At 33.8% G+C, this 72,089-nt stretch overlaps 2 protein-coding genes across 2 annotated transcripts in view; both read right to left on the bottom strand.

Moving 5' to 3' along the window:
- The window catches only part of LOC142350633 (uncharacterized), a 20,266-nt gene extending 18,903 nt beyond the window's left edge, over positions 1-1,363 (bottom strand). Inside the window, exons 1-2 of the mRNA XM_075402538.1 lie at positions 1,171-1,363; positions 615-787 (exon numbers count right to left, since the gene is read on the bottom strand). Coding sequence (XP_075258653.1) covers positions 615-787; positions 1,171-1,213 — 216 coding nt within the window. The 5' untranslated portion in view covers positions 1,214-1,363. The remainder of the gene's footprint in view (positions 1-614; positions 788-1,170) is intronic.
- Positions 1,364-30,811: 29,448 nt separating this feature from the next.
- On the bottom strand, positions 30,812-58,088 carry LOC142350490 (uncharacterized). Its single transcript, XM_075402341.1, has 10 exons — positions 58,046-58,088; positions 57,629-57,850; positions 55,612-55,731; positions 54,989-55,420; positions 52,303-52,585; positions 48,237-48,633; positions 41,282-41,562; positions 37,502-38,501; positions 36,011-36,338; positions 30,812-31,265 (listed from the first exon to the last, which is right to left on the bottom strand). The coding sequence occupies exons 1-10, from the start codon at positions 58,086-58,088 to the stop codon at positions 31,030-31,032; spliced, it is 3,342 nt and encodes a 1,113-aa protein (XP_075258456.1). The 3' UTR covers positions 30,812-31,029.
- Between the last annotated feature and the right edge of the window lie 14,001 nt (positions 58,089-72,089).

The raw sequence follows: 72,089 nt of genomic DNA, 5'->3' as shown, positions 1-72,089 counted from the left end.
GCGCACTCAATTTCAATTCAATTATAACCATTTTATTTGGAAAAAGAGGAAAGTCATGTTTACAATGCTTCAATTTTTAATATATATGTGTATGTGTATATATATATATATATATATATATATATATATATATATATATTCTAAGAAAAAAGAAAATAGGTTAAGTGTCTAATTTGTGAAATGTTATATTTTAGTTTTGAGCACGCAATTATGTTATTATTTACCATTTCTTTTGCAGTCCTTCTCAACAAAATTCTACAAAAGCCCACAATACTATAAATACGACAGCTTTGGTAAAGGTGTTCACTTTGGTAAGCTATGCGCACTTCTCTATTCTTTGCGCGACTTTTCAAATGCTTAGTATTAAAATAAGTTTCGCACGCATCCTCATGCAAACTTTAAACGCTTTGCTTCTGCTCGTAGTAAAGTTTGACGGCAAATTAACCATTGTATTGCTTTTAATTATTTTTGATATCACGGCCCACTCGCTAGTGCTCTAGAACTTCGATCGCAAAATTGTGAAGCCTCTTTCATTCTCAAGGCATATTCTCAAGCCTTTTTCTATTTAAAAATGTTCGAAAATGTTAGGAAATGTTAGCGCCAGAACCCTCCCTGAGTGATTCATCTTCAGAATCCCGTTTGTCAAAGGTAACCAACTCTACATGATCCGCCTCGTTCTGATCAGATGTGAGGCTCTCTTTACTTGAAGAGACGGTCCTTTTCGTCTGTCCCAACTTCTTGCCAGTTTTCATCTTGTACAGACGGTTCAGCGCCGCAGCAGTTCGAGCTTAGAAATGAAACGCGAATTAGTAACCGGGCATTGTGTGGCGCTGAACACTGTTCCAATTGCTAGTAGTTGAGTTATACCGACGTTACTAATACTCATCCAGTTTTATACATATTAAGCACCAATATTTAGGGAGTTAGAACCCGCGCAAAAAAAAACTATTTTTTTGCAGAATTCTTAAGAATGGCAGTTTTTCTTGCTGTTAAACGCAAATATGTCAAAGTCTTGGAACACGTTTCTCCAAACTTGGCATCAATAATTGACGCTTCTAAGCAAATCTGTTCACTAAAGACTGGTATAAATTTTTGCGATCAACTGCTACATTGCGCTGAACAGAAAGGCATTTAAATTTGGTGACAGGGGTCAAATCATATATGTCTCACCTTTCCGGGCGGTTTCGTCTAACTGGTCAGCTGTTTCGTTCATGATGCCGGCGTAAAACTAATTAGTATAAACTATTATTTTCGCTCACAGAAAAAAATGTACACACGGTAAGTCTCGAAAATAGACAATCTAAATTTTCTTCTGCTAGTTAATTACTATCGAATTTAAAGTGTGCACAAAATATATGGCTTTCTAAGCTAGTTAATTTAAACTATCGTAAGCCAGCCAACTCAAGTGTAATTAGTTAAAAGCAAAAAGATGGTTGAACAAAGTTGCATTAACAAAAATTTCTCAGCTCTTCGAATGTTCAGCTGAACAACCTCAGAGTAGTTGAATAAGTACAAGGTGGTCATAAAATGCATTAAAAAATGCAGTTTATTCTTTTCATGAGTTCAAAGAAATTCTGACCTCAATGAACATTACTATTCTCCATGCTCTGTTTTGGTGACTATGGCCACTTTTTATCTCGAAACCTTAACGTGGTACCATCATTGCACCGACGGTTGGTCAGGCTATTGAGAACTGAAGCTATACTTAAGTGAGAGCTCATCCTCAAACAGACAGCATTACGGAGTAAGGAGATCGAAACTATAACTATCACACACCATAACTCTCGGCGATCACGCCATCATATATTCTTCCATCCCACCAAATCGATGCACTGTGCATTTTAGTGACTAAAAGAGTGCTTAGAAAAAATTATCGCAACTGTATGCCCTAAATTGTCGCAAATTATCGCAATAAATCGATAAAGCCCTCATGCTTTATCGATTTATTGCGCTTTTGAAAAAAGTCAAATTTCTCATTTATTCTATAGAACCATAATTGTTAAGCAAGTATTTCGTATTGAAAAGAGACAAACGACAATAATAGCTTCAAACATTGAGAGCAATTAAGAACGCTGTCTAGATTCCTTGAAAACTTCACACTGTGTTAAGCGTGAACTAGAAATCATCTGCATGATTTTCAGGCTGCTCAATGATGTCTGTGAAATACTGACAGACAACTCCAAGACTAACCGGTCATTTTCACATTTGGCTGTTATCATGTCACTTTAGACTACTACGATACTGCCTTAATTTAAAACACTGGGGTTGGGCAATTATCAATTTCTTTAACAAATTATAGTCTGTTTTTTGTGATATAACTTAGATGCAATAATACAAAAAGAAATATAATTTATAGCTTTTATGAAATTTTCAGTCATTGCATCGGAGAAGTTGTTCTATTGGGATTACAATTGCATTAATGATGATTGAGGCTTTCGGAACAAAAATTGCACTTCCATATTTGGCACTCGAGATTAAGGCACAGAATGTATATTGCGGAGTTGTAGTATCAAATGGATTGGGAATCATCCAAAGTTTCGCTTGAGTTTGCGTGTTTGGATGTCACAGAAGTTCCCTTCGTAGCACCAGAATTGGAGATACCTGTTGATGAGGAATGATCCGAGTTGATACGAGAATGGCTGGTTGAGGGACCATCGGAAATAAGGTTTGCAACTTCGTCGGAAGTACCATTAACAGCAACATCGCTTGCACTCAAGACTGCACCATTACCCCCACTGTCAGAATGCTCATTACTTGTTATCTGTCGATCTTCATTCTCTACAACTGAGAGTCCGTTAAGCATTGTTGGAAGCTCTGACGTGGAGAAAGAGTTTGAATAATGTGCTTGAAGTGGTAAAGCAGGATTCAGTACGGGTCCAAAGTACGGGGTTCCAGAATTTGTGTTCACACTTGAAATGAAAGTGGGAAGAATGTCTGGGAAAATGTTCATCTTGCTAGTTGTATCAGCACCAAAATTTGACGCTGTTACCGTACTACTAGGTGTAGACGGGGTACTAACAAAAGAGTTGGGCAGTGACGCTATTAATGGGTGGCCCAGCCTTAGTGTGTTCAGAGGTTGAGAACTAAAACCTCTCGTTTGTTCAAATCCATACTGGTTCCCGTTATTTTGTTCATGTGGATTTGATTTTCCTGTCGGGTACCCATTCGTTAGTTTCTTGCCAAATTTGGAATCACCTTGCTTCTGAGGTATAAAGTTATGAAAGGGTTTGTTTCGCATGCCGTTACTCATGTTTTGGGTATTTCGACTATGCTGTCTATTGATGCTATTGTGAAAAAAGTTATTTTGTTGCAATGGTGGCCCTTTCGATACAAAAGGTCTTCCTTTCCTTTCAAAGTTTCGTCCCTGGTACCCAACAGCACCCTGCGTATTTTCACCATTCAAGTGGCACTCAAAGTGAAAGTGACCCTGTCCAGCGCATAAACAGCAGAACTTTTTAGGGTTTGTAATCTGCATTAGAGGTTGTTTGTTAGGATATCTTCCATTTGTAGTTGATGTAGAAGTGGTTAGGAAGTAATCGCGCCATATGGTAGGGCAAAATAACCTTTCATGACCCTTTAAACTACATCTATGACAGATCATTGACTTCCGCGATGGTTTCGAGCACTCACTTGGAAGGTGTCCGGATTCCAGACAAGTAGAACATAATTTGAAAGGGCAATCATTGTTATGGTCAGTATGAGTTGTACTGCAACAGTTGGCGCAAATACGACGTCTTGCTCCGTCAACAGGTGCTGAATCTGGGCAGTCTCTAGACAGATGTCCACAACCATGGCATTGGTTGCACCAGATGGGAATCAAAGAGTAACAATCAGCTTTGATTTGAGAAAAATCGCAGCCAGTGTTTAATTGTCCTTGCTCGATAGAAAAAAAGACAGTAGTATCAGTTTTGCTGCTCGTCTCAGGGCCTTTGTTGACGTCATTTGCCAGAGCAAACCAGCTCTCTGACCGAGGTTTGTTCAATAAAGACGCGTTTGATCCCTGCTGCAAATGATCAGCACTATTGGTAATACGATTGTTCACTGCTAGGGGCTGGGAGGCAGGAACAGTTCGATTTAATGAAATTTTGCTGTTGTTCTGAGCTACATTATCGGTCATTTCATTACAAGGAAGAGAGAATCTGAAATAAAAAAACTGCTCAGCTACGTAGAGTACTTCCTTATACCAAGCAAAGAAGTCATTGCTGCTTGACCAGAACCGTCAATCACGTACAAGCCTTTAGTTCATTACGCGATATATTTACGGAGCAAAAAAATTATCAATTGATACACAAAATGCCACCTAATTATATTGAGACTTTTAATGGCAAGAGTGCACACGTTGAAAAAACCATGGGTCTTCAAGCGTCTGTATATGGGTTTGATAGATGAGCTTCGTATGATGTTGAACTTTTACTCATGCAAGGAAAACTCACTTGTAAATGATTTCTTAGAACTGCTTTGTAGGACTTATTAGTATATCAGGATCCGATATTTTCTTTCTGATTCGCTATTTGACTGCAAAAATTTGTCCCGCCTTTCACTTAATGAAAATTTTTGCCAATTGCATATTCGGATCATTTCCGTTTGTGCCGACCTCCCCCAGCTTTGTATGTGCATATTATTTACACCCCCCCCCCCCCCCCGCGCACACAAACACAGACACACAGGCACTTGCCAATTATTTGCAAAAAAAGTTAAGTTAACTATGCAAGGGCACGTGCTCTGTAACCGGGGGCGCAAAACATACTGGGGTCATAATCAAAAAGATTTGCATATTTCACCATAAATCATTTTTATATATGAGCTTCACACTTTGTTTTCTCTTCTCGCTTCCAGTTTCTTTGAGCAATTTTCTTCCAGGGGCACATAAATCGCTCCAGGCCATGAGGGATTTTTGAAGAAAATCCTAAACAAAGGCGTGCTCGGTTTCACCAAGAAATGTTTCAAAATAAGCTTAATTTAAGCCATTTAGTCAGAATTTCTGCAATCATGTTTTCTGTTTTCCAAAACAAAAAGTTTTTCGTAAAGTTTTTCGAGAAGTTAAAGTATTCTGTTTTCAACCAGTTCTCGCACAAAGTGCAGTTTCACAATAAAGTGATTATTATTATTCATGATGCAATGAATGCGTACTTCGGGGCATTCGAGTCTGATTTTCCACAAAATGTTTCACAGGTAACTTGCATTATATTCCGGAAGCCTTTGAACTCCCTTTATGTGAACAGCTTGTTTACTCGCTTCGACAACAGAGTACCACTCTTCTTTAGCAGTTGATCTTGCTAAAGTCTCCTGTAGCAGATTACTCTAGCTACTTACAACCCCAACTAATTGCTCCGAAAGAAGCACTGTTGTCCTTATCTGTGTTTGTTGAGCTATAATCATTCAAAACACCTGATACTAAGCACTGCTAAAATGTTTGGCTGTTTTAAAATGAGCTGGTTTGTGAATTTCAACAAACGATGAGAGAGCGTTAGCCGAAAAACAAATATCGAATCTATTTCACAAAGCAAAACAGTCAAGGTAACTCTGTAACCGGGGGTGCAAAACATACTGGGGTCATAATCAAAAACATTTGCATATTTCACCATAAATCATTTTTATATATGAGCTTCACACTTTGTTTTCTCTTCTCGCTTCCAGTTTCTTTGAGCAATTTTCTTCCAGGAGCACATAAATCGCTCCAGGCCATGAGGGATTTTTGAAGAAAATCCTAAACAAAGGCGTGTTCGGTTTCACCAAGAAATGTTTCAAAATAAGCTTAATTTAAGCCATTTAGTCAGAATTTCTGCAATCATGTTTTCTGTTTTCCAAAACAAAAAGTTTTTCGTAAAGTTTTTCGAGGAGTTAAAGTATTCTGTTTTCAACCAGTTCTCGCACAAAGTGCAGTTTCACAATAAAGTGATTATTATTATTCAAGATGCAATGAATGCGTACTTCGGGGCATTCGAGTCTGATTTTCCACAAAATATTTCACAGGTAACTTGCATTATATTCCGGAAGCCTTTGAACTCCCTTTATGTGAACTTCTTGCTTACTCGCTTCGACAACAGAGTACCACTCTTCTTTAGCAGTTGATCTTGCTAAAGTCTCCTGTAGCAGATTACTCTAGCTACTTACAACCCCAACTAATTGCTCCGAAAGAAGCACTGTTGTCCTTATCTGTGTTTGTTGAGCTATAATCATTCAAAACACCTGATACTAAGCACTGCTAAAATGTTTGGCTGTTTTAAAATGAGCTGGTTTGTGAATTTCAACAAACGATGAGAGAGCGTTAGCCGAAAAACATATATCAAACCTATTTCACAAAACAAAACAGTCAAGAAGATAACTAAACATCGAAAAATTTTTTCCTCCGACAAGTTTTTTTTGTCATTCCCTTCCCGAGGACAGCATTTTTCAAAACATTTCCATTTGTCACAAATGATATTCCAATTGGCTAACAATCGCTAATATGGAAACTTTTTGGGAAATTCTTCAATGCCAATTTCTTGGCTTCTTTACGACGAAATTTGTTTCAGTTTTCTTAAACACCATTCCAAGTATGAATAATTAATACCTCTATTTTTTTTTTGAAATTTCTGCCTGCAACAGTTTCAACAGTCTCAGAAAAAAAGTATTGAAGTCATTGGCACAAAAAGGAAAGCAATTTTCTGTCCTGGTCTTTAGAGAAACAAAAACTTGCCCTGAACAGAGTCAGTAGAATTCAGTGTAGTTGAAAAGGCCTTCAAAAATTAAAATCACCTTGTTCCAGTTCATTTTAGACTTTTGATATTCTCCTTCTCCATATGTAAAAATTCTTTCTGTAATGTGTACAAGAATCATCAATTGTTAAACAGTTTTCATCCGTATGTAGAAATACTTTTCCAATTGTTAAATTACCACAATTTTGTCGAATGAAACGCTAGTTTTTAACTGATAATCATTTGGAGAGCGCTACTTCTCAGAAGACAAAGAGTATAAATGTAAATTTTTAGGAGAGTTTGTTGCATTGAAGCATTGGAAACTTGGCTACATTCTTTTGCAAAAACCAGCTTCATTGGGACTCTTTTCACCAACAAGACCAAATTGTACAACAAATTGCTCTCCATTCAGTTGAAGTTTTCCCTCACTCAAACAATATTTTCAACAAACCTACCTTATTTTGGTCTTCATTGCCGCTTAGCAAATTAGAATTCACAAAACGTCATAATTGCAAAAAAATAACTATGCAAGGGCACGTGTTCTGTAACTGGGTGTGCATAACGTGCTGGGGTCATAATCGAAAAGATTTGAATATTTCACCGTAGATCGTTTATATATCTAAGCCTAATCGTTTGTTTTTTTTTCCAGGAGCATATGAACAGCTCGTAGCTATGATGGATTTTTTTTTAAAAATCCAGAGCAAAATTGAGCTTGTTTACGCAAAGCAAGATTTGAATGTAGGTTTATTTTAAGCAATTTATTCAGAATGTCTGCAGCTATGTTTTGTCCTTTGAAAAACAAAATTTAAAATGTTCGGTTTTATACCAGTTCTCGCAAAATGTGCTATTTCACAGCAAAGTTTTTCTTTGTTTCAAGATGCAATGAATGCGTAATTCGGGCCTTTTGAGCCTGATTTTCTACAAAATAATATACAGGTAACTTGCATTATTTTCCTGAAGCCATTGAACTTCCTTTATGTAAACAGCTTGTTTACTCGCTTCAACAACAGAGTACCACTCTCGTTTAGCAGTTGAGCTTGTTAAAGTCTCCTTTAGCAGAATACTGTAGCTACTTACAATTACAACTAGTTGCTACGCAAAACTGTAGCACTGTTGTCCCTGTCCCGTGTTTGTTGAGCTGTAATCATCCAAAACACCTGATATTAAAGATTGCTAAAATGTTTGGCTGTTTTTAAAATGAGCTGATTTGTGAATTTTAAAAAACAATGAGAGACCGTAAGCCGCAAAAAAAGTATCAAATTTATTTCGTAAATCTAAACAGTCAGGAAGATAACTGGACATCAAAAAACTGTTTTTCTCTTTCTAAGTTTCTTCCCATTCCCCTCTGAGGACAGTATGTTTTAAATATTGCAAATTGCCACTAATGATCTTCCAATTGGCTAACGATATTTACAGTTTAAAGATGCAGAGAAGAAGTAATTGTGAATTAATACTTAAATTGATTAAAAAACGAGCTTTCTCAAACATTGCATTCATCGTCAGGTTTAAAAATAATTGAAATCATTTACATGGTATTAAAAATTGTCTTTGACTCTAATTCTAAAAAATGAGTTGAAATAACATCAAATTCTTGAAATTATTTGCAGTTAAAACCCCATTTACAACACTTTATCTCCAATTATTACACTAAAACCAATTCAATTTTTATTCCGGAGTTTTTGAAAATACCGGGTTTTATGCTTTCTATTCCTGAAAAAAGATTTTTTCTTTTCATTCCTATCTGTTGTTGTTTTTTACTTGTTAGGGTTAACAAAAGTTTCAATTAACATGTACCATAATTGTTATTGAATTTCAAAAACCAAAGTTTTGGTGATTTCAACTAATACTTCACTGACAGTTCCCACCCCCGGTACTCATCGCTCGTATTTAACTGACATGTCAGCTTTTTGATGTAGATCGCCTCTATCGTCATTAGTTTTTAAATCCCGTGGCAACATGCATCAAGATTCTCGCCTTCAAAATTATGCGCTGCACCACAGCATTCAACGAGGTGCTGTCCCACAGGGGAATCCTTCTTTTGAGGCTCCGAAATTCTAGTGGTAACATGTCGGCTGGTTTGGCCAACATAGATGGAACTTCATCCATAACCTATTTCAGTTGATACTTCAATGCCAATTCAATAAAGGCTACTTCGATTGAACCATTCAATAAAGGCAACTTCGATTGATTGCTTTTCAATTATTTGAAGAATTTTTGCAGTTCCATTTGTTTTAAGTAAAAATCTTTTTCAAACATTTTTACATATGTTATGTTGCGTTTTGAATTTTCAGTTTAATCTTTCTAACTCAACCAAAAAGACTTGCTTTTGTCAGAATTCTAGAAAAAATTTATATCCAGGTCGCCAATATCTAAATTAACACAAAATTGTAATGTCACGTGAAATGTTTTTCTCAAGGTAGCTAAAATTGTTCAATAAGTTTCCCTTTTGTCAGCATGAGACTTGATATAAATAGCTCAAAATTTAATTGATTTTTTTCTGAGTTTTATTCATTGGTTAATTGAATCCAACTCAATATACAGCTCACTTATAATTGACCAGGTATATTTTAACGTTAATCATAACAGCTCAATAGGTGACAGGTTTCTTGTTAACACTAAGAAAACACTATCTACATAAATCAATAAGTGTTCATTCAGATCTTTAAATTTTGAATGAGACTAAAGACTAAGGATTATTGCCTCCAACTGAAAAAGTGAGGTTAAAGAAACGAATTTTGTAATGTAGTACCCTCAACACACTATGCAAACGTTCCATTTTTTGTTTCTAGGAAAATTTTTCCTTTGTAATATTCAACTCTTATCTTTCAACTAAAACTTCAATGACAATTCCCACCCCGGTACTCATTGCGCTTATTTAACTGCGGTTTCAGCTTTTTGATGTAGGTCGCCTCTATCGTCATTAGTTTTTCAATCCCGCGGCGACATGTATCAAGAATCTCCCATTCAAAATTATGCGCTGTACCACAACATTCAACGAGCTGTTGTCCCACAGGGAAATTCTTCTTTTGATGCTCCGGAATTCTAGTGGTAACATTTTCAATAGTTTGGCCGATAAAGATGGAAACGCATCCATTACATGTAATTTTATATACCACATGGGAATTCAGATTCTTATCAAAAGATAATTTCAGGGTGGGCAAGAAAGTTCTTAGCTCTCTTGTTGTGAGAATGATTTGAACGTCATACATTTTTTTCAGCTTCTTGCAAAATTGTGATTGATGTTTCCTCTGTTTTGATTAGAAAAACCTCGTTTTAGGCTCCTTATTGTTTAATCTTTTAACTTTCTCAAGATGTTGTTCATTTGAGGGGGAGAGGGGGTTTTGATGTGACCTTTTCCTTCGTGACTATTCCAACGTCTCATTAACGATACTGGATGGCCACTCAATCATAACACAAAAACAGCAACTTTTATCAAATGGAACAGCTAGGAGTTCATGATCTTGCAAAAAAACCAGCTTTTATAACACCTCTATTGATTGGTGTGTCACGTACATTCTTGAGTCCCATTTGGCAAACAATTCTATTTCACATAAATTTTCACCATCAGTGTTCTTCTCCCTTAGCTCACAACGTAATCTGTCTACTTACGCAAGGAAAGGCACAACATTATTTTTTTCCCTGATTGGATGCTTTGGACGTAATGAGAAGACGCCAGGTCAAATTTTGGCAGTTCAACACCGTCCAGTGTAACAGCATTATTATGAGGTCCAATCCGCACGGGCTTGTCTTGTCTCTCAGACAGCTTTGCTAACCTGTCACTAAGTCTCCTACTAATCAGTACAGAATGATCTCTCATTTCTTTTTTAATGCTGTGCACAGTTGAATGCAAAAGTTCTTTTTTCAACACTTTTCTTTGAATGCCCCTATCCTCCACAAGTTTTTATTCGAACAATCTACGGTTTTGTTCCGCAAGACTTATTTCATTCTTTAAGAGCTTATACTGAAAGCTGTGTACCGTTGTTCTGAAAAAACGTGGTTTTTGGTAACTCGGAACTCCAAAAAAATCTGGAATGATAACGTTATTATTTTAGTTTTTCATGAAATCTAATCGATATTTACAGCTTAAAGATTGCAGAGAAGAATTAATTGTGAATTAAAATTTAAATTGATTAAAAAACAAACTTTTTCAAACATTGCATTCATCGTCAGGTTTAAAAATTAAATGAAATCATTTACATGGTATAATAAATTGTCTTTGACTCTAATTCTAACAAATGAGTTGAAATAACATCGATTTTTTGAAATTATTTGCAGTTAAAATCCCATTTACAAAATTCTTTTTACAATTATTACACTAAAACCAATTCAATTTTTATTCGGGAGTTTTTGAAAAAACCGGGTTTAATGCTTTCTTTTCCTGAAAAAAGATTTTTTATTTTCATTCCTATCTGTTGTTGTTTTTCACTTGTTGGGGTTAACAAAATTTTTAATTAACATGTACCATAATTCTTATTGAATTGGTAATACTTCAATGACAATTCCCATACCCGGTACTCATTGCGCGTAGTTAACTGCGGTTTCAGATTTTTGATTTAGATCGCCTTTATCGTCATTAGTTTTTCAATCCCGTGGCAACCTGCATCAAGATTCTCGCCTTCAAAATTATGCGCTGCACCACAATATTCAACGAGGTGCTGTCTCACAGGGGAATCCGTCTTTTGATGCTCCGAAAATCTAGTGGTAACATGTCGGCTGGTTTGGCCAACATACATGGAACTTCATCCATAAAATATTTCAGCTGATACTTCAATGCCAATTCAAAAAAGGCAACTGCGATTGAACCATTCAGTGAAGGCTACTTCGATTGAATGGTTTTCAATTATTTAAAGAAGTTTTGCAGTTCCATTTGTTTGAAGTAAAAATTGCTTTCAAACAATTTTACGAATGTTGCGTTTTGAATTTTCAGTTTAATCTTTCTAACTCAAACAAAAAGTCTTGCTTCTGTCAGATTTTCCGAAAAAAATTATCTTTTGGTGGGTTTTATCTCTTTGGTGGTGAGTTCGTTCTAGATGCTTAAAGTAACCCAGCGCAAAAAAAAATTGATGAAAGAACCTGATTCTCTCCAGTATATGATTCCAAAAAAAATTTCCAAGAGCTTGTAATTGTTTTCTTAGAACTGCTTTGTAGGAGTTCTTAGTATATCAGGATCCAATATTTTTCTCTGAAATGCTATTCGCCTGCATTAATTGGTCTCGTATTTCCCGCAAATATAAACTTTCGACAATTGCCTATTCGGATGATTTCCGTTTATGCCGCCCTCCCCCAGCTTCGTATGTGCAAATTACTTCCGCCCCCGCGCCCACAAAAACACAGACACACAGGAACCTACCAATTATTTGCAAAAAAATTAACTATGCAAGGGCACGTGCTCTGTAACCGGGTGTGCATAACGTGCTGGGGACAAAATCAAAAATATTTGCATATTTCATCGTAGATCATTGATATATCTAAGCCTAATCGTTTGTTTTTTTTCCAGGAGCATATGAACCGCTCGTAGTCATGATGGATTTATTAAGATAATTCAGAACAAAATTGAGCTTGTTTTACGCAAAGAAAGATTTGAATGAAGGTTTATTTTAAGCAATTTATTCAGAATGTCTGCAGCTATGTTTTGTCCTTTGAAAAACAAAATTTCAAGTGTTCGGTTTTATAACAGTTCCCGCAAAACGTGCTATTTTGCAGCAAAGTTTTTCTTTGTTTCAAGACGCAATGAATGCGTAATTCGGGCCGTTTGAGCCTGATTTTCTACAAAATGTTATACAGGTAACTTGCATTATATTCCTGAAGCCATTGAACTTCCTTTATGTGAACAGCTTGTTTACTCGCTTCGACAACAAAGTATCACTCTCCTTTAGCAGTTGATCTTGGTAATGTCTCCTTTAGCAGATTACTGTAGCTACTTACAATTACAACTAGTTGCTCCGCAAAACTGTAGCACTGTTGTCCCTGTCTGTGTTTGTTGAGCTGTAATCATCCAAAACACCTGATATTAAACATTGCTAAAATGTTTGGCTGTTTTTAAAATGGGCTGGTTTGTGAAATTTAAAAAACAATGTGAGAGCGTAAGCCGAAAAACAAATATCGAATCTGAGGTTCTTCCCATTCCCCTCCAGAGGACAGCATTTTTTAAATATTTTAAATTGCCACTAATGTCCTTCCAATTGGCTAACGATATTTACAGTTTAAAGACGCAGAGAAGAAGTAATTGTGAATCGAAAATTAATTTGATTAAAAACGAACGTTTTCGAACATTGCATTCTTCGTCAGGTTTAAAAACTATATGGAATCATTTGCAAAGTATATAACTTGTCTTTAACTCTAATTATAAGAAATTTGTTAAAATAGCATCACATTTTTGAACTATTTACAGTTAAATTCAAATTTACGACATTGTAATTACATTTATTACACTAAAATCAATTCAATTCTTATTCCGGAGTTTTTGAAAAGCCCGGGTATAATTTTTTCTATTTCTGAAAAAAAATTTTCTCTTTTCAATCCTGTCTGTTTTTGTTTTTTTATTTGTCGGGGTTGACAAAACTTCGAATTAACATGTACCATAATTGTCATTGAATTTCAAAAATCAAAATTTTGGTGATTTCAACTAATACTTCACTGACAGTTCCCACCCCCGGTACTCATCGCTCGTATTTAACTGACATGTCAGCTTTTTGATGTAGATCGCCTCTATCGTCATTAGTTTTTAAATCCCGTGGCAACATGCATCAAGATTCTCGCCTTCAAAATTATGCGCTGCACCACAGCATTCAACGAGGTGCTGTCCCACAGGGGAATCCTTCTTTTGAGGCTCCGAAATTCTAGTGGTAACATGTCGGCTGGTTTGGCCAACATAGATGGAACTTCATCCATAACCTATTTCAGTTGATACTTCAATGCCAATTCAATAAAGGCTACTTCGATTGAACCATTCAATAAAGGCAACTTCGATTGATTGCTTTTCAATTATTTGAAGAATTTTTGCAGTTCCATTTGTTTTAAGTAAAAATCTTTTTCAAACATTTTTACATATGTTATGTTGCGTTTTGAATTTTCAGTTTAATCTTTCTAACTCAACCAAAAAGACTTGCTTTTGTCAGAATTCTAGAAAAAATTTATATCCAGGTCGCCAATATCTAAATTAACACAAAATTGTAATGTCACGTGAAATGTTTTTCTCAAGGTAGCTAAAATTGTTCAATAAGTTTCCCTTTTGTCAGCATGAGACTTGATATAAATAGCTCAAAATTTAATTGATTTTTTTCTGAGTTTTATTCATTGGTTAATTGAATCCAACTCAATATACAGCTCACTTATAATTGACCAGGTATATTTTAACGTTAATCATAACAGCTCAATAGGTGACAGGTTTCTTGTTAACACTAAGAAAACACTATCTACATAAATCAATAAGTGTTCATTCAGATCTTTAAATTTTGAATGAGACTAAAGACTAAGGATTATTGCCTCCAACTGAAAAAGTGAGGTTAAAGAAACGAATTTTGTAATGTAGTACCCTCAACACACTATGCAAACGTTCCATTTTTTGTTTCTAGGAAAATTTTTCCTTTGTAATATTCAACTCTTATCTTTAGCGTGAACATTAGTCAGAATTTTTAACTTTCTCAAAATTAAACGTTTTTTTGAGGTCGGGATCAAATCACCCGGAAAATTGTTACCAATGAATCTGACCAATCCTCTTTTGCAGATTGAGGAACGTGAAAAATTGCTATGGTTACAAAAATTGGCTTAAGTTTGTATTCGGAGAACCATTTGTTGTTCAGATCTTTTTCAACTATAAGGTCAAGAAGGACCGGTCTTATTTCAAGCTGAACTAGTTTATACCAAATGGCCATCTGTTTTTCATCAAAAATCATGTTACTTTTTCTATCAAACTCATCAAGTTGTTCTTGTGAGGTTCGTCATCTTAGCTTAACAAAGAATGCTTGATAACTTACAGTAGAAAAAATTGTTCAACTTTGAAATATAGGTTCTAGTTTTAGTTTGTTCACAAACGTAATCTTTCTCTTTTTAAATAATATTTTTTTTTCTTTGCCAGCTATAATAATCAACATTATGAGTGCTGCTACTGAAAAAAAGGACTTTTGAACAAAAATTAAAAAAAATTAAAACCTAAACAAAGCTTCTTTAAAATTCTTACCAAAGCCAAACTTAGCTCTTTATTTTTCTTAAACAAATCAGAAGCTGTAAATATTTGAAATGGAAAGGAAAATGAGAGTTCACAAGATGAAAGAATTGTCTAACTGAAATAAAACATGACTCATGAGTTCTCCCATTTTTTTGAGCACTATGAGAACGTATTCTCTGGACATTTTCACAATTTTCGACATTAATATATCTCTTTTCATTAGCAATCGGCAAAGTATAGCAAGGGTCAAAATTAAGCCTTCTTTTCCTGATGTTTTACCATGTGCTTACTGAGATCAATCATGAATAAAGTTTCCTTACGTTTCAAACGTTTTACACATTGTTTCTCTTTGAACTCTGACCAATGTTGTTTCAGAGTGTCAATTTGTTTTACAGATGAGTTCATTTTTTAAGACCCGACTCCTTCAATGGACTCCTTCGTTTAGTTACGAGCAGTTTTTCAGTCCCGTAATCCAGCCCAGACGCGCGTCGAATCGTTAACTTTATAAATATCATGCATAAAATTAAATTAACAACTCTCTGTTGTTGCATATTGGTCTAGTCTCCGTTCTGTCTTTTTTTTCTCATTGTAGGCGCGGCATTGTGACTGCTCTCCTTATCCCTCTTCTCCTCGGCAGGGCTCGAGGGGCAAGCACAAACACGTAGCAGTTGCTGATTCAATTTTTCTGTTGCCTAATTGTGCGTGGCAATTATTTGGTAAATCCATTTATATGATTAGTGTAAACTACCTGCGATCTCTTGATCTGGATTTCTGAAATCGGCTTGTAATTCACGCTTTGGTTTCTTAATTCTCACTTTCAACTTTTGGAAGCTATATTGAAATTCTACACCACACCCCTCAGTCACTCCAATGAAAAAACAAAAAATTGCATCAATTACAGAAACGAATTGAGAATTATGAAAGAATGCAGCTCAAAGGTGTACCTGAAAAAAAACTAAAAACACGCCGATATGAAAGTGATGCTTAATCAACTACGAAACAACAAAAAACCATCCGGCTATTTAACTCATCTGTAGCAACCGAACGACTTCACTGGAGATAAAAAACAGAAGGTTAGTCAAAATGAGAGTGAACAAATGAGGGGCTTATTTTACTGTTACTTAAAAAACTCAAAGACTATTGAAAACTTCGGTACATAAGCAAATAATTGACAGACCAACGACAACAGATTAATGAAGAAGAATTTTTGCTGATTCGAAGGCAGGTAATAAAGTCAAGAAAAACCAAAATTATTGCAAATGAAAAGTTTGGGTTCATCGTATAATGTACAAGTTGATGAAGATGCCGCAATAATATCACTTGGAAGAAACGAGTTGCTTATCAGTTTCAAGATTAACTTCTGTTTTCGACTCGGGTTAATAATGATTCAATGATTCAAAGAGAAGCTAATTTTATTCGAGGGCCTTGTGAGTTTTTATTGTTTAAGCGTAAATATTGCATAAATTTCGTCTTGAAATTTGGCCCCCTTTTTTTTATCGAAATTGAAGCAAACTTCAAAAGTTCGAATAGATAAAACATATCTACTACTAAATTGTTTTCGAAGAATTTAACATAACTTGAGTCAAGAGATTTTGGGAAGTATAAAACTTAAAAGAAAAAAAACTTTAATTTCCTGCAATTAATATAATGGCTCTGAAAAACATTAGCTGCAACATTCGTAGGCAGGAAAGCGTATTGTGTGATAGAATTGAATTTTGTTTTTTTAATATGTTATTTTTTGATGTCTCGGAACACAGTCTCTCATTTTCGATACAACTTCGTAATGTTTAGCAAGTCTTGTTCAAAAATAATCAATATTGGAGCGAAAAATATCAACGCAAACCACTAAATGTTCTTCTGTATTGTTTTCTCCATAAATAAAACCAGTTTCGAGTTCAGCCAGTTGTACATCATCGATATGTCCATTACAACAAATTTGTTATAAAAAATTACAGTTGTTATATGGGTAACATCAGTGAAGAGCAAGGGCATTACTTCATTTGATGCATATGTCAATGAAAGGTCATGAATTTAGTTCAATTTCAAAGTGAGCCGAAATTGAGGCTTTTGGGACTCAGTGTCTTAATGGTTGTTCATTAGACAAAATACCACCTGTAGGCAGCTTTTATGATCGGCATTTACCTCTCAACCAAAACTTTCTTTTTTTAAAAAAGAATTAATAATATTTTGTGATTATAATATCGAAAGTTCTATCCAGACCAAGAAAAAAGTAAAAAAAGTTTTTCAAAAGGCGAGATTTTTATCACTTCATTCATTGCAACCAAAGTGTCTATGATAAATAGCTATTGTGTAAAACCAATATTATTTCAACATACTACGCAGAAAGGCTCCAGATAGTAATTCATTTGATATAACCTTGCACAATCAAACATTTTCTTATCAATCTTAATGGCAGAAGAGGTCAATATTCGTTTTTTTTTTCGTTTCAGAACATTCTTTTAAGAGAAGCTAAAATTCTTCTTTTTCAAATATTTCAAGTAAAATTTCACTTTAAAAGTTTTCCTTTGGCTAAATTTCGGAGTGTTCTCAGTTAAGAGCGGCATAAAAACTGAAAAGCAGATATAATTGTCGCAAGACAGTAACTGATGGTCAAGTTGATCTCTAAGTTATTGTAGAGTCAATTTCCAAGGCTTTATAAAGCAACTTCGTTCTTTCGAAACTTGTTAAAACCATCGACAGTTTAAAAATTCGAGGCCGTTAAGGTGATATTGGTGAAAGACGATAAACAGGGCTTATATTATATGTTAATAAGGTTCCACTATTTTATTTAAATTTTCATCAGTAATAAAAGGGAAACACGCAAAACAAAAGAGTTTTGACAAAAAATTGAAAATTTCAACTCAAAATTTCAATTAGATGCATGAATTCTTTTTTGCCTATCAATGCGTCTTTGAAATGGCTTTCGACCCAGTCAATCTTTTGCAGCTTTTCAATTTCCTTTTCAGTAAAAACTAAGTTTTCAGAAAAAAAATTTTGTGCCGTTCTCTTTAATATTTTGGACGGTTGTCAAACTATTTGGGGAAATTTATTGGTGTATTTTGGATTTTTTCCATCAGAGTGATTATACTCAATTAATTATCATAGTCAATTTTGAAACATTGAAAAGATTGCTGATGGCGGGTTACAGTTTTTTTCGAATAATTTTTTAAAATTTTAAAATTTCCATTAACAAAAATAAAAAGCTCCCGTTTATAAGATTAGAAGTGTAGTCAAAGTGAGCAGTATTATTACAAGCAGTTCAATTCGTTCATTAGGAAGAAAATCAGAGGAAGTTCAGACACATTGGAAGTAGATCAGACACATAATCAAGTTCCAAGAAATCAAGATCGGTTTCAAAAAGCCTCTCAAGGAAACATGGCAGAACAATTACCTGATTTTTCTTTATATTTATGGTAGCTTTCAAAATTGCAATCATTGTAACTTTCAAAACTGCATAGTTCACTGCAAATTTTATATTGCTTATCACTTGAAGTATCTTGCCTGCCAAAGATAATTTTGAAAAGATTAATTAAATTTAGTTTTTCAGCTCTCGGCGTGATGTTAAAAAAATTAATTGATTGTTCCTACTCGATTTCATTAGTTAAGGTCTCATCAAACTCAATCTATAACTCTTTTAGGATAGTAGAGTCACTTTTAGTTTCAATCATAAAACTTCAAAAACACAGCTCTATTTTTAAATTTGTTTGTTGGCTGATTGTAATTTAAAATGACCATATCATTATTGTTAGGATTTTGATTCACTGACAGGCGCGGAAAAAATGTTTAGAACTGAAGTTGTTCAGGAGAAACTGTTTGAAAAATTTTCCAAGCTGAAAAACTCTATAGTCTCTATCGGGCATTCGTATTTTTGATCCCTTGTTGGCGCATGCAAAATTTTCTGCGTCTGTGATACCTGATCATCTTTCGTTAATTTGGTGCAGTAAATCTTGAATATGATGCAGTTTTCAGTTCATATTAGTTTGCACTTCGTTCAAATATCTTATTCAGATTTTATTTCATGTTTCCTTGTTAGTTGTCGTCTGTTCATCCCTATTTTTTCCGGGTGCATGATCTGACATGACGGTTCATACTCAGTTGGTTGAAAAACACTTCAATTTTCATTGTCTTAACTTATCCAATTCAAATTAAGTAATAAAAATCTCTTTTGATTTTGCTCAGCAAACTAAGCGTTTTGATGGACAAATACCATATGGAAATCAAACTGTGTCTTCGCACCGCAAAGCCAACAGCAAAACAAAACGCTACGACGTGGTGCAGTCAGCCGATAAAAGAACAGGGGCGAACTCACCCTGATTCACCTCTCCGTTAGGAAAAATGGAGGTAACAATGGAAGTTAGCCCTGCTGGATAAGAATAATATCATCTTGGATACACTCCTGGGCCATAACCAGAAAGTGTGCAATTGGCACTGGAACTCATTTTCGAAGAAACAATTACCGTTCCTCGTCACAATCGGAAGGGGGATGTATTGCCCAAAATTCTCAGCAGCAAATGAACTGGAAAAATAAATGCCACGGACTAAACGAAATTGGCATAACGTGCAGAACTAGACCATGGCCTTTTGCCGGCCAAAAAACCGACCTATTGCTCCCTCTCTGCATCGGTGAGGTGGAGCGTCAATTTCTTATCAGCAAGAACTCACGCATCATGGTAGACACTCTTCCACTCCAATATTTTTGAAAATAGTAGAAAATGCATTTCTTAGAACCCAGAACATAACGTTTGATAGACATGTCTTCCTCATCCCGAAAGAACTCCGAGGAGAAAGAGTGGAAAATTTCTACGGGAAGCTCAAAGAATTAGCTAGAACGTGCAATTTTGAGGATAAAGAAGAAACACTTTTCAGAGATGTCTTCATCAAGAATTTAATTGATCCTGAAATACAAAAAGAATAGTTGAAACAAACCGTAGGACTGAGAAAATCTCTCAAGTTGGCAGTCAACATGAAACTCAGGATGCGAAATCAGCATCAAATGCAATACCGTGGCAGAACCTTTTTCCCGACAGGTGTTAACGTAATCCAATATCGGTCCAGCACTCGTATCTCAAATTGTTCTCTCACGAATAATTTACCTATACAAGGTTCTCGACCACTTTCATTCCGCTCTCCTAACTCCCGGAGAGCATGAGTCCTAGATCACTGAGAAAAAATTTTGACCAGGGGAAAAAATAATGCAAATGCTGTCGTTTGTTAAACCATTTTGCTACAAACGAAGGAATGCCCCAAGTAAAAATGAAAATCATTCAACGCCGTAGAAAACGAATCTCAACTTGAGGACTCGGTGAACAATGCACAATCATTGACAAGACTATGCAGACCAGATTACGACGGCGAAGAAGACAAAATGTTTGCCACGATCAACGATGCTCTCGAAAAAAGTGAGCCCTATAATATGTCAATCAAAATCGGAAACATCTCAAACACTCTTCTGTTTGATTCAAGAAGCGCATGGGACAATTCTTGGGCAATTCACTTGCGACGCGCGTAGTCAACAGTAACCCACAGGCGATAAACGTAGAGAAAATCAACAAATCAAAACAGCAAACAATTTTCCAAAGAACCAATACGGATGGAAGGTAAAATTCGAACCCGAGTAACAAATGATGGCTGGTATTTACCAACTGCCACTTTCACAGTTGTCGCTGATGGCCTCAAACCACTCATCGGTTGCAAAATTTACGAACACCTCGGACTTGCAGTCAAGCAACCCTTATCTCAAAAAGCTAATCAATGGGATATTATTTAAATACATTGTGCAATTAGATATAAATGTACCAGCACTTCGTTTCCCTCCCATATCCCATATCTCGCATTAGAGAATCAAAAAACTATGTAACTAAAACGAAATTTTACAAACAATTCCCACCAAGTCACCAAAGGAGACACATCTTGATTAGTCCACAAACTAAAGAAAACTTCTCAAAAAATATTTGATGAAAAACACATCAAAAAATTTACAAATTGCCCAGACACGTACTTTGTTTCGCCTATTGTAGTCACTGTTAAAAAGGATGAATCTTTAATTCTAGCACTTGATTCAAAAATTCTAAATAAAGGGATAAAAAATAGATATCAAGTGCGAAACATTGAAACGCCAATCGGATCGATATCTCAGCAAATTACTTACCCTACATCGCAAAAAACTAACTACTTTTCAACATTAGATTTCAAATACGCATATAGATAACTAAATTAAAACCGTGAAGAAGCCAATCATTGTATATCAACTTAACGAGCGAGGATATGAAACGCACAAAACGATTTCAAACTGGATTTTAAGGCCTCTAGGATATGCCAGCGGAGTTGCAAAAAGCAATGAACTAAACTTTAATAGGATTTAAAAATACCGATTGTCTCCTAGATGATATAGTTATAAGTAGCAAAAGATCAAAGAACAAGCATTAATTTAAAAAAATAGATTACCTTCACCGACTTGATGAGAAGAATATTTGAATTATTCTACCTAAATGCTTTTTTGCAAAACTAGAGACTGGCTCTGTACCACATTTCAGACACAAGAATTTCTCCCACCGAAAATAACGAATCCGCAAATTGAAAACTTTGAAGAAACTTTGTTCCGCTCTTGGTTCTGTACATTATATCAGTAAATTCACTCCTAATCCCGCACAAAATCGTCATCCATTGCGTTCTCTTTAACGAAAATCAGTTAAGTTTGTTTGACAGATGATGTTCACAAAAATTGTTTTAAAGATATAAAAAAATGCACTACGAATGCAACTGAAAATTTTCACTATAACATGCAACTCGAAAACCGCGTGAAATGCGATTTTAACGCGCCAGGCTTGGTGCAGCTTTAAAACAATTAACAATAGACGTGTTGAACCCTAGTGCATTTTTATCTAGATTACTGAATTCATGCGAAAAACGATACAGTGTTAATGAATTGGATTTTTTAGGCGTTGTTTGGTCCATTTCATTTTTCAAAAAAATATTGTAAGGAAAACAATGCAAAGTAATTACAGACCATAGAGCTTTACTTAAATTACTAAAAGCAAACCCTTCAAGCAAATCTTGTGAGAGCCATCTAACTCTTTGAGTGGATAGCTTTTTACCATATCAATTCTCAATTGAACATATCCCAGGTGCAAAAGTTGGCCTCGTTGGTTTTGTTTCCCAGCACCCGAACCAAAAAGCTAAAAAGTATCTACTTACGATGAAGAGTTCCTTGTCACAAATTTAAAATTATTTTCCGCCTGTGCAAAAGCTATAATTTTTGAACTCAATACAATCCGCACCTCATTTACACAACTTGCTTAAAACACATGATCTCGTAGCGCAAATCCCCACACAATGTGATTATGGCATAAAGTCAATAAAAACATTTGGCACATTTGACATCCATTTACAAACGCTTGCCTTTTAATTGTAACCCGTCAAGCTAAATCCATTTTTAAATACAAATCACGATTAAATCTATTCTAGTTATGCATATTCTGAGTCGTAAATAACAAATAACACATCACTCGCTAGGCTAATTCCACCTCATTTCTTTGTTACTCACCAATTTTAGAAGGTAAGCTTAGACGCTAGGCAAGAAATGCAATAATTTAAATCCAATATCCCGCAAACTAATAAACATTCCTAGAATAGTTGCAAAATTCAAACAAAACAGATAAAATCAGCCCAATTCTCTCCTCGAAATGAATTGCTTTCTCTCAACTCATAATCGTACTTTGATAGAAACCTAAATCTAGCTCTAAATCTCGAATAAATCTTGTCAACAAAGTCACCATTCAATCAAACAATCAAAGAAACATTCAAACAGAGTCCGATTCCGTAAAATCTCTAGCACAGAGAATCAACCATCTTCCCTGATACTCAGAGCGTCGGTCGCGTCCTCAAATGTTGGCACGCCCATCACGACGCGCCCTCAAATACCAACAATTGATGACAAAATAGGAAAAGGCATCAACGAAAGTCTTACTAGTCTTACCTCTCTTACAAGCAAAGAAGCCGTGATAAAAGAGGTAAACGACTCTTTCCTCACCAGTAAGGGGGACCGCTTGAAAAAAAAATAACCCATGCATGCACGTCTGCTGGCGAGACCTACTTGACCGATCTGGATGTGTATGTATCGACGAAAGGATTGCTAAAACAACCTGCAGGAGATACTCATAGAAGACATACACGCTAGCCATCCGGGTACGGGTGGATGATATGTATGATCACACCTTGTTGGTGACCGTACATGATTAAGGAATTGATTGTCAGATCAACAGACTAAAAACCGTGCACTACAATTGGTAAGAACCTTAAATCAATAATTCCAGCTAAGCAATTCAACCCTCATAAAACTTGTGCTAAAACAAACGAGGAGAATCAAATTGATTTTTGGGAAACTTTTTATGACAAAAAAGACAACAAGATGTACTTCCTAGCCGCAAGAGATCGTTTTTCTAATTAACGGTTTGCATGTATATTTGACAAAGCGAATGGGTCAAATGCATCAAAATTTTTGGGCATATACTTTGAAAGTTACCGTATACTACATGAAATCCGATTTTATCAAGCAAAATACCTCGTAAGACATGAAAAAAAGAACTTTTGTAATAGAAATCACAGATATTATTGAAGCAACAGTTAATGAGCACAGGGCAATTGCAATTTTGGAAAGACTAATACAGACTTTTGGGAATAGAGTTGCATGTAATAAAAAAAAATCGGCCACAAGTTCGTCCCATATAAAGCATGCATTAAAGACCATTGTTCACTAACTGCGAATATGTTAACAGAAAACAACACAGATCTCGCCTTTAGAAGCCCACTTTGGTAGAAAAAATTGTACCCTGCTGATTGCAATTTCTACTACATTTAATTTGCCTAATCTCTCGTACGAGAATATCATAATTTTTTTTACGTGAAGACACAGTTCCACTGGAAGTCATTCTTGCCGATGAAAAACGGGTGAATGAATATTGAAGTGACATTATTGTCGAGAAGGACATGACTTGAGTAACACGAGAGGCGAAGGAGGGAGAATAAAACAGCACAAACGAGGAATCACAATTTCCCCGCTCTAACATCTGTCGTGCCATCCCTCTCCTGGAACCTGCCATTCAACTCAAGCTGGCCCGCAATATCCATGTATTGAAGAGATCGAGGAAAACCATCAATGGCGTATACAAAGTGCTTGCTCCAGGGTCTATTATAATAGAAGTCGATCCCACCATATCGACAATAAAAGAGCCAGGCAAATTGGTGGTCACAGTCTGCAATAGTGATAACGCAAAGTTGGGAAAACAGCTTGAACGCCAAACTACACTCAAAGTGTATGGCGATCGTCGGCGACCCCAAACCTGTGAAAAATTGGTGGAGGAAAAGGTTCAGAGTCACGTGAAAGAATTCAACCGCAAACTCAAGGCTAATGAGAAAGTTAATCACAAGAAACGCGAACCGGTTAACGGGGTATTGTCCTCTAAGTCGGAAACTTCACGCGCGATGCGAGGTTATATCTCATACTCCAAGCTTTTCGGCCATCAGAAATTGCAATTCCGCAACAAATGTCTCGCCGGTCGAATTAACGATTCCAACAACAAGAGTGCTCCACCAACAACCCTGCAACAAGTTTCCTTATCCCAAGTCAATCAAAATGCGGATGAAAGATCAAGTGGACAAATAAGAAAAAGCGAGAACTTTTACGGATTTTCAGAAGCATCATCCGATTTCTTGATCACTGCTCCTTTCAACATCCTAGCACTTTTGTCATTGAAACAGTCCAAGCAACGGTAGACCAAGCTTCGGAAGAAACAAATATTTCACCCTTACTCGGAGAAGTATCTCCTCCTGAACCAAGAGTGAGCTATCAAATATATAAAGGAGACCGACACCCGATGACGATCTGACGTCGATGACCGTTTATGAGGCCGAATTGATTTCCAACTCGGAATATTTTGTCTTTCAGAATTAACTCTATTAAAAATATAAATATGTTAAAAAATTGTTCTTGTCGTACATTTTCTATTAAAGTCCAAGGTGGTATGTAATATCTGATCATCTTTAGCTAACTCAGTGCAGAAGATTTTAAATATGGTGCAGCATTTAGTTCATATTAGTTGTCTCTTCATTCCAATCTTTTATTTAGACGTTATTTCCTGTTTCCCGCTTTTTAGTTATCTTCCGTTTATCCCTATTTCATTTCCAGCTGCATGATCACACATGTCTTTTCATACTTTTTTTGTTGACAACCGCTTCAGTTTTCATTGTATTAATTTATCCAATACAAATCCAGTAATCAAAACTCTCCTTTGTTTTCGCTCCGCAAAGCTGAGCTCATAATCTAAGTTAACCTTTCTCTTGCCGAAATCTTATCTAGATTTCAAAGTGGGTTGTCGGGCCACAAAGCCGACAGCAAAACAATAAAGTACGACAAGGTCTGATAAATTTCAATGCCTGCTCTTGTTTTGAGTACATCCCATCAGGTTTGATTATTTGATTCAGATCCGCATGGTCATCAATCGCATAAATTCATCTGCTATCGAAGCATTTCCCCATTGCTCTCTCTATAGCTATTTTTAGAGCAATTAGACTCTCGCTCCAGCTCTGGCCTCCAGGAGCCAAACAACTTTGAGCTGTAAATCTGATTCAAACATTTACTAGAAGTACAAAATTGATGCTTGTTCTTTAATTGTTTTTTAAACTCTTTCGTGTTCCGCGATCTTTTATGCAAATCTTGTGGTTTCTGAAAACACTTACTATTTTACATAAAGTCTTTCCCAAACTGTGCCTCCGCTGAAAAGTATTTTAAAAAGACTTAGAATGGGTTTCATGGGTTCCTTCAAACTTTTTACCCTTCAATCCATTAGCATTAGTTGTTATATATTTGACTAAAAAAATACTGCCTAATACATCGCTTCATTTAATTATCAATGCAATATTCTAATAACAGGCAACTAAGTTTTGCTGAGAATTACACATTATTTTATATAAAACTTGAAGTTGTGGTAGCAAAGTCCGAAAATCTGTAATTCAAAGGACCTCGAAAATTTATTTCTTCGCAATTTTGCATTCATAGAGTTTTTAAAAATCCTTTTCCTGACTACATCTCTAATTAAAGACGCGAATTTATTTGGTTATCTCGATGAAGGACGAAAAAAGCAATCCAAAAAAGTGAAATTCACAACTTGGTACTCTAAGAGAGGTTCATATATGATCATCTGAAAAAACCCGGCAGGAATGGAATATCAAAAAGCCTCAAGGATTAGTAATGTCATATCGAGACTGTGGGATATGTTCACTGTTTTATTTGATTACTGGCTATTCAAGGAGAGGCGGCTAAAGTACTTTTTTTTTAATTTTAAACATTTCAATTTAGAATGAAGCTCATGGAAATACGGATCGAAGTGTCAACGCTAAAAAATTAATATACGATTTGCTGGAGATAGTAAGGTCGAGTCCTCTAAGCTCTTATTCTTTAGCTGTATTTGGAGTTAGCTAATACCACTGTTGGGTTCTCGCAAGTTGAAATCAAAAGAAAACTACGCGTTCCGTTATGGCGGTGAAGTCTAAAACAGTCCAATGATTGTTGGTTGAGCTTAAATGGAAAATAGTTTTTTCAGTTTAAAATAAGGTGTGTTCAAAACCTATTCTAAGAGTTTTGCACAAAGCCATGTACGCTCAGAGCCATAAAGCCAAAAAAGTACTTTGACAAAACGGGTGAATGAAATTGAATCAGGGTTCAGCTAGAGGGAAACCCAGGTTTGTGAGATTTTGCCGTGATTATTCGTGAGAAACAAATTTCAACAAGCAGTGCTCGTGACGTAATTTACGGTTGAATGCACTCAATGAGTTGAAAGTATTCTAAGATTTGCAGAGACTATTAGGGCGAAACTTCTGTAAGTTTTGCTACCAGAAAATGCAGTGGATTTAATTTCATCGCAAGATTCACCGCATATCTTAAAAAATAACGCACTCACTGCATTCAACGCTGAATGATGCTGGCCGTTTTGAAGGCGTCCCGCCGCTGTTAACCTCATTTCTTACATTTCTTGGCCCTGGAAAGATATGGGGACCATGATTTGATCAGAACAACAAACAATTTGCTGACTAGTTCAAAAAAGACCTTGTTTGTTTTTCAATTATCAAATTGAAAGACCGGAAAATTGTTAGACGGTTTTGGGAAAAATTAGATATTTCTAACAATTTCTGTAAGTAGATAAAATAACTACCTACAATCATGATAAACAATAAAATGAACAGAAGAATCCGAATTGGATTCAGTTGGATTTAGATCTCATGCTTAAAAGATAGACATGACGTTTAAAGTGATATCTCTAATTGCACAGCGTTAAAGAACTGTGCACTCTGTACACAGGTTGATGTCCCAGACGGAAAGGCGATATGTCCAGACCCAGATGAACGAACGACGGGGGTGTCGTGCGTTCAAATTTACATAGTCTGGAAACACGGAAAAATGCAGGAAAGTCTTGTCATGAACGCACGAAAGTACAATCTCAATTTAAGTTTGAAAAAATTACCTTTTTCATGAATGTAATACTGGTTTCAGATTTCACAATTAACGTAAAAACTCTATCCAAGTTGAAATTTTTCAAATCATTTCATTAAAAGATGAAAACCCAAACATAAATAAAAAATAGATGAGCGGAAACGTCTTTTTGTTTTGAACTCAATTACTACACAGCGAAGTTGATTTTTTTTGTTTTTTTCACTGCAAATACTAAACAACGAAATTGATTCGATATGAACAGCTCCATAACCCGATTGAAACGAACTTTTAAAGAATATTTAGTCTCTAAATTAGCAAAATTACTTCTAAAACACAATCTTTTTTGTCAAATTTTATTGTTTAAAGTCAATTAGGAAAACACCTCGACCGGACTAATTTTCACTTCTTAAAAGATCAAAACAAAAGAAATAATTTTGTAAAATCCTGAACTGGAGCGTTCAAAAATTGTGGATTATCGCACAAAAGTTTGATGAACGCACAAAAGTCTGCACATGAACGCAAGGAAGTCTGGTAAACGCACAAAAATCTGGTGAACGCATGAAGGTCTGGTGAACGCACGAAAGTCTGTTGAACACACGAAAGTCTGAACATGAACGCACGAGTGTCTGGTGAACGCACAAAAGTCTGGACATGGACGCATGAAAGGTCTGACGAACTCACGGAATTCTGATCATGAACGCACAAAATTCTGGTGAACGCATGGAAGTCTGGACATGGGCTTTTTCCGTCTGGGATGGTCTGCACATAGGCACTTTCTGTCTGAGACGGTCTGGGCTTACCGTTTTTCCGTCTGGGACCTCAACCTCGGTATCGAAAAGTAAAAATTATTTCGGTATAAATTATTTTAAAAAGTTGTAAAAAAACTTTATTTCTATTCGTCTTCTCTCCTTTGTAGCGTTCTTTGTTCGAGCTTGTTCTAATATCACTTTTGATACAATTTACTGAATTTCCACCGGCAAATTTCCACCGGTAAATATTTCCATATTTACTGAAAGTTTACCATAAAACGAATGGAAAGCAATTCCAAAAGAGTTGTTAGACAAGCCGCATTTCATCATCTCATTTTTGATTAGTATAGGAGTAATCTATTGTCAATAATCAAGACGAAAAAAACGCCCTGACAATTAGTTTCAATGAGTTTTCCTTTTCAATTAGTTCTCCTTTTCAGAAATTAAAATATTGTATTTTTTTTCAAAAACTGGTCTGCTCTATGTTATTAAATTAAAATAGGATCTGAATGACAGTCTAAATTGTTCAGATGACGGTTCAACCAAAATTTCATTGGATACTAGTTGCCCTATGATGTTTTAATACACAAATTACTATTTTCAAATATTAACTGCTGCGGTAAGCACCCACAAATAACACCCCTTCATATGTTGTGTCTTTTCTGTTAGGGGGATCTAAGCAGGCAGGTGCAACTACTGTGAAAATGGACCACTACTGGATTCGAACCAGAATCTCTTACTTTTGAAGCCTTGTGTGCTACCCATTTACACCAACTGGTTTTACGCTCTCGAACTTGGGCATCTCTTATAACCCATTCTCACGTTCTTTCTTCTTCCCCAAGGCTTCATTTCTCTAGCCAAGTATACGTTGAACAAGTAGAGCTTCTTGTCAAGCTATGCCAAGCTTATCTTATGCACAATTTACATTAGGTTTTTCTCTCTCAACCTTCTAACAATTTATAACTTTAATAATCATTCAGGAGTAAGGCATATTTGGGACAGACTAAAACTCAAAAAGTTGTGTCGAGAATGGCAGCCATCAAAAGAATCAGTGGTTTTCACTTCTAATTAATGCAATGTCAAAACTGTCCGTATGCTGACCGTTCAACCCTAATCTAAACCAGATATAAAAGTCGTAAATTTACATTTTTTTCACCCACTTTGTCTTTCGTTACATTACGACCGTTACCCCAAAAAAATGTGTCTCCTTTTGAAGTATGTTGTGATATAAAACTAAAAAGGTAATGTTTGTTCTTGTTGTAGGGTTATCAGATTTGGCAAAAACGCTGAGATAAGTTTTATATTTTTAAAAAAAATTGGATTCACTTTATTGTAAAAATAATTTCAGGCAGCTTGAGGTAACCGTTTAAACTTTTGCGATAGATTGAGAAATACTACTGGAACTTACTCAGTTGCTGATGCTAAAACTCTATGCTCCAATAAATTCTATATTCCCTAACTCTACCCTAGCTCAGAAGATGGACCAAAAACGCCGTATTAAATGATCGGTATTTTCCGTTTTCCATAAAAAATGTCAATGTGTTCAATTTGCTGCTATTTTTGGCTTAAACGTAAGCAATTGGCAGTCTGTGTCGTAAGAAATCGTCGATATGTTTGGTTCCTTTGACCCGATGTTTTTGATTTCAAATCTAAAAACTTTTGGAATGTTTGTCTTAAAAATTGTGTAATCTTCGGTATGTCCATTTTCAGATTCGGCATGTTTTGTTTCATACGAAGTAAGACGTAGGTTTTATTTCCCCGTAAAAACTGACTTTTACTTTTCAATGCTTTTCAATGTATTTCAATGCAACGATAGCTTTTGAAAACAATTCCTTCGAAAAAGTTTATATTGATAGACTTTCTTCCTGAGCTAATTGATGAAACTCGGTAGAAAAGTTTCTATTCATCGAGTCTTGATCGCGAGAAATTGAAAAAATAAGTCATTTCCCTGTGATATTCCGTGATGCATCTCTTCAAGTTTTCTATTTGCTATTAAATTTCGTGTGCTAAATGTGTTCCAACACAACAATGTATTGCTAGCAAAACTGGCTTGCTTTCTTCGATCCCACGGCCACTCTAGCATCTATGTGAAGTTAGAATTGGGATACTTAAATCTGCCGTAACTATTGTAATAGTAAATAAATAGCAATTGTAATTGTTTCAATATTTTCTTTGTTGTGATGTCATGGCATTTATGTTTTTAACTATGATGTGTTTTCATAGAAGTATACAAAATATTGACAAAAATGATTCAACAAACTTTCTTTAGGCTAGTAGTATTAGCAATGATTCTTTGGAATATTTCAAAAAGAGCATGCGCATTCAAGGGTCGCGACTTTATTAAAGATGCAAATTTTTTAAAGAAAAATTGACTTATAGTTTCGAGTTATTCTATTAAGTAAAACCATGCGATGCTAAGACTCCGAGAAATTTTTATCTATGTTTTTTTCCAACGGGACTCTATGTTCTTGTTATCTGTTTCAAGTGTTTTAGAGATTTGTTGGCCGGCTGCTATAGACTTGACTTTTCAGAAAATTATCCTCTAATTTTTCTTTATCTGCAAGACACTATGCTTTTAAGTCAACCATAGGCAGTTGACAGTTGCGTTATATTTTTTTCAAAAAAGATCATCTTTATTACCTGCTCGAATGGAGTAAATTGCACATAGCGTGTCTCTTTTCATAATTGTTGTTAGCGATAATTTAGCTGAAGTGAAAATCTTTGTCTGTGATAGTTTTTGAACGCAATGTTAATTTATAATTGATAAACCCATTCCCTACAACGCTATAGAAACCATTTCAGTTAAGAAATTTTCATTAGTTTGTTCACACGATCTAATAAATGCGACAACAGTTTCGGATATTCACATTAAAAGCAGTTCTAAAATAGGCTGCTCAACCCTGGAAAATTACTAGTATTTACAAACTTATCTACCCAATAATTTCAGTCATTTTAGACTTGTTCAATAATCTGTTTGAGATAATCTCTCCCCAGATCTGCCTTTTCCAGCTGAGTGAGTCTGTCTCTACTCCCAGGGATTTTTTCATCCCGTCTCTCTTTATCCTTCAACTTCTCAATGTACCTTCTTCGATTGTGCTGTTGTTGTCTATTTCGGTTCGAATTTGTGTCAAACTGCTCCAATTCCAGCATGTAACTCTCGATTTCCTCAATTTGGTCCAACATTTTCACTGCAAAAAAAATAAAAACTGCATTCAATATCAGTGGTGATCAAAGCCACCTGGAGAAAAATAAGGCTTCGCTACACAAGTTTATACAAAATGCACCCGTAAGTATCAAGCCAATGGATTTACGCCTCAGAAATATTTCAATTCTTCGAAAAAAAGATTTGCTCAAGTTATTCTACCAAGCATTTGCAACATATGACGGAATTAGGGAGTGTATACATTTAAATTTTAATTTAGATCACAACCTGACCAAACCTGGCCGCAGTAGAATTTCAGATGCAGAAAATTTTCATGGTCTGAAAGAACAAGCCTACAGATACAAAATATTGAATACCAACAATTTTTTTTAATGTAGCTAGTAAAATTTTCTTATAATCTTTACATATAATCTTTGATGTTTACGATCTCTTTCGCTAGAGACACTTGAAAACAGGCCAACCTTGGCCTAAAAGTGTTCTCCTGGAGTATTAAATGCATAAATGAATTTCGATATTAACTTCTAAATGTAAAAGAGCAAGTTTCTTTTTTTTCTAATCAATACTCTGGAAACAATTTATTATTATTATTAATAGCTGAGAACGAGTTTATAGGTGAATTGCATAGAAAGGGTATTACGCCAGGAGCAGAGTCATTCAACTTTATTTTCTTCTCTATATTTTTTCTTCAAAGTTTTAAGAAAAAAATATAGTAATGTTAACAGATTTTATCGCCTCGATTCTCACTGTTTTTCACATATTCTAGGGATGAGTTTTATCCCTAGGCAATTACGTAAATTTTGCAAGGTTCTGCTGTAAAAACAAATTGGAAGCAACGTATAAGTAAAAACTCAGGCATATTTAGAGAACTCAATTATGATTCTTATCAACTACTTATGATTATACGGTACCAGAAATAGTTAATACAGTTCCTATAATACTGGCTGGGCTCTTTTAATACTGGAAATTAACTTGGCATGACTATTACGAATGTTTTTTAATGCTTTCTGCTATTTTGCTCATAATTTTTAGAGAACTCTTTTTGGTCAAAAAAAGCACAATTGCTTATCAATGCATAAAAAAATGAGATTCAAAAAAATGGTGAAAACACACTTTGTTTTAAATTTTGGTAGAAGCAAAATTATATTTAATGCGTAATAGTTTGAAGCACAACTTTGCTTTAGTAAATGTTTTGTTTTTTACCAAAATTAATATGCAGCACATTTTTGAGACCATTGTAAAATGGATTGAGGCGCAATGAGTTCCAATTATAAAAACTTTTTTGTTTTCAAAGAAACAATGAACAACCACAAAGAACATGCAAAAATAATCAAAAAATGAACTTGACAAGAGAAACATCTTGACCAATTGACCACTTATTAGCTCATTCATACCTATTTTTCATCTGTCTTACCTTCTTGCTCTATTTTTTTTTGTTTTGAAGAACTACTGTTACGGTTACCGTTTATAACGTGCTAAATCAGTGCTCATTCTTGAATTGAATTTAGTTGAACTAGTTACAGGTACAGTTGATGTATTTATTTTAAAAGCAAATAAACATTATTTCAGCAAGGCGGCTCGGTAATGTGCGATGGCACATAAGGTTCCGACCCCGCCCATCCACAATTTTGGCATAATTGTCTACCAAATGAGGAACAGATAGAAAAACCCAAAAATTATTTTTTGCGAATCCCAAAAAAGCCCAAGTCTTTTTCAAAAAATTCTGTTTGAACGATAAAATAGCCTCCAAAGCAAATAACTCAGTGGAGTAAAAATTGATGCATTAGATTGCTGTAATATGTCAATATTAAGAAAGCGAGTCAAGACGAACAGCAAAATCAAACAACAACAACAACAAACATTAATTACATCAAAAAATTTATGTCCCTCTCAAAAACTAAATTTAATAACAAAGTCAACATACCGTCAGATAAAACTAAAACTAAACAAAAATAACTTATAAATCACCAGAAAACATATGCGACCAGTCCATAAAAAGGTTTGGTAACAATTATACAAAAGAGAACAAAAACAGTAAAGTAAAAAAAATTAACTTATTTTTTTGAAACAGTTAACTTCAAAGTAATAAATACCATTAGGAATCAATTAATATTACCACAAATTTACGATTACCACTGCTTCTATAGAAGGGCATTGGGACCTGTCCTTATTCATTTTTTAAAGCGGCTAAAAAGAACAACAAAGAACAAAAAAAAATTTCAATTGAACTTGCCAGAAAACGCTTCAAAATCGTCAAGCCAAATTTGGGCACTCAGAATATATTTGATTGCGCCTTCTTTAAACAACTATAATGTAGTACGTGTCCATTCATTAGTAAGACTAGGTAACAAGTAGACAAAAAAGCGAAGTGCTAAAGTATGTAATAATTTTAATTTTTTTTTCGAAACAAAATTACATTCAATGTCATGAAAGGCATTAATTACAAAAAGAGCTATTTAAATAGGGCCATTTATTCATGAAAAAGAAGCCCTCGAGACCTGCAATTATCCAGAATATCTAAAAAAAGAACGTCAAATAAGACAAAAATCAAATTAATTTACTTTTTTTGTGAAAAACCGATGTCGAAGCCAGTAAGGTCATAACAAATTCTTTAAAAAAAAGATTTTGGGACACCAATCCCTTTTATTCCCTTGACACCCATAATGTCATATTTGACCTGTAATTAACTAACGAGATTAGGTAACAAAAAGAAACATAGAAAGAACAAAATAGCGAAGTTAAAAAGTTTTTTTTTTAATTTTGGAAAACGATTGTTTTCAAAGTCATGAAAGCCATCAGCTATCTACTAATATCAGAATATCGGTTCTTCTAATCTTCCATGAAAAGTCAATGAAAGCTATCACTATACAGGAAATTTCATACGACTGAAACGACAAAGTATAAATGACAGTTAGAGACAAAAATAAAAAATTCAATTGATTTCTTCAAGAAAGATTTCTGAATGCTAATAAGGTGACATGAGAATTTTCAATAATGTGATAATGTGAGAAAAATAGAAACCGTGAATAACTGGCAAATATCAAAACAAACAGAAAGGACCAAAAACTTTCAATTAAAAAACTAAATGCATTAGCTTGGATCTGCTTAGCAAGCGAATTGGTTGGACCTATCACTCCTGAGCTTTGATTTGATATGTTCTGTTCTTTATTATTGAAAAAAGTTTTTTTTTAAAAAAAAAAAAAAAGACCGGCTGATTGCAACCCGATTTTTTTTTGGATTGTAACAGTCCAAGAATGGCCCAAAACTAGCCCTGCTAATACTTATTGTCCGTTAGGAACAATTGATTTTTCGAATGTTGTAGATATAGATAATTTGTTAGTTGAAAACTCAAAATAAATTCTGCATTTTTGATAATCAACGAGTAAAGTTAGCAAAAAAACAGCAAAGTTTTAACTACAGTGCACTCTCAGCGGACTCTTAAGTAGAAATAGCCCCCCTCTGAGTCTACAAAGATTGCATGAGTGTTGTTTGGGGGTGTACTGTCGGCAAATTTAATCAAAGTGGACTAAAGTAGCTTATTTCGTGCTGGTTTTGATGAAAAAGACTAAATTTTGAAATGTTTATCAAGATTTTTTGACCAAATAAATTAAATCAAAACAATCAAGAATGTTTGTTCGTCTTCAAAAAAAATCAACGACAATATTCTTAAAAATTATAACAAATTTTAACAAAATTGACGAAAATTTAGGCAAAAATTCCGGAAAATGTGAATAAAAACAACGTGAATTCACTCGTCTTTTCTTAGAAGATTAAACCTCGATAACTCCCCTTAAAACGAAAATTAAAAAATTCTTTTTAATTCCATATTCTACGCTGGACGAGTTTTCTAATGATACCAGTCTCACCTCTCTACGATGAATATATCGAGCGGCGAAAATTCACGGAACAAAAAAAACCCCATTTGAGTATATAGTTCCTCCCCCCTCAAGAGGGTCGGAACAACAAGGGCAAACAATGAGAAAATCTTTTCCCTTCGAGTAGCTGCCCCAATTCATTTTTTTGATTAACTCCACAACTAGCAATTCCCGAAGCCAGAATTTAAAAAGAGGACATCACAAAGAACATACTCAATTTTTTCACATATTTACTTCATTTGACATCAAAAAATTGTCCCAAAGCTTATTAGCTGCAATATATGTATTTTGTTTTGCGTTCTGTCTTGTTTCATATTTCATTTATGTCTTGCTTTTGTTTTTTTTCCAGAAAAACGTACAGGGTAGGTTTTTACAACTCTGTATCAATGCTAGTATAGCTAATTCTGTCATTCCACTTTTGCTTGTCTCAAACTCAGAATGAAAAATGAGGGAAGATAAACGACAAAAATTATAATAAAAACAACCTTTAACATGACTTCAGATTGCTTATTGACAGAACAATGTTGACTTCATTTTGCCAATCAAATTTATTTTTGATTAAGGGATGTTGACTTCATTTTGCCAATCAAATTTATTTTTGATTAAGGGATTCTGATAACAGAAAGTTTTGAAAGGATTAACAATTTGCTCGTGCCACAGCTTTGCAAGATTAATGCAAAAATGGTTTGGAATCTTTCTGAAATTATTCAAAATTTTGCAAAAAAAAATATTGCCACAAGTATTCAAAATTCGCAATTTGGTTCAAAAAAATTTTTGCATGAATCTTGCGAGAAGTTTGCGTGTTTTGCAAGTTTCTGTTGCAAGTTTGTTTGCGAGATGTTTGCATGATTTGATTATTGTTCAACCCCGAGGACGTCTTATCAGAAAACGAACCAACCTAACAACTCAGCGACCAGCTTTTCCAATTGCGCCACAACTTTTTCAGCTCTCTGAAGGTCATTTTCTCTGATGCTGAACTTCTGCAGCCACTCAGAAATTGATCTTGAGACGTCGACTTGTTGGACTTGGTAATAAAATGGAGTATTCGAATGCTGGTTCCACAGACACTTGTCTGCGCAGAACATGCAATAGCCGTTTGATGCCATTGCAGAACATCGGTGTTTGTCACTGTCGTTTTCATAAACGCAATTGTCATGGCAAGTTTCTTTACAGAGCAGACACACTGTCACGAATAATCCAGGTGGTTTGGAGAGTTTCAGAGGTTCCTAAGAGCTGTTTTTGTAAAGCATTATTCCTGATAACTGAATATTGATTATTAGTGATTGAAAAATACATACAGAAAACTGCCCAGGCTTAGGCCCCAGACGGAAAGTGTCTATGTCCATACGGTCCCAGTGTGAGAAATCTATGTCCAGACTTTCGTGCGTTCACCAGACTTTCGTGCGTTGATGTCCAGATTTTCACACGTGCACCAAACTCCCGCTCGTTCATGTCAAGACTTTCGTGCAATCACCAGACCTTTTGTGCGTTCACCAGACTTTTGTAAGTATATTTCTATCCAGATTTTCACGCGTTCACCAGACCTTCGTCTCTTGGCTAGATTTTCATGCGCTCATTTGCAAACGTTTTTGCGTTAATCAGACTTTCGAGCGTTCTTTTTCAAACTTTAGTTGTTCCAATTGGACCAAACCTGGTAAGGAGCATCCCCAGTGTAAAATGAGTCTAGCAGAAAAATAATTGTGTTTTTATATCGCAACTATGAAAATTTGAACGCACGAAACCCCAGTCGTGCGTTCATCTGGGTTTGGACATATCGACTTCCCGTCTGGGACCTCAACCTGCGAAATCTTTAAATATTAAATATGAAAATATATTGACATTTACGACTACAATGACGTCTGGGTTCCTAAAAAGTATAGGAATCAGAAAAAGTTAGGTCAGGACAAACGTTCCGGACCAAAAAGCTGAAAAACTGGTATGGACCTGACCGAACAGATTTTGACCACCGTGGGCCAGACCAAAAATAAGTTGATGAGCTTGGGCCATGCCAAACTACCGAGACCCTTGGCCAAACTGAACATATTGTAACTGAGTGAGATTAAGATGAATATTTGAGATTGGTTTTGTTGCAAAAACAAAACTTGTCGAAATTGAAATTTATATTTTCTGGCATAGTAACTGGCAGAAAATTGATCATTTTTAGCTGAGCAATGATAATCATGGATCGTACAAAATGGGTCATCTTTCAGAACCTATCAGAAAAAAATCGTAGTGTACCAGAAAAATGGTTAAATGATTTTTTTGGCTGAAAAATCGTCATATCAAAAATATGCCAACAAAAGCGATCAACTTCCGAATGCGCTGTTATTTGCGCTGTTGCCTGTTTACATGCTATCATATTAACTTTTAGTGAGAGCTCTAAAACAGCTCTCTCCTGTTTTATGAACGAGTAATTGTTCATGTTCATCTGGTTGATTTCTTCACGAAGCTCGAACAATTTCTCTTTCTCTCTATTCAAATTTGTCGACTGATACAAAAGGTTTTGTATAGTATCATCTAAGGCAAGAATTGCGTTTTCGATTTCAATTGAATTGCTTTGCATTGTTGTTCGGACCATTTTTGTCGGAGGTTTAGCCACTATAGATTTGAAAAACCTATCATAATTTTGGAATGTGTGTGCCCAAAGTCGTTCGGCCTTCGGGCTTCTCACGTAAAGACAAGCATTATCGACTGAGAAATTCTCGCTAAATGAGTTTTGAAACCCATTGGTACCAAACGTTGTGAACAAACTTAAGTTCCCGCCCGCATTGTTGTCGAAAAGGGAACAAATTTTGTTGAGCATAATTGTTTCGAATTGAGAAACTGTGCAGTTTTGTTCAGGTACAGCAAAACAAATTGCATCAATTTGAGTGTAATTACTTTCCGTCAGAAAATTTATCAATCGTTGACCAAACGGAAGGTTGTTATGTTTTGAATGGAAGCCTGGCGTGTCGATAAAAGTAAATCGAAAGTCTTTATCTTGAAATTGATAAGATGAGAACCAACCGCTCTCTGTGTATTTGACCGGATTGTTCGCTGCGGGATAGATAGATTTTCGGAGCTCGTTTGGCATTTCGAATCGGTAATAATCTGCGGTGTATTGAACGTCCAGTAAGTAGTTAATCATTCCGTTTATAATCGTTGTTTTTCCACTTTCTGAAGAGCCAAGAAGCAGAATTGTTTTCTGGGAACCTTGCGGATGAGAACGTAACACCGATAGAAGCTTAAACTGCTGAAATTTGTTGGACGGGTCTAATTTATATGGATGAAGTTTAATTTCTCTTTCCTTTAGATCAAGATAAGTACCGAGGAAATATCGCTCAGGCTCGAAGTCGGAGGATGTTGCCAAGAACTGGTGAAATTTCAGAAACCGTTTGAACACGTGGTTTCTGAAATGTAATTAGATTTGAAAATCTAGAGTTGTTGAAAGTTTAAAAAAAGCCAGAAATGACGTGCGTTTCTATCCGGTATGTCATTTTCCCGAGAAACTGTCATAAAAAAGATTTTAATAGCGGATAATTTATTGACTTTCACTAGAAATTATCTGATATCTTTATTTTCCTGGTCAACATGCAGAAATCAAATAAAGTCTTCAAAAAAAGTTTAAAAAATAACTTAGAATATTCTCGAGATATAAAAAAACTAGATATTCTTTTTTGAACTCGTAAAATAACGTTGATAACCAGCTGGTTAAAGTTCAAAACACAGAAATTTTCAGGGGTGGAATATTTTAAAAAGTTTCCTTAATTTATATTCTCAATTCACTAATTTCGTAGGCATAAGTCAAAAAATGATTAAAAGAAAACACAAATAGGTCTCAAATATTTGTTGTTTTTATAAAAAAATTAAAGGTTACAGAAGTATTAGAAAAATCTCGAGAAGAGAAAAAATCTAATATTTCATTTGCGTTTTACAAATTTTGTAGGATGAAGTGTTTCCAAAGTGATGCCATCTATTTTTTCACACATTGCCGACCCAGACGTATTGGTTGTTTGTTCTAACAAAAACCAATTAAACCTAACGGTTCTCGATTTTCATTGTTACTCCAAATTCTATTACTTTGGCTTTCTATGATACATAAAACTGCACGTTCCGAAGTTCTTAAAAGAAAAATTCAGAAAAAAAAATATCAATTTTTGCATTCTTGAACAAACCCCAATGATTCTGGAACTTTTGTCGTGTAAGATCTGATAAGATGCTGATCAAAAATCTTTATTGTGTAGGATTTTATCTGGTCTTACACGATGAAAATTCTGCCCTACGCGAAAATTAATCGTGTAAGATCTGATAAGATACTTATCAGGTCTTACAAGTTAATAATCCACTTTTGTTAAATTGTTATCTTAGAAGATATGATAAGTAACTTATCAGATTTTATAAGATAATAATTCAATTTTGTTGAAATGTTATCCTACAAGATCTGTTAAGTATCTTATCAGATCCTACATGATAAAAGTTCACGTAGGGCTGAATTTTTATATGTAATTTGTTATGTAAGATCTGATCAGACATGTTTTAATGATTTCAATATAATTATATAAGGTAGACAAGTTCCTATGAGAGCAACAAATATTCGGTACATTAACCAATTATGAAATAAAAAATGTTTGTTGATTTTATTTTTGCGGCAGTATTATTCTGAGTCTTAACTACACTACGAATAAACTCAGCAGTTCAAGATTGCTTTGGTCTTTGAAAAAAAATTACATCCTAGTTTGATAACTAACGCCTCAGAAAAAGCCCCTAACACTCGAATAACCTTTTTCAAAATATCTTATAAGTCTTAAAAGACAATATAAGATATTTTCCTTTTGTTGCTCTGACACTTACGTGTTGAGTGCTGTGTTTCAGCTAACGCTTGAAAGCAACCCTGAATTGTCTTCAATATGAAGAACTTATCATACTTAAACAAGTTTTATCGTATAAAATCTGATAAAAATCATCTCGAAAAGACTAGTTAAATCTTTCCTAATGTTTATATTACAAGGTCGTATAAGATTCTTATAAGATTTTACATCATAAACTTTTTTGTCAGGTAGAACTCATCGTGTAAGATCTGACAAAAGTGAAATTTTACCGTATAAAATTTATCAGACCTGATAAAAAAATTTTTCGTGAAAAACCTGATAAATTGTCTTACAAAGTCTTAGTCAGGCGACGCATATTCTTATAAGTACTTATAAGACAAATTTGAAAAAATTTTGTAAGATCTTACACGATAAAAATTCTCAAATGTCTGTGGAAAACTATAACCAGAAGACTCTATCTATATATCTTTCTGCCTAACTTTTTCCATTAATTAGATCATCACAATTATGAAGCCATACTTTTATCAGATGTCTGAGATTACAGCACAAAATGCTCTAGCTCATTGTTAACAGTCGATGAAATCGGAGAAATATTTGATCAGAAGAGAATATTTGAGCATTTTTTTCATTTGCAAAACGAAAAAATTTGGCATAATTATTGATTGTTTAAAGGACCATTTTCGATGCTTCTTAGGAGATAAAAAACGTTTTGATTTTTGTAAATCTTTTTGAATTTGACTTTGTTTTCTCACGACAAACAAAAAATTTTCATTATCATTTCTGAGAATTGATCCTCGTTGCCTCCGAAGCAGCAATTAGATGATAATTTTCCGAAAAAGCAAATTTGTGGAAAAAGCGAATTTTTGGCTGGCTATTCCAAAAAGTTTCTGGCCCATAGTAATACGTTGATGTAATATTGGACCTTCATATTTCAAATATATACTTTTCTTAATTGCACTGCATATTGCAACCTGCTTCAGTTAGAGGGTGGGGTAGGAGGTTCTATTTAAATTCATTTAGTGGTCTCATAATATGGGTTATTATATACCACTTTAGCCACTTATAAAATTTAAAGCGAAAAAATTACACCAATTTTGGCGCGCTTTTCATTGGACCTTTAGTAGTGAAAAGCTAGTAGTTCAGCTGTTGACATTTGTGAATATGAGAGAACTTTTAAGTGATCACGCACAACGAAAAAGTCAAAACTTAGAATTCACTAGAAAAGTCAAAACTGCCAGGCAAAAGTTTTGCTTAAAATAGACCAAAAGGTTTACTTTAGTTGCTTCAAATTTTGTCCGAAAGCAATTAAAAAGCCTCATTTCAAAAAGAAAAGACGTGTGCTATGGAACTAAAATACTTACCCGAAACTAGCAACATTTTCTTGTCCAACATAGACACAGATTCCACTAGGTAGTGCGTTTTTGGGTTCGGTGACAATTCTATAGGATGTCTGTCCACAAGGAATTCTTGTTTTCTTTGGATTCAACTTAACTTCAAATACACAATGTTTTCCTTTCACCAATTGCTCTCCCTCAATGTGAGTGATGAAATCAACTGACCGCTGGGGGTCATCGGCGAAATAAGCTCCAATTCCACAAGCTTTACCTTTCGTCTCGCTATGAGTGTTAACATCTTCGTCAAGCTAAATAAAAATACCGTTTTTCTTTGAATTTTAATTTTATTTTTTTAAATTTTGTGACTTAACCAACTTTGATAAAAAGCGATTGAATAATGCCTACGAAATTTGTTAAGGATATTAAAATTAAGAAACTTTTCCAGAAATACTTCCCAATTTGATATAGTAATTGGCAGGAAAAAATATTCATTTGATATAAAACTTTTGAACAAACAAGGCGGCTCGTTAATGTGCGTTCGCACATGATGTTCCGACCCGAGCTCATCTACATTTTTGACTTAACTGTCAACCAAATGAAGAGATAACAAAAATAGATGTTTGAACTTTTAACAAAAAATGCTACATTTTAAGTTAATTAAACACATTAAATTCTGCCTCGATGAAATAGCAATCATAGGCTTCATTCATGTGACATCAATAACTCATCACAATAAGTCGTATGGCAAAGAAAAATACATCGAAACCACGAAATTTTTGAGAAAACCCATAGTATCAAAGTCAAAAATTTCTACAGCTTTCAACGGAAAGCATTTAATACGCTAAATTATGCCTAGATGATGTGACGAATAGGATGTTTGTCATTCAAAATTTATCAATAAGACATTACAACAAGTCATTGACTATGAAAACAACAACAAAAAACGGCAAAATTCAAAAGTTCGGTAGAAAATTGAAAGAAGAAAGTGTCGAAGCTATTTAAACCATAAGCTTTTTTCTCTGAAAACTTTTTCAACGATCCATTGAACGTCTTCAATAAGCCAATGGGAGCTATCAATAATAGGATAATGTAATACGATTTCAAAAGGAACCAAAATTACTAAAAAAAATCCAAAAATTATAAAAATTATGAAAACTCGTGCACCGAAGTCAAAAAAACCAATAGTTAGAAGACAAAACCGCTAGCTAGATAAATTGTTGCTGATGTGGAAAAAAAGCGGTTCTGTCATACCGAGACTGTCTTACAATCCACGAAAATAAGCTTAAGATTGACTTATGTTCAAAAAAAAATAAAAAAACATTTTTAAAGTCTTAACAGCCATTAAACTCAAAAGCTTTCATAGAAATTCAATGAATACGCTCAGCTATGCCACGATGTGAATACAAGGATGTTAATGATGCCTAGGTAATCAATATGGCTTATGACTATGAAGAAAAAACAACAAATACAGGCAAAAACCAAAATTTCTTTAGAAAAATGGGAGAAGAAAGTGTTGAAGCCATTTAAACCAAATTTTTTTCTCAGAAAGTTTTATCTATGATCCTCTGGACGTCTTCACTAAAGGAAGATGTAGCCATCAATATTAGGATGAAGTGATAAGATTTCAAAATGAACCAATAAAACGAAATGTCCAAAAATATTTTTAAAAAATTTGAAATCTTGTGGCATTGAAGACGTATAACCAATAGTTATTTGATAAAGCCGCCAATGAGATTAACTTATTTTGCAGTGGTATGAAGGAGTTCAATCCTGTTTTTACTGAGACGAACTTACAGTTCACAAAATAAGTTCATGATTTATTAATTTTAAAAAACTTTCGAAAATTTATTTTCAAAGTCTTAACAGCCATTAGCTGTCCACTCACAGCACTAGAAAGGTTCACTTAACGCTCAATAGCAACTCTATTGCACCTTTAGTCAATAAGTTTATGCCATAGGATTATAAAACTTTAGTAAAACCTCGAAAAATAAATCAAAATTTCAATTGAAATTACGAAATTTGAGATACGAGTCCAAAAAAAAGCATGAGGGATCCCTTCGAAACAAATTTTTTGTTCATTGGGCTTCATTTGATCGTAAAAGAGGTTTGTCATTAACGGAACTTCGATATTAAAAGTGTCTAGTAGTCTCTAGGTGACTTGAAAAAACAAAAACATTGCAAAATTTTCTAAAAAAAAAAAGAGCTCCCAAACCTAATTCGAATTTTTTTTATATATTAAACTTCCCTCTAAGACTAGAACTAGTCTTTATTATCTCCTTTGGTCTATTAAAAACCTAAATTTGATTTACTTTTTGGCGTGAAAACTAGTTTTGAATTAAATTTTTCGTAAAAAAAACGTTAATTCGAACGAAAATTACGGTAAAAGTGAACAAAAGTGACGCAAATATCCAGTGTTCACATGAAACTTTAAACCTCGATAACTCCTCGAAAAAAAAACGAAATTCTAAAAAGCCTTTTTAATTTCGAATTCTACGCTGGACGAGCTTTTTAATGATACCACGCACATTTCTCTACGATGAATATATCGGTCGGCCAAAATTCACGGAACAAAAAAAAACCCATTTGAGTATATAGTTCCTCCCCCCCACAAGTGGGGTCGGAACAAAAACCAGGAAAATAGTGGGAGGAAACGTAGATTTTGTTATCCAAAGGCCGCCAAATTGAATTTTCTACAAAATTTCATGGGCTGATGTACAAATATTCATGGTCTCAATATGTAGCTGTGGCACAGTTCTCTTGTAGAATTTTCTCCGTTTGTGTTCCCCCCACCCCCCACCGAGCTCAATGGGTTCATATTACTTCCACCCCCCAGACGCACATGCAATTTTTTTTTAAATCTACTATGAAAGGGAACGTTCTCTGTTAGTGTAGGAGTGCTGGCAGGTGCAAACAGAAAAGTTCCCTTGTATAATTTTTAACCTGAAGTTCATGATCTTTCAGTGCGCGCTCCCTTCATGTTCGTGATTATGATTTTGCTGGAATATCTCAAGCCATTTCGCGCGTAAAATCAGGAACAAAGAGCGCAAAATGTCAGGAAAAATAGTGCAATCCTATAAATGGAATTAAACAGAATAGGAGCATGATAAAGAGAGAAAAATCCCGGGAATTGAGGAACAAAAAAATATCTTGATATAATATAAATAGAAGTGAAAGTTTCTCCAATTGTTATTGCATTGATGAAGTAAAATAACTATTTGGAAGCCTCGCTTCAACAACAAGTCTTTGTTGATTTGTTTTCTTTATATTTCGGCTTGTTGTTGAAGCGAGGCTTCAAAATAGTTATTAAACTTCACTAATGCAATAGCGATTGTATAAACGTTTATTTGTCTTGATACTATATCAAGGTTTTTGTTACTGGTTTCCTTTAATTTTTCTCCTACTTATTATGCTTTTTTTCTGTTTAATTCGAGTCTCAATCAGAAAGAGCAGCTTATATATAAGACGCAAGTTTATGCCGTCAACAAAAGCATGAATAATGTAGATATGATTTTAAAAATATCTGGACGTTATACCATTGTAGGTAGAATCAATTACTGGATTGCATGAGGAAATCAAAAGCTGGATGAGTGGCAAACCTAATTTCGGTGCTTTAAAAAGTAGGACGTGATTTTTAATCACCATGTGAGATCTGTTCACTCTCAACTCATTCCAGTTACAGCAGCGTACTCAAGTATGGGCAATTCTGTTGCCGTGGTCTGTTTTCTGTCTTTTGGTTTCCCGCATAGGCTGAAAAAATGGCCACTGTATCTCTATTTATGGTTTTTTAGCTCCATTTATTATCTGCCATTTAGCCTCATTGGCCAATTTCTCTCTGTTTTTTAACAAAGAGCGGATTTTTTTCTCGAAATCTGCTGGATCTAGTCAATCGTTGTGAACGGTGATAAAACTAAAACAGTATAAGCTTTGATGATGAAAAAACATACTATATAAAAATGTTTGCCCTCATAAGCTAAATTTTGATTTTCATGCAATCTAATTTCAATTTAAAATCACAAAATGACAGAAAAACAGAAAAACTTCTCCAAGCAACATTTAATTGGTTTATTTTTCTACTGAAGATGTTTTCACCAGTTCAGTTACAGACTCGCTTGGATTGATTATTATGAAGCACACTAACAAAAGTTAAGTATTCTTTTTCTATAATGTATTTTAATATAGAAAATAATAGAAAAAAAAAACTTTTTTTATTATTCTGTTTTATTAGAACGTTTTTGATATTTTAATACAAAAAATTTTGTATATTTGCTCAAAAATTGTACTAATTATTATATATACTTCTTTATAAATAAATTCTTAATAAACACTCCGTTGAATGTGCTTCTTAGATAGATCAGAAGGATAGTGCAGATTTAACCCGAAAAAATCTTCTGTAATCCAAAAACCAATCCAAAAACCAGCGTAGCTTACAAGTTGGTCCTCTGAGGTTTTTCGCAAACAAAAGTGTAAAAAATGGAGAAAACGGCCGCATTTTGCTGTGAAAGAAATAAAAATTTGAAAAGTCTCCGCACAATCTTAAGCTTAAAAATTTTGATAGAAAAAGAAAGAAAAGAATTACAAAAAGTAATGGACTTCTTTTCTTCTCAAAGTTTACCATAGTCACTTCAATTTCTCAGGGAATCAATCATTTTCCGGTGCTGGTACTTTTGGGCAACTTCTTGTGCTATTGTCTCAAAATTAGCGAAGATCTTTCTTTTCTTTTCTTCGCACTTGTTGACTGGCCGTTATCTTCTTTGTCAAAAATTCCGACTTTTTTGTCTTTCTTAACAATGAATTTTTTGCGTTGTGACCACTCTTGCAAAATTAGTCTTTTCATTCAAGAGAGAACTGTCTGTTCTTTGAAAAACCCTTCATTATCACAGTAGATCCGACATTAAAAAGTAAATCGGGGTTTCTCGATCATTTTTTTTAGTAAAATTGTTTTGTGAGTTGACTAGTGTTACAAAGTTAGTCGTTCAGTCCTTGAGACAACTGTTTTTTTTGAAAACCCGTCATTATTGCTGTAAATACGACATTGTGTATCGTAGTTTTTGTCTGTGGCATGTAGAATTGATCGACTCTTGTAATTGTCTTCAAGTTCCTGTCGTACATGTCTCAGCAGGTTTTGATTATAGTGGAAAATGAAAACGAAATTGAACTGCTTTCATTTGGACGAAGAAAAGCTTTCCGAACTTTGACATCAAAATTAACTGTTGCTCGTTTTGTTCTCGTTTGTTGAAGTGGAGCATACTGAGAAGTTTTTGATATCTTTTTTTTTTCATTCAGAAAGAAGAGCTTACATACAAGACAGGCAAGTTAGTGCCGTCAACCAAAACATGAATAATGCAGATATGATAGGATATGTCTGAACGTTGAGAATGTGCCACAGCAGAACCAATTACTGGATTCCTTGATGAAATCAATAGCTTGATGAAAGGCAAACCTCATTTCGGTGTTATGAAATGTAGAACATAAGTTTTTGGCACTCTGTGAGATATCTTCAATCTCAAATCATTCTTGTTACAACAACTTTCTCAATTAAGGCCAATTTTCTTGCCGTGGTCTGTTTTTGTCTTTTGGTTTACCGCATAGGCTGAAAAAATGGCCACTGTATCTCTATTTATGTTTTTTAGCTCCACTTATTATCTGCCATTTAGCCTCATCGGCTATTTACTCTTAACTATTCAACAAAGGGCGCAACTTTTTCTTTTAAAAATCTGCTGAGTCTAGTCAATAGTTGTGAATGGTAAAAAATTTGGATTAGTTTAAGCTTTGATAATCATAAAAGATATTAAATAAAAAAATTCTGCAATCCTAAATTGTTATTTTTTCTTACTTTTTATACAATCTTGTTTTAACTTTAAAAACATACAGCAATAAAAAAAACTTCTCTAAGCAACTTACTTTTGTTTAGAATATTTTCAAAAGGAAGATGTTCTCGACCTGTAGTTTCAAAAGCGCTTGGATTGAGTAATTTGAAGCACAAGAATGAAACGATCACGATAAAGCTTAGTAGTCAGTGTTTTTTGCTACAATGTATCTTAATAAGGAAAAATATTACAAAAATATCTTTTTTTACATTAATACAAACTTTTTGATATTTTAATACAAAAAAAAATTTAGAATTTTACAAAGCTTTTAAATCGATTACTAATTTTTCTGTTTTTATTACAAATCTTTCAGTTTTTTAAAACAGAATTAGGGAAATACCTACAAATGGACACCATATAGGTTTGCAAAGATTACATAATTTACAGACAAATTGAATTACTTAGTTTTAAATGTGCAAAGCAGAATTAGTTGCTAAAAGAGTCGCTACAAAAAAAAACTCGAAGTAAACTTTTGTAACAAAAAAAATCCGAACCGTTAATTGTTAATTTTCTAACAGTTACTGTCCTCAGTAATGAGCATTGTTATAATGAGCACTAAAAATAACTAAGCACTCTGTCTGAAGTTTTCGTCCTCAAAATTTTCTGTGTTTTTGACTTGACTGACTCTCTATTAACACAGTTCACCGAATAGCTTTCAACCGAGCACAGAAGTGGTAAAGTTGCATATATTTTTTAAAAATTAATATAAAACTTTTAAGCATTAGGCAGTACAACTTTAATTTTTGCAGCACAAGGAATACTTAGAACTTTTGAGAGTTTGTGGGTACATTACAAAAACTTCAATCAATCCTAAATTTACTTTTCGAATTTCAATATGATCTAATTTAGAAACCAAAATTTATAGAAAGCCTTTTTTGATTAATGGTAGTCAACCATTTGCCTTCGTATTCCGCAAACAGACAGCATTTCATGCATTTATTACAGAATATGATTTCTTTCATATATCCTTTCAACGCTTTAAAGCAGTGACAAATTCGAGTATTTCTACGCTCAAGAATTTAAACACTGCGGTGTAATGAATCATAATCAAGGAAAATAAAAAACACGAAGACTGATTTGAGTTATAAAGCTCCACTTATCAATTACGATCTAACCTGGTGAATTTGTCGAATTCCAGCATTGATTTTTCGGCTTCCTGCAATTCCAACACATCCCTTCAAACCAGATCCGTGATATCCAATAGCTGCTTGTTCAAGCCAAGGTCTCTCCGAAAGATATTTATCAGTGTTAATGTGTATTTTGACCCAATCATGGTTCGGCTGAATGTATGATATTCCATTTAGAGTCTTCCGCTCGTAGGTGTCAAGAGGGAACCAAACGTCGAGGTCTGGGTTCAGATCCGATGGTTGCAATTTGAACACTGGAAGTTGTTCATCTCTCACTTTCTGAATGATTTCGTGGGCGACCCACTTTTTGTTTTTCTTGACTACTTTTTGAACAGCTTCAGCTATTGCCTCGTTGGTCTGAGTCACTGTCAGTTGCATGTTGAGACTAAAAAAGTAATTTTGATGTCAGAAACTAAATAAAATTTATTGGTAAACAAATTAAGGTATTTCTTTATGTTTGAAAAACCAAAAGAAAAACTAGAAAACGTCTGATAGCTATGATCATTGACGTTTTATATAGTGATTCTATAAATGAAATATAAATAACGCTGTAATCTTATTAGATCTTATAAGAAATTTTTACAAATTTAACACGGTCTTGTAAAAAGTTGCGACAACTTATAAGGTCCCCATTACTTATGTAATGTTTTCATAAGATCTTCAAAAATAGATTATATAAAATTTTCATTCGGAGCAATGTGGAATGATTGTTTCTCAAAATAAAAAATATCCAAATCAGTTTGTTGAAGTATTATATATTTTATTGATGCACCAACATTTACTTGCTTCCATATAACGTCAGCTGAAAAAAAAATGCTAATAGTGTTGGCAATAGTGTGTTTACTTTTGTTTCTGATCACATCAAATTTATTGACGAAAAACAAGATATTTATGTTGTTCTTATATGGACTGAATCTAACAAGATGTTAAGAGACGGAAATTACTCCTTGTGAGCTTTGCTGTGTCTTAAAAGATTTCACAAATTTTATTAAAATTTGATTTCGTAAATTATTGGCAAAAATCTTATAAGATCTTATAATATTTGCTCTGTCGAATGATTGGAATCGAATTGAAACATACAAAACCGTCGGTATGCTTGGTTGTAAACGTAAAAAATTATCGGTTTGTTTGCATTTAAGCTCAAAATATACTGGTTTTTTAAATTCTAACGTTCGAACTGTCCATTTCTGTTTTTTTTAAAAAAAGCATCCTCGGCAACCTTCATAATAAATTTCCGACCCCGCTCATCCGCATATTTGGCATAAATGTCTACCCAATGAGGAACAGATAGAAAACCACAAAAAAGACAAGTTTTTTCCGAAAAAAAATGAGTATGAACGAAAAGATCTTCTCAAAAGCAAATAACCAAAGGAGTGAAAATGCCGCATTGCAGCAATGAGATCAGCCATTATTCACAAAGCAAGTTAAAACAAATAAGAAAATCAAAAAACAATAGCAGAAAAAATTGCTCGCATCCAAAAAATTACGTTCATTAAAAAAAGATAACAATGTAAAAAGCGTCCGACAAATCGGAAACTAAAAATAAGTTGTAATTTGCTAGAAAAGATGTGGGACTATTCCATAATAGGGTTCAGTGACAATGAGACAAAAAAGAACGATAAAACAGCAAAGTTAAAGATTTGGCCTATGTTTTTAAAAACAATTAATTTCAAAGTAAGGAAAACCATTAGATAGCAATTTTAAATATATCCAACATAGCTATGAATACATATTCTTCTGTATGGGGACAGCAAGACGTGTCATTTTTCATTTTTTTTTGCGGATACAAAAAGAACATCAAAAAAAGAAAACAATCAAAAATTCAATTAAAAACTAGAGAGAAAAATTTGCCAAAGCCGTAAAGCCAATTTTTGCGCCTAAAATATGTGCAATTGAGCCTTCATTGAACGCCAACAATGAAGCATGCCACCTCTCATTGATGACAATAGCTAACAAGTAAAACTTTTCATTTTTTCGAAAACAAAATTTTTTCAAACTCATGAAAGCCATTAGCTGCAGAAAGAAGAAATTAAATATGATCGTTTATTCGTCCACAGCAAGCAATTGAGACTTTATTATTCAGAATATGTCTTAGATCTACAAAAAGAACGTCAAATACAGAAAAAATTCAAAAATTAATTTCATTTTTTGCGAAAAACCCGTGTCGAATTCTGTAAACTCATAAGGAATTCTTTAAAAACATAAGATTTTGTACACTCGCACCTTCTCTGGACACGATAATGTCATATATGGCTAGTCAATTTGAGGCCACAAAATGTCTAAAGACAATAGAAGTTGTGACATCAATCCCCTGTTACACCTTTCATTGACACCAATGATGTCATATATGACTTATATTTATTGAGACTAGTTAACAAACAGAAAAAAAGTACAAAAATTTGAAATTAAAAAGTGTTTCTTTTACTTTTGAAAAAAAATTTTCAAATAAATGAACGCCATCAGCTATCTACTAAATTTAGAATATAGGCTCGTTTATTCCTCTATAAAAAACTAATGAGACCTGTCATTATCCAGGAAATTTAATAAGACTAAGAAGACGAGGTAAAATTGCCAAACAAAGACAAGTGAAAAAAAATTCAAATGAGTTTGAGAAAGAGATGTCGAAGCCGTTAAAGCCATAATCTATGTCTTTAAGTACTTTTATACGTTCAATTGTAATTTATTTTAAACGTCAATAATGTAATAAGCTATCTAGCCTTAATGCGATAATGTGACAAAATAGAAAAAACGTGAAAATTGGGCCAATGCCTAGAAAAATGAGAAATCTAGTAATACCAGAGCCAAAAAAACCTTAACTTAACGCGTAAAACCACAAAAAGATAAAATTTCAATTCACTAGGAAACAGGGCAAAACGGAAGCATTCTTTTTTGCTGACACTAAGCTACAAGTTGACCAAATTAAGAGAAAAATAGTGGCAAAATACAATAAGCCACTGTTAAAAGTCAAAACGGTCAAAATCTTTCCAGTAAAGAAAATAGATACAATACTCTGGAACTAACCTGGAAGCCAGTGGAACCTATCAACAGTGATCTTTGATATGAATTGTTCTGATCTTTAGTTAACATAAAAAATTATTAATTTTTTAAAAAGTCCAACTGATTTCAACCAGAATTTTTTTGGATTGTAGCAATCCAAAATTGGACCACAAGCAACTTGGCAATTCAATTCTTCCATTCAAGGCACTCAGTTGTTTTGAATGCTCTAGACCTAGATAACTTGTTACTTAAAATATCAAAAATAAATGCTGCGTTTTTGATATTTATAGAGTAAAATTAGCAAACGACGGCAAAATTTAACTCCAGACTGCTCTCTATGGAAATGAAATGGAAGTAGAAATAGCTGCCATTGTAGTTTAAAATGATTTTGTTGTTTGTTTTTGGGTAAGTACTTCCGGCAAATTTAATCAAAGTGGACTAAAGAAGCTTACTTTAGGCTTTTTTTCTGATGACAAAGGCTGAATTTGGAAATATTAAGCCAATGTTTCAGCCAAAAAATTAAATCAAAACAGTCAGCAATCCTTTTTTGTCTTTAAAATGAAATCAACAGTACTATTGTTAACAATTTCTACATATTGGTAAATTGACAAAAGTTTTCAAAAATTTTTAGTCAAAAAATGGCACAATTTTAGGCAAAAATTCGGAAAATGTGAATAAAAATAGCGGAAATCTGCCTAATATTCACAAAAAATGAACCACGATAACTTGCTCGAGAATAAGATACTCAAAAAATCTTTTTAATACCATATGCTACGCTGGACGGGCTTTTTAATTATACTATCCACAACTCTACGATGAATATAGCGATCGGTCAAATTTTACTGAACAAAAAAACTCATTTGAGTATATAGTTCCTCCCCCCTCAAGAGGGGTCGGAACAATTAGAAAATACTAAACGTTTGAAAAGAATGATACCAGCTCAACATTTCACAGCTTTGTTGCGATTGCAACCAATCATACCCAATATTTTTTACAATTTTTTGACGTGTCTGTTCCTTACGTTCCATTCCGGGAAATATAAGTTATAACTACTTACGCTTCCGAGTTAACTTCGACGTTCACGTGATTCAGTGATTCGCATTGGAAAGCTCCCGCTGCTTGCTGATGCATATTCAACCTCACAGCCTTCCTTTTTGCCTCTGTCGGATTGAACGAATCGTTTAGAAGCATTCCTCGTGGTAATGGCAATGTTAATTGAGATTTATCGTGATTCGTTGCATACGACTGCCATCCACTTGCGAAAAAGTAGTTTGTTATCATTTCAGACCAGCTTTCTGATTGGCTGGTATTTGGATCATCGGACAACAAAGTATCACAACCTAAATGATTCTTTCATTCAACTCTGAAGCCCACTTATATTAACTGCTTATTTACGATAAGTTCTCCCTTCACTCAAATTTGCCCTTAACCTCGAAAAAAGAGAGATGCAGAAGTAATGTGAACAAAACATTTACCAGCCAACGATATATAATTTTTTTATTTAACCTTATATTCCCGTTTTGAATGAATGCTTTTACGACCTATTTGAAACCAATTTTTAATTTTTGTGCACTTAGATCAAAATTGAGAAGCAATTAGATTAAAATTTCTTCATTAAATAAATTTTCAAGATTGGAATTGCTTAAATAACAATATGACAAATTTCAGGAATTATAATACCTGTAGTTACCTGGAAAAAATCTAGAAAAAGAAAAGTTTCTGGATGCTTTTGTTGAAGAGTCTCCAATAAGGACATTGGAAAGAAATGTCTCCAACTCTCAAGCGCTGATTTAGCTCACAATAATTTCAACATACCGTATGCTTGCAGATTAATCTGACTCAATGGTGATAAAAAGTTGCTGCCTAAACTATTTCATTTTTATTCAAACTCGGTACCGTGTTTCAAATACTTATGGCAAAAGCGGCTTTTATGAAAAAAGTAAACACAGATTCCTTTGTTGCCCAGAAAGCTCAGTGTTCAATTTCCACATCGTGAATATGCAAAAAATGTCACTAGCGGCATTTTTGTTACTACCTCCAAGTTTTTAATAACTGTTAAGTTCGATAAACATAAGAGATTTTTGATTTCTGGCTATCTGCTTCTTAAAAGAAAAAGAGCAAATGAACAGCTCTATAGAACAAATATATATATATATATATATATATATATATATATATATATATATATATATATATGTATATGTATATATGCAAACGCTTGGTTATTATTTTCTCGTGATTATTAAAATATTTTTTCGTCAAAAGTGGCACTAAAAACCAGATTGCCGTAGCTAATTTTTTTTTGAATTTTCAGCTCTTTAAGAAGTTTTCAGAATTCTTCTCCTGCAAAGCGTTCCAGTGTCCGCCACAATGTTTGGATTTTTTTGCATGATATAAGAAAAAATTGCCCCATCTATCCACTGAAATTCTGTATTTAATTTTCAAATGTTCTGTGCTTCCACTCAACCAAATTCGCTACTTGACACCGGGTTTATATTTGTAGCTTTCAAAATCTGTAGTATAATGCTCCGTTAAGATCTCTCGGATTGCAATAGACTACAAATGCTTTCTTCATTTTTTGATAAAAATTTATGTTCTTCCGGGAACGAGATTCAGGTACTGACCAGTACTTCTCCAGTGAAATACGAGTCTTAACTTGACCAATCAGTTCTGAACACGTCATAATTCAAGCCTTAGGTTTCGTGAAGAATTGCTAAGGCCTTATAAGACTTGTCAATTCGATGTGAGGTCTCAGTCAAGATTTCAAAAGTCTTGTTTATTGCGCAGCAATGAGCAAAATCGATTTATTGGAAGACATGATTTCTAAATATTCGGTTTTAAAATTAACTTTATTTGGTTAGATTTTTTATGAGAATTATGTCAATCGCCAAAAAAAGTTTAAATTATCCCATATAATCACCATTTTTTGTCTGATCAGAAAAGATTGGTAATCGCCGATATATTTGTGTTGTATCAGAATTTTTTCCATCTATTTAAAGTAAACATTCTATGTAAAGTGGAAGAATTCTTGTTTTGTTGTGTTTTTTCACTATACAGAGTTTTGAGGTCATGCCGTTGTCAATGGCGGCCTATGTCTTTCAGTAAGAAACGAAAGATAACCAACACTAGAAGTTGCTCAAGACGACCCAAGACTTTTATGTCTTGACAAAAACTTGGCTCGATACTTGCCAAGACGTAAGACTTGGTTCAATACGTGCCCTTTCACTTCTCCGAAAAAATATTAGGCCATAAAATAGCTTGACAGACGGTCAAACTTTGTGGATCATTTTGAGTCGATAATTTTATCTTTCTAGAGATGTTTTTAACACCTCAACGGACTCTGGCAACCTCAACTGCGACATTTCAAACTTTATTGAACAGCTTTGAGTACAGCCTGAGTACTGAAAAACCATTATTTTGTTAAATTACCTTATCAATGCATGTTCTAGTTTTTGTAAGTTTTAATCTTAGAAAATCAGCGTTATGTTCGGTTTTAGCTGCAAAAACGCTTACTTTTTTGGTATAGTCATTTCGTTCAGTTTTCAACCGTGATACATTATTGGTAAGTTTGTTTACATGTGTGAGAAACTGTCTGATGGCCTGTTATCGCAACTTTGAGCTCTAAATTTAACCGTTGAATGCCATTACATATCGGCGAAGTTTCTTATCCGTTTCAAAAAAGCTATACTTCTTCATCTCCGCCTACAGGAACTACAAAATTATAATGATGTCGCCATACTGACCTTCCTTTCTCAGAACATTCTCCAAGACGTCAAACGTCTTCCGTTGTATCACTTCAAGTTTCTTCTGTATTCTTTCAGAATCAGATTTTTGTTCAGCAGTTGGTCTTGGCCTCAAAATCTTGTCAACCAGTTTTCGTTCTTGCCACTCACTTGTTATTGTATCTTCACCGGGCAACTCTTCCAGTTGTAAACTTTTCCCAAAAAGTAATCCATTCAACTCGTTGTTTAGTTGCTCTGTGTCATTCGCAATGATACCATTGCTCTCCACAATCGTCAAGTCCATGAAAGTTTGACTGAGATTCCTCTCGGCGTCTGTGAGTCGGAACGCAAAAGTATGTGTTTTGTTGTTTTTGAATCCTTTAGTTTTGCGTTCGAAGTCACTGACTTTGAAGTCAAGCTCGTTTAATAGTTTGTTTTTGGTCTGCTGGAAGTCTGAAACAACTTCGACATTTTTGCTTTTCAAACATCGTTTTTTTAATATTAGGCAGTGGGTATTTCTTTTCCATTACGTTTCGGGTTTCGGGGAATGAATGCTTTTTACGTGATGTTATCTAACGTTCGCCGATCAAGAATCTCAATTACTAACAAATTCCAAAAAAAAAGAAATCTATAACTTCAAATACCTGAATCTTGGACCGTTATTGCGTAAATGCCGCGGTTTTTGACGTCCAGTTCAATTTTGAGCTCCATTTTGCGATAACAGCACGGGATTCTATCCACAAACAGGAGACGATGGCTGTCATCTGAAATTTAAAAACATATCAGGGCAAGTCCTGACGTACAATTCAAAGAATTTTCAATGAGTTAACAAGAAAACAGACCTAGAACGGACAAAGGAAGACTTGGGAAAACCATTTTTAAAACAATCAGATCAAGAAAGCAAAAAAAAACCAGAAAATCAATGTCAAAATGCCGCCAGCGAGAACAAGAAACCACTAGCGAGAAATGTCAAATTGATTTTCACAAAAAACTAGGCCTATAATGAACTATCAATGGATTGGGAAAGCTAGTTAGAAAAATCCCGATCAAAAAATCGAAAAAAAACTCCGAAAAAATTATAGTAAAATTGCTGCATGTGAACAAAAAGCCACTATTGAGAACGCGAATTTTTCACCATTTTGTCACTCTACTTTAAAGTTAGTGCGAAAAAATACCACGCCGTGAAACCACTTTGCTTTTTTGCTCCATTTCCTGTTTCAGCGTGACCACTACGCCAATTTGACTTAAAAAATCATGAAAATGTGTGAACAGACCTTAAAAAAACCATAGCCGGAAGAATTCCGGAAACGACTGGAAGTGATAATCCACTTAAACGCCATCGAACTATTCGTCAGACAACAGACAAAAACTACCTCCACTAATTTTTTGTTATCTTGAAACAAAACCATAAAACAAAAAAGTAAACTAGAAAACAAAACCAGAAAATCAAATCTGTTCAAATATGATAAAGAATCTATTCAAATTTTGTCATAATTTGCGATCCCGAAAAAACTATATCTGCCAAAATTTACTTGATCAAAAGAACTAGTACCTACTAAAATCACTTATGAGATCTTTTTAAAAACACTTTAGGCCAAATCATTAACAAAATCAGCACTTGCAGACAACTTGAACTAAAAAACTGGAAATAGTTGAAAAAAATTTTAATGTAACAAAAGCGCACAAATCCAAAGATAAACTCCTTTCCGCCAATAGGGTACCCAAATGCTCGCACTCCATGGATGGATCATAATAGGCTGCAAAAAGAACAAAAAATGCAAATAATTAAGAGAAATATTTTCAATTTTCGCCGTTTCTTGTCAAATTTCTCAATAAAAAAATGTTTCATATCCACAAAACAGTAATCACTTATTATCTTGGAACTGCTCATGTAATAGAGGTCTTTGCAATACCCATTTGAGACAGTGAAACAAAACACTCGTCAAAAAATCGCAAACATTAGCCCGAAAATCAGCAAAAGAGATCAAAAACCTCCAAATTAGCATAAAATTCATAAGAATTTCCAAAAACCTTCAAACCTTCAAGTCTTTTGTAGGTGCCCACTGCAGCACATTTCTATTCCGTGAATTGAATTAACTGTCCAATTAGAGACTCCAATTTCTCCATTCAGTAACAATTACGCAATACTTCACATTTGTCTTTCAGGCTCCTTTAGATAGTTGTACCATGCATGCTCCTATGACTCCGCCCTATTGATACTTTTTTTATGTTTTAAATCAATTTTCAGAGTTTCTATTATAAAGCAAAGTCAGTGAGTAGTAAATGCGAGGCGATGCAGGGCTAGGCGAGTCTTCATGGCAATCAGAAATAAGCTACTCTCTCTTATATACCCTTAAGGCCGAAAAAGGAGTCATATTAGTGTTTGTTTTAACACAGGAACGCATTATTATTGGAAAAACTAGAATTCAAATAAATTTTTTCAGCATTTCATACCTTTCAAAGAAAGATTCTCTCAAATCCACTTTATTTTCTGTTATTTTATCAAATTGGTGTAAATCTGAAAAAGAAAGGCTTTTTTCTATCACTTTTCTATCTAAAAAGGAAGGTTTATTATATGATCAACTATTATATGATCAAACTCATGAAAATGAAAAACTCTGAAGTGGTTTAATTGTGCAACATATGACAGCTGCGACTAACGCTTGCTTTTGATTCCGTCCCGAATCTTTCTCAATTTGGCCCAGAGATCCGGATTCAATTCCTGCCTCATCTGATCAGCAACTTGTTGATCAAATTTGCTCCTCTCTTTCGACGTCTGTTTCACAAACACTGCATTCAAGTTAGTTCCAATTCCGCCAAGATCAACATTCGGGCCTGTCGCAGCTTTAGTAACAGGTGAAAAATCGGAACACTGGAAGCAACCTAAGGAAAATGGCCAGCATGGTTGAGTCCATCAAGCCCAGGTTGAGTTCTCATTAATCAAAAAGCCATTACGAAGATATGTATGTACACATGCAGAAAATTGTTAATTATGATATAAATCAAGCAGGCGATATGAACGGCTGGCTTTGGATAGTCGAAAATTCATTATCACTTCGACAAGGGAATATCATTCACTTGTTTGTTCCAACATCTCTTTAGAAATGTGGCACCCACCCATCTACCGCAACCGCAGTAAAGATGTCAGATTGGCGACGCTTTGGTCCAATATTGAATGTTTATAATTATTTTTCAGACTTTTCATGATGTTACTGATCAGGCTTTTAATGGGCCGTAAACAATTCGTCTGACACTGCTTGGTTCAAAATTTTAATGATTTTTTTTGATAAATTAGCCAAAAGTTGATAAGTCGGCCTTAAATCGCCAATTTTATAACTCAATTTGGTCTTTTTAAGTCAACAAATATTCTATGAAGCTGCTTAATTTATTTAGATAAGCGTTTCGTGACTGAATTCCGGTACAGTAGATTTTTACAGTTCAATTAAAGTTTTTCACCAAACAGATGTCAAACTCAGAGATTTTTGTCACTCAGGACAAAATTACCAAAATATGGGCTACGTTAGTTAGCACCATTTTTTTATGTGACTGCTTTTCAAAGTCAAGTGATGAAACAGTTTCAACAGAATTTGGTTTTTTCAAAAAAATTTTTCACGCGGGGCTTCTTTTCAGTTTTCTTAGGAGTTTTTTCGTCTTGATTTGAGGCATGATTGTTTTTAGCGGGTAAAAAATCCAAAATCTCGAAAGATTATCTAACGGATTATCTGACTGAGAATTCAGTGTTTAGTTTCATAAAACTTAAGTGGTTTTTTGAGTACGACCCCCTTACATTGTTTATTTCATTAATTGTTACTTCTGATTAATGAGAGACCACGATGGATTTCTAACGAACTTAGATAAATGTTTTCGTTTCCTTTTTTTGTTCCGACCCCACTTGTGGGGGGAGGAACTATATACTCAAATGGGATTTTTTTGTTCAGTCAATTTTGACCGATCGATATATTCATCGCAGAGAAATCTGAGTAGTATCATTAAAAAGCTGGTCCAGCGTAGAACTCAAAATTAAAAAGATACAGATTTTTTCAATTTTCGTTTTTTTCGACGAGTTATCGAGGATTGAAATTTTGTGTGAACACTGGATATTTGTTCACTTTTAGTGTGATTTTTCTTCAAATTAGGATATGTTCTACCAAAATAGTACTTCAAACTTAAATTTCTTGCCAAAAATAAACCAATTTTGTGTTCCTGATAGACTAAAGACGATAAAAATGTCTAGTTCTGGTCTCATAGGGAGCTTCAATATTATAAAAAATTCGAAATCTGTTTGAGTGCTCTTTTTTATAAAACTTTTCTAATTTTTTTGCTTTTTTAAGTCACCTAGAGACAGGTCACTTTTCATATCGAGATTCGGTTAAAAACAAACCTTTTTTACAGTCAAATGAAACCCAATGAACAAAAAAAATCAATTTCAAGAAATTGCTCATGACTTTTTTTATTCGACTCCGAGTTTTCGTGATTTTAAATGAAACTTTGAGTTTCTTTTTGAGGCTTTACTAAAATTTTGGAGTCTTATGGCATGGACTCATTGACTAACAGTGCAATATGTTCTGTAATGAGGTTGAAGTTTAGTACATGTCTAGCGCTTTAAGTCGACAGCTAACGGCTGTAAAGACTTTAAAGAAAATTTTTTGAAATTTTTTTTGAACAATAACCAATCATAAACTTTTTATCGTGAACTGTAAGTCAGTCTTTGTGATGACAGCACCCTCTTCAGGCCTACTGCAACCAAATTTGATCTAACTGGCCGTTTTATCTTCTAGATTTTAGTAATATAACTTAAATGACACCAGATTTCAAAAAAATTTTAAAATTTTTTTGGACATTTCCGTATTATTGGTTTCTTTTGAAATCTTATCACATTATACTAAACTTGACAGCTCCTATTGGCTTCAAAAAAAACGTGCAGTGGATCACATATAAAGTTTTTAGAGAAAAAATTATTGTTTCAAATGGCTTCGACCTGTTCTTCTCGCACTTTTCTACTGACTTTTTGGTTTTTGCCTGATTTTGTTGTTGTTTTAAAAGTAATAAGACTTGTCGAGATGTTGTGATGTCTTATTGATTTACCTATGCTTGAAAAACATCCCCATATTCTTCTCGAAGCATATATGAGCGTATTGATTGACTTCTGTTTAAATCTTTTGAATTAAATGGCTGTTTAGAGTTTAAAAACAATTTTTCGAAAATTTTTTTGAACATTAACCAATCTTAAATTTTTTGTGAACTGTTAGTCAGTCTCAGTATTGACAGAACCCACTTGCTTTCTACTGCAACTAATATAAATCTCGTTAACGGTTTTATCTTCTAATTTTGATTTTATGACTTAAAAAAAATTGAAAACTTCGTATTATTCGTTACTTTTGATTTATTATCACATTATTCAAAAATTATGCACATTATCTAAATATTATCAAATTTTTCACCATTTTGTCACTCTACTTTAAAATTAGTGCGATAAAAATACCGCGCCGTGAAACCACTTGCTTTTTTGCTCCATTTCCTGTTTCAGCGTGACCACTACGCCAATTTGACTTAAAAAAACATGAAAATGTGTGAACAGATCTTAAAAAAACCATAGCCGGAAGAATTCCGGAAACGACTGGAAGTGATGATTCACTTAAACGCCATCGAACTATTCATCAGACAACAGACAAAAACTACCTCTACTAATTTTTGGTTATCTTGAAACAAAACCATAAAACAAAAAAGTAAACTAGAAAACAAAACCAGAAAATCAAATCTGTTCAAATATGATAAAGAATCTATTCAATTTTTGTCATAATTTGCGATCCCGAAATAACTATATCTGCCAAAATTACTTGATCAAAAGAACTAGTACCTACTAAAATCACTTATGAGATCTTTTTAAAAACACTTTAAGCTAAATCATTAACAAAATAAGCACTTGCAGACAACTTGAACTAAAAAACAGGAAATAGTTGAAAAAAAATTTAATGTAACAAAAGCGCACAAATCCAAAGATAAACTCCTTTCCGCCAATAGGGTACCCAAATGCTCGCACTCCATGGATGGATCATAATAGGCTAAGAAGCTTGCAAAAAGAACAAAAAATGCAAATAATTAAGAGAAATATTTTCAATTTTCGCCGTTTCTTGTCAAATTTCTCAATAAAAAAATGTTTCATATCCACAAAACAGTAATCACTTATTATCTTGGAACTGCTCATGTAATAGAGGTCTTTGCAATACCCATTTGAGACAGTGAAACAAAACACTCGTCAAAAAATCGCCAAAATTAGCCCGAAAATCAGCAAAAGAGATCAAAAACCTCCAAATTAGCATAAAATTCATAAGAATTTCCAAAAACCTTCAAACCTTCAAGTCTTTTGTAGGTGCCCACTGCAGCACATTTCTATTCCGTGAATTGAATTAACTGTCCAATTAGAGACTCCAATTTCTCCATTCAGTAACAATTACGCAATACTTCACATTTGTCTTTCAGGCTCCTTTAGATAGTTGTACCATGCATGCTCCTATGACTCCGCCCTATTGATACTTTTTTTATGTTTTAAATCAATTTTCAGAGTTTCTATTATAAAGCAAAGTCAGTCAGTAGTAAATGCGAGGCGATGCAGGGCTAGGCGAGTCTTCATGGCAATCAGAAATAAGCTACTCTCTCTTATATACCCTTAAGGCCGAAAAAGGAGTCATATTAGTGTTTGTTTTAACACAGGAACGCATTATTATTGGAAAAACTAGAATTCAAATAAATTTTTTCAGCATTTCATACCTTTCAAAGAAAGATTATCTCAAACCCACTTTATTTTCTGTTATTTTATCAAATTGGTGTAAATCTGAAAAAGAAAGGCTTTTTTCTATCACTTTTCTATCAAAAAGGAAGGTTTATTATATGGTCAACTATTATATGATCAAACTCATGAAAATGAAAAACTCTGAAGTGGTTTAATTGTGCAACATATGACAGCTGCGACTAACGCTTGCTTTGATTCCGTCCCGAATCTTTCTCAATTTGGCCCAGAGATCCGGATTCAATTCCTGCCTCATCTGATCAGCAACTTGTTGGTCAAATTTGCTCCTCTCTTTCGAAGTCTGTTTCACAAAAACTGCATTCAAGTTAGTTCCAATTCCGCCAAGATCAACATTCGGGCCTGTCGCAGCTTTAGTAACAGGTGAAAAATCGGAACACTGGAAGCAACCTAAGGAAAATGGCCAGCATGGTTGATCAAGCCCTGGTTGTTTTCTCATTCATCAAAAAGCCATTACGAAGATATGTATGTACACATGCAGAAAATTGTTAATTATGATATAAATCAAGCAGGCGATATGACCGGTTGGCTTTGGATAGTTGAAAATTCATTATCACTTCGACAAGGGAATATCATTCACTTGTTTGTTCCAACATCTCTTTAGAAATGTGGCACCCACCCATCTACCGCAACTGCAGTAAAGATGTCAGATTGGCGACGCTTTGGTCCAATATTGAATGTTTTTAATTATTTTTCAGACTTTTCATATACGTTACTGATTATGCTTTTAATGGGCCGTAAACAATTCGTCTGGCACTGCTTGGTTCGAAATTTTAATGATTTTTTTGATAAATTAGCCAAAAGTTGATAAGTCGGCCTTTAAATCGCCAATTTTTAAACTTAATTTGGTCTTTTTAAGTCAACAAATATTCTATGAAGCTGCTTAATTTATTTAGATAAGCGTTTCGTGACTGAATTCCGGTACAGTAGATTTTTACAGTTCAATTAAAGTTTTTCACCAAACAGATGTCAAACTCAGAGATTTTTGTCACTCAGGACAAAATTACCAAAATATGGGCTACGTTAGTTAGCACCATTTTTTTATGTGACTGGTTTTCAAAGTCAAGTGATGAAACAGTTTCAAAAGAATTTGGTTTTTTCAAAAAAATTTTTCACGCGGGGCTTCTTTTCAGTTTTCTTAGGAGTTTTTCGTCTTGATTTGAGGCATGATTGTTTTTAGCGGGTAAAAAATCCAAAATCTCGAAAGATTATCTAACGGATTATCTGACTGAGAATTCAGTGTTTAGTTTCATAAAACTTAAGTGGTTTTTTGAGTACGACCCCCTTACATTGTTTATTTCATTATATGTTACTTCTGATTAATGAGAGACCACGATGGATTTCTAACGATATTAGATAAATGTTTTCGTTTCCTCTTATTGTTCCGACACCACTTGTGCGGGGGAGGAACTATATACTCAAATGGGATTTTTTTGTTCAGTCAATTTTGGCCGAAAAATTTATTCATCGCAGAGAAATGTGAGTGGTATCATTAAAAAGCTGGTCCAGCGTAGAACTCAAAATTAAAAAGATACAGATTTTTTCAATTTTCGTTTTTTTCGACGAGTTATCGAGTTTGAAATTTTGTTCACTTTTAGTGTGATTTTTCTTCAAATTAAGATATTTTCTACCAAAAGAGTACTTCAAACTTAAATTTCTTGCCAAAAATGAATCAATTTTGTGTTCCTGATAGACTAAAGGCGATAAAAAAGTCTAGTTCTGGTCTAATAGGGAGCTTCCATATTATAAAAAAAATCGAAATCTGTTTGAGAGCTCTTTTTTTAAAAAACTTTTCTACTTTTTTTTGCTTTTTTAAGTCACCTAGAGACAAATCACTTTTCATATCGAGATTCGGTTAAAAACAAACCTCTTTTACAGTCAAATGAAGCCCAATGAACAAAAAAAATCAATTTCAAGAAATTGCTCATGATTTTTTTTTTGCTTAAACTCCGAGTTTTCGTGATTTTAAATGACACTTTGAGTTTCTTTTTGAGGCTTTACTAAAAATTTGGAGTCTTATGGCATGGACTCATTGACTAACAGTGCAATATGTTCTGTAATGAGGTTGAAGTTTAGTACATGTCTGGTGCTTTAAGCCGACAGCTAACGGCTGTAAAGACTTTAAAGATAATTTTTCGAAATTTTTTTTGAACAATAACCAATCATAAACTTATTATCGTGAACTGTAAGTCAGTCTCTGTGACGACAGCACCCTCTTCAGTCCTACCGTAACCAAATTTGATCTAGCTGGCCGTTTTTTTTCTAGATTTTAGTAATATGACTTAAATGACACTAGATTTCAAAAAGTTTTTAAAAATTTTTTGGACATTTCCGTATTATTGGTTTCTTTTGAAATCTTATCACATTATACTAAAATTGACAGCTCTTATTGGCTTCAAGAAAACGTGCAGTAGATCACAGATAAAGTTTTTTTGGAGAAAAAATTATTGTTTCAAATGGCTTCGACCTTTTCTCTCTCTTTTCTCCTGACTTTTTGGTTTTTGCCTGTTTTGTTGATGCTTTAAAAGTAATGGTTGTGATGTTGTGATGTTTTTTTGATTTATCTATGCTTGAAAAACATCACCATATTCTTTTCGAAGCATATTTGAGCGTATTGATTGACTTCTGTTGAAATCTTTTGAATTAAATGGCTGTTTAGAGTTTAAAAACAATTTTTCGAAATTTTTTTGAAGATTAACCAATCTTAAAATTTTTGTTAACTGTTAGTCAGTCTCAGTATTGACAGAACCCACTTGCTTTCTATTGCAACTAATATGAATCGCGTTAACGGTTTTGTCTTCTAATTTTGATTTTATGACTTCAATGACAAAAGAATTCAAATTTTTTTTTAAAATTTGATAACTTCGTATTATTGGTTATTTTGATTTTTTATAACATTATTCAAATATTATACACATTATCTAAATATTACTTTAATTCCATTGACATAAAGAAGACATTCAGTGGTTCACAGATAAAGTCTTCAGAGAAAAGCTAATGGTTTAAATGGCTCCGACATTTTCTTCTCGCACTTTAATTCTGAATTTTGGTTTTCGCCTGTTTTTGGTGTTGTTTTTCTTCATCTTAAGACTTTTTGTGGTGTCTTATTGGTTGTCTATGCATGAGAAAATGTTTTTATTTTCATGGTGTTATTTTTGAGAGTAGTTATTGATCTCCGTTGAAAGCTTTTGAGTTTAATGGCTGTTAAGCCCTAAAAAATAGTTCTTTGAAATTCTTTTTTCGAACATTAACCAATCCTAAACTTTTTTATCGTGAACTGTCAGTCATTCTTAGTAATTTCAGGATCGTTTTTTATTTCTAGTGCAGCCAAAAAAAACTGGTTAGCGGTTTTTCTTCTACCTATTAGTTTTAAAACTTCAAGGCCACAAGTTTTCAAATAGTTTTTTTTGAATTTCGGGTACTTTTTCTTATTTTCGGATTCTTTTGAAATCTTATCACATTATCTTACTACTGATAGTTTCCATTGGTTTAGGAAAAACGCTCAACGGCTCATAGATAAAGTTTTTTGAGAAGAACTTATGAATTAAATTGCTTCGACACTTTCTTCTGGCCATTTTCTACTGAATTTTTGGTTGTTGCCTGTCTTTGTTGTTGTTTTCATCGTCAATAACTTGTTGTTATTGACAAATTATGAACAGCAAACAATTTTTTTGTCCCATGGAGGCATAGTTTAGCTTATTTAGTGGATTCCGTTGAAAGCTAATGAATTTAATGGCGTTGACACTACCAGTTTTCTCAAAAATTTTGTGGTTCTAATGTATTTGTTCATATTTTATTCCTTGAAATAATAATAATGAAAACGGAATCCCATTGTTTTTAAAAAATTGATTGAAAAAAAAATTTCAGTGAAAAGTTCATTTTTTAATGCCTTCGACACTTTTCTCTGTAAATTTTCTTGAAATTGCTGTTTTTGCCTGTTTTTGTTCTTCAGGTAGCCATAAATTGCTCATAAATCTTTTAATCTCGTAATTGAGGAATGAATTAAGGATGTTACCCGAAACAGTTAGTCAGTTTATAGCCTTTAGTCGTAAAGTTTCTGATACACATTTTCAAATATTTTTCTAACTTTTCTAACTTTGTAATTCTTTTCTTCAAATTGTAACTCATTTTCATCAATGAGAGGTCACATCCAATTTCCTGTATTTCAAAAAACATCTTTTGATATTATTTGTCACCGGTGCTTTGTTTGTAGCACAATATGCGTTTTCATAAACGTTTTTTGAGTGGTCTCTTTTTGCGTTCTTTTTCTCTTCTTTCAGAACAATCGCGTAGTAATCCCAATGGTTTACAAATATCCACCAAAAAACTGTTTGAATTCTCATGTGTGTTTCCTGAAGCTGAAGTAGTACAAAATAAGAATTGAATTAAAAAGACATAATATTCAGAAAATAGCTATTGATTTTAATGGCAGCAATAGTTTGTGTTTTCGCAAACCGTTTGTAATTTTTAAAGTTTTTCTTTATTTCGTTTCAAAGAATTAGTCTACCCAAAGACAAAACCTTTTGGTTTTGTAAGAACTTTTTTGTAATTTATAAGGGATTATTAAGTTAAAATCTAAAGTTTTAAAAGATTTTCGTAATTTCTTGTTGTAAAAAATGTTGATTAATTTTTGAATCTCGCCTTATTGATCGTTCTCTTTATTGACTTGTAACAGAGTCTTATTAAAAAAAACTTTCCATCCGCTGTATAGTTAGGAGAATTTAAATTTGAGTAGTTAAAGTTTTATCTGACTGCATTTTGACGGTGTTACTATGTGCTTTTTAAATTTAGAATTTCAATTTTTGCCGTGAAATTTTTGTTTTTGCTAATTTTTTTGGTTGTTTTTTTGTCTCTTAATTTGTTTAATGTCAAATTTAATTGGCGCTGTAGTAAGGCATGGCATTATGTAATTCAATTAGTAAATAGGTTGTGAAACGATTGTTTTAAACTCAAACATCTACTTTTGTTATTTCTTCATCTGGTTGACAATTAAGTCTAAAATGTAGATGAGCTCGGGTCGGAACAACATGTACGAACGCACATTAACGAGCCGCCTTGTTCAAATTTAAATATTTAAATGTTCAAAGTTATTCAATTTAAAATATTTAAAAAATTTATTTTTAACAATTTTTAATTAACACTACTTTACCTCTACTTGTTGGATTTATACCTTTTGCGTTTTCTCGGATTTTTTTTTAAGTTTTTCTGTCCTGTCGACTTTTTAGTTGTCCTCTTATTAATTACCCTAAAGATGGTTCCCATTGGTTTCCTAATGAGACATTTAGGAGTCAATTTATGAGTTTCATTTTGTATCCATTCCAGTCACTAGCCGACCCTCATTTAGCAAAAGTGTTTATTTTTACATTGGCCGGTTCTAGTAGTTTTCACTGCTGATTTTCCTCCAATTTTTCACTTTCTTAAAATTTGTGAAAGATTATTAGGCTTTTGTTAATTTACGTGTGAATTCCCGACTTCTGAATGTGTTTGTTGTCGTGTTGTTTTCTTACAAAGTCCCAGTGATTAAAGGTCTCAACATTATTCCAGTTTATGCCTACAGAATTTATAAATTGTGTTATTAAATGGTTCAAACTTGTAGTTTATTGTCTTACCTATTTTGACACATTTTTGTGACTATATATTTCAGCCAAATGTAAATATGCCGCTAAAATTTGTTTTTAACATTTGTCTTTATCAAATATGTGTTTTCCTTGTTTCCTTTCAAGTTTTTAGTGGTGTTCTCGGGTACTGTAAGTTGCTTTTCTGTGAATTGTTTGTTGTTGTGAAACGTTTTTTTGTGAATTAGTGGTTTTCGTGGGTACTCTACGGGTACTTTATTCGAATTGCAGCTCTCATCAAAATATTTAAAAAAAATTAGCTGATTTCATTATCCTAGTTTGTTGCTAATTGAATTTCTTGTTCCTAAGGTCGCTAGATGTTTAATTTGTTGCGTGATCTCTTAATGGTATTTAATTAACGCAAGTATTTGAGCTCCACAATTGAAAACTACTTTAAAAAGTAACGCGTTGGCACATAAAATTCCGAGCCCGCTCATCTACATTTTTCACTTAATTGTCTACCAAATGAGGAAGAGAGAAAAAAATTATAAATCAACATCTCATTCAACAAACTACTATAGGAAAAAAACGATCTATAATAGAGGGCCGACGAGCCCTATGACTACCATATTATGACTACCAGGAAAAACGGCGATATATAACAATTAATTATAGATTTTAATTGCGACCAAAGCTCGTTGTAACTTTTTGAAACCATTAAAAACCAAACCAAAATGGCATCAGATAAAACTTATCCTAAAGAAGGTCAGCTTTTTCTTCATTAGAAAAAAATATGGGATTTTACCTCAATGCGACATGGTAACAAGTCGACAAGAAATGGGCAAAAGGGCAAAGGTTAATAAAAGGTTGCATTTTATTAAAGTATTAATGTCAAACTGATTAGAAGCATTATGCTTCAAATGAAGTCATTGATAGATTCTTTTATAACTCCGTAGAGAGCGATTGAAATTGTTGATTATCCTGGATATGTCATACGATTGAAAAAAAGACAGACAAACAAAGGCAAAAAGAAAAATTTTCACGAAAAAATTTGCACGAAAAAATTCGCGCGAAAACAATATTACAGTCAATCAAACATAAAACTGTTCACCAAAAATTTGTTTTCACAAAGAATTAAAAACTTTGATAGCATCCTTTTCAAAGGACCAAAGGACAGTTCTTTATTGTGATACTCTGAGATTAAACAAAAACTTACAAAATTAGGCGAATATGCCAAGATCACGAAAACTTTATGAAAACTGGTTGTACAAAGAACAAAGACCATTTGAGGAGAATAAAACAATTAAAAAGTGCAAATTGTAGTTCATTAGATAAGAGATGTGACTTATCTATGGACATACTAAGCAACATGTTAACAGAAATAAAATTGTCTTTCTTTAAAGAACAAATAAATTCCATTTTCATAGCAAGCATTGGCTTTCGATTAAAAGAGTAGATATCATATCTTAAAACTTCATCAAAAACTAATTGTGCTGAATATTAGTCAGACTGGGTCATATGTTCATAAAAATAACTCTAAATGCTAGCAGAATTGAAAAAAAACTCGAACAAATTTAGGAATCCACAGTGTTGAAGTCAATAAATTTTAAAAATTAACCGCAGAAAAAAACTCAATTGCGTCTCTTTTTAACATCAAAAACATTTTTTGTAAAACGACTATCTCAAAATGACAGCAAAAAACACAAAATTGAAAAATATCTAAACTTCACAAAAATGGGAAAACTATATTTGAAAGTCTATAGAACCATTAGCTATAGACAAATATCAAATATCAATTATTGAAATTAAATATGTGTCTATAATTGGCCATTGAGATCCTAAAATAGCCAATAATTGGCATACGACATAAAAAATTAGCAACAAAAACAAGGCAAAAGTAAAAATCTATACCAAGTTGTGAAAGAAAACTGTGTCGCAGCTCTTAAAATATTATGTTTTGAAAACAATGAATCTGATCAGTTCCAAAGTTTGCTAAATTTGTTTTTTTATTTCGGCTTATAGGTAATGTGACAATTTACCAAAGAAACTACAACAACAAGAAATATGGGCATTTATGCACAAAAATCAAAAAATTTGTTAAAAAGTGCATATTACCAAAACCCAGAAACCGTTCTCTTTAAACAATTTTTCACAAAATTAGTTTGTACTCTCTATAAGAGAAGGTTTGACCTGTTTTTACTGAGAATAAGATAAAAACTGGCAGAAAGAATATAGAAAATTGACAAGTTCAAAAAATCTGTGAAATTTACTTAAAAGACATACATTCAGTGACATAAGAGACATCAGGTGGCAACCAGATGCATGGTACAAGTTGATTTGCACCCTTTAAAGAAGCCAATAGGATCTTTGCGTTGTTAGACTTAGTAATCAAACTGCAAAATTTCAAAAAGTTGAAGGCAAAACGCAAGAACTCAGTTAAAAATTAAAAAAATTCTTCTTCAAAGCCATAAAAGCTATTATTCCCTGAAAACAAACTGTATCTACATTCTGCTTCTAAATGGCAGTTCTCATTAAAAAAAAGGCAAAAACAAATTAAAAGTTAAATAAATATCTGATTGTAAGAAAACATACTCTCACGGTAAAATAACACTACCAATAAAATTTTTAACTTATTTTATATTATATTAGCAAAATTGTGCCAAACTTAAGCAAAAATACCGAATATGTGAATAAAAATTGTCGAATATTCAAAGTACCGAATATGTGAAAAAAAATTGTCGAATATTCAAAAAAATTTAAAATTCGATCACTCCCTGTAAAAAACGAAATTCGGAAAATCGAGTTATTTCTATATTCTAAAATGTACGCGCTTTTTAATTATACCACTCACAACTCTCCACGATAAATATATCGATCGGCCAAAATTTACTGAACGAAAAAACTCATTTGAGTATATAGTTCCTCCCTCCCCACTAAATTGGAGCTCGGAAAATAAATTAATTTCAACTTCGATACAAAAGATATTATGACAAAATAAAATTTTTGCACGTATTCCATTAAATCGAGTCTGTTATCATTGCCTATTGATTTGAATTTGAGCGAAACTTAAGCGCATACTAAAATCCGTAAGTTAATCCGTAACTACTAAATGTCCGGGCCGAGTTTTCAGAGCAGAAAAAGCAAAAGTATGTCAAATTGTGGATGCGTTGACGATGGTTAACGGTGAAAGCGTTGAATGCGTTGAATTTATGCACATAACAAGTTGATAATGAAAATATTACCGTTTCTAAGCGTGGATATTACCTAATTTGACGTTTCGAAGAGTAGACTTTAAGCTTTACTTATATAAATGTATATCTTACATAATTTTCGCATTTCTGAGGGTTGAACTTGCATTATTTTGGCGGTTTGAAACCTATATCGCATCTGAATTTAACACTTTTATTTTCAAATAAATTTTTTCATAGTTTTTTGTTTAATTTAATGTTGATCTCACATAGTTGTAATGTTTAAACATTAACGCTGATCTTATAAATATTCAAGGACCAATCGTTGCATAACTTTTGGTGCTGTGATTAGTCAATGGTTGGGTCCAAAGCCTCCATCTGAATTTCAGCAGTCTATGTAATTTTCATCTTGAGTTTTTTTGGGTTTTGTCAACAAAATCTGAACTTTGAGTTGTTAATTTTGCGTGAACTCAATTTTACCCCGGGTAATGAGAGTGCATCAAGAGTTGAAGACAGTATTCCAAAAAATGAGTATTCGAGTTTTTAAAGTTTCTGACAATGGAATAAGTTTCGGCCAGTTTCACAGTCGCAAAACAGAATTCTTTGTCAGGTTCAAGAAGTTTTGTCAAGTGTTTTGATCATTAGGTCTGCATTAGGTCTGCATCAGCTTCAATCAATAATTTAGCTTACTTAAAAAAAACTGGCCTATTTCAATAAAATCGCTTGCTGATTTTGCTAATAAGGTGATAACAAAGTTTTTTTAACGCAAAGACCTATGTAAGGAATGTCTAAAGTCCAAAAGAATAAGTCTGCTTGAAGGTTTCGATTCCGAAATAGTGCAGTTTTCACGTGTTTTGAGTTTCATTTATTAGTTAATGTTGGCAGAGATCAAAATATGGCCCTGGTATTGTGGAAAACTATAAAATTTTGAAGAATTGAAATTGTGTAAAACGCATTTTGTGTATGGTTTCTAATCTTGCAGGCAATTCCCCAGACGGGAGTGGTTGGTTATCTTACAAAATTCTGGCAGATTTTTTCAAGAAATGGTTATCTTGCAAGAACTGCCACAAAAACGGTTATCAAGCAAGATCTGCCAGAAAAATGGTTATCTTGCAGGAGTCGGGTGAAGACAACCCAGTGAAAAGAAACTTGATACACACTACCATTTCATGCAAGATCTTGATAATTCTTGCAAAACTTGAAACAATTTGCCAAGATCTTGATTGGCAAAAATTTCTTGGACGATCTTGGTAAAATCTTGCCAAAATCTCATCAAAAAATAGCTAGACATTTTCTTGGCGAAGCTTGCTAATTTCTTGACAAATCTTGACACACAGAAAAACAGTTTTAGAATAATTGTGCTTTGAAAAAAAAACATTTTTCGAATCAATTTTACGGTTCAAAACTGAGAACAATTGGATCAGCACAAGCTGTAGATTCTCATTTTCTCAAATGTGATTTGAAACGATCTGAACAGAAATATACTAATTAAAACTAGAAGAAAATTAGCAAAACTAGTCTAAAAAAATATTAAAACCAAAAAACAAATTAAAATTAAAATTAATGTTGAAAAT

The sequence above is a fragment of the Convolutriloba macropyga genome, chromosome 12, assembly GCF_964194025.1.
Source record: "Convolutriloba macropyga chromosome 12, txConMacr16.3, whole genome shotgun sequence".
Lineage (NCBI taxonomy): Eukaryota > Metazoa > Xenacoelomorpha > Acoela > Convolutidae > Convolutriloba > Convolutriloba macropyga.
The sequence above is the reverse complement of the archived record's forward strand: the minus strand, read 5'-3'. Positions and strand labels throughout refer to the sequence as shown.

Excerpts from the sequence above, each read along its gene's own strand:
- LOC142350490 (XM_075402341.1), bottom strand. The coding sequence starts at position 58,088 with ATGGGTGGGTGCCACATTTCTAAAGAGATGTTGGAACAAACAA. Across the intron at positions 55,421-55,611 it reads AATAACGGTCCAAGATTCAG|ACTTCCAGCAGACCAAAAAC; the intron begins GTATTTGAAGTT and ends AAGTTGTTTCAG. Across the intron at positions 41,563-48,236 it reads GAATTCGACAAATTCACCAG|CTTGACGAAGATGTTAACAC; the intron begins GTTAGATCGTAA and ends ATTTTTATTTAG.